The sequence below is a fragment of the Phodopus roborovskii genome, unplaced genomic scaffold (genome assembly GCF_943737965.1).
Source record: "Phodopus roborovskii unplaced genomic scaffold, PHOROB, whole genome shotgun sequence".
Classification (NCBI taxonomy): Eukaryota; Metazoa; Chordata; class Mammalia; order Rodentia; family Cricetidae; genus Phodopus; species Phodopus roborovskii.
The window spans coordinates 1,835-73,923 of NW_026126554.1; the positions used below are offsets into that span (position 1 = coordinate 1,835).

Below are 72,089 nucleotides of genomic sequence, written 5' to 3' on the forward strand. Positions count from 1 at the left end.
ATGGCATGCATTTATTCTCAATCTGCTGGGTTTCATGCTGGACATGTTTCAAATACAAATAGTAAAAGTCACTCTTTACATGTCCATTTTTTTTTCTTTGTCTGCCTTTGGTTGTTTTGTTGTGTTTTGTTTCTCATTGCATTCTTGATAATTTTGTTGTGTCTGAAGGCAATTCATTCCACTTGCTTAGTTTATATCAGTCTTCGCTAGTGTCAAGAATCAGTCTTCTGTCTCATTCTCCTGACCACCTAGGTGACAATCTGCGAGGAAGGCTGACACGATGCCCAACTTCCAGTATGACTGGCATTCAGAAACGCCTATATGATAACACATCCTTGTACAATCTCTTTAGGACTTTGATTCCAGGACAAGTATGGGCAAGAATTTATTTGGTTAATATGTCTCCAAAGCCCATTAGTAGAAACCCAACAACCCCAGGAGGAGTGAGCAAGAGAGATAAATACCTGGGTCCATTGTGGGTGCTAGAAAATGTAGAGATGCTCAAGGCAGGAATGGCGAGACTTGCCCGCATAACCTAGGGGGTCTCCTTTTAGACTCCCTTTCTATAATTAGTCAGAGTCATACATTCTGAAAACAACAATTTGAGCTGTGTTTTCTGGAAAAAGGAAAAGCAGCCTGACTAAACCTGTTCCGAATGACCCGTCCATTGTGATTCCCCACAGGATATGAGGCAGGCCGAGGATGGCGGGCTGGATGTGCTGACACCAGCTCACAAGGAAAGGCCAGTGGCACGGGGTCAGCCAAGATGGAAAACCAGAGGAAGGTCCTTAGCCCATTCAAAGTCTCTTGTCTGCAATGTTTTCTGGATGGCAAAATAGGATATCTTGTAGCAAAACAAAACCATCAAAATGTCTGCTTACAGAATACATAGTGTATGGGGCTGAAGGAGCAAAAATGTGGGACTTAGAAAACACAAAACAAAACAACCAGATAAAGGGACCCGGGTCTAATGGGGGGGAGCTCCAAATTGAATCATCTCCTTGGATAGTACCAGAAACAATCACAATACCAGTTAAGGAGGTGGTTATTCATAGAGTTCAGAAGTTTGCTGTCCTCTGTGGCCCGAGGCCAGGATGTTGACAAGGAGAAAAACAGCAAGACCTCAAATGTCAGACACTACCAGGGACAGAAAACTTGGCATCCTGAGCAAAGTTTTGATGAAGTGATTAGTGATGTATGGGCAGGCGGTAATAACTGTGCCTTGAAGGTCCTCTCAAAGGGTGAATGGGAACTTTCATGGAGTGAGAACTTAGGAAAGCCCATGGTCTTGACCATCCACCTTCTTGCAACACAGCCTGTATAGATAGGTATTTCCATGGCTGCTAGGTTGTTCTGAGGATTGCAATGGGCAGCGATTTCTTATGAGGGTGGAAACCAGCCACTGCGAAGATGAATTTGTGAGACAAGGAATGTGAAATTATTGTTTGAGTTCCATTAGAGTGTTTTTTTTCTAATTGCCGATATCCCTTCCATAGGGGACTGCCATTGACAGGCATGATGGAGACTTGATGGCTGCTCACCACCAAGCACCCGACGAATCACGTTCCTGTTGTGATGGAGAGCAAATGAACAGATTTGTAAGGTAGAAAGCTGACCTCAATCACCTACTCTGTTGTCTTGTGACATCACCACCTGAAATGTAATACCCATTTATAAGCTACCCCTATCCCATTCCCGGGCTCGGGAAGCTGATTTTCGTAAAGAAAACATTGCCTTGGTCCTTGGTAGCTGTCCTAGAATCTCTTCTCCCAGATTTGATTATGCTTTGTTGTTTGTGACTAATTTTCTTGTAAAATGGCTCGTGTGAGCTGTAGCCACTATGTAGCTCATGGACGGGATCCCAACAGTCAACTTTCACGCTCCCAGTGAATCCAGCATTTGAAAGGGAAGGTCTACCTTGTATGTTAGAGACCAGGCCATCTATCTACTACATATCGACCCGGTGAGAGAGCTCTGATCTTATAGCACAACCTCAGTTGAGTGGCAGTGTCTTTATCTCCTGAGTGTCATCTGGTGTCCTGTGGCCTGGGTGTTAACCCTCGCTTTATGCACCTGGGATTTGGGTCTCCTTTCTCATATATTCCCTGATCTGTGGAGAGTCCTTCCCTGTGCCAGTTTATTATTTGTGAGTAGCCAGCTGCTGTGGTGGGCTGAGTTTCAGTTCTTGCATCATGGCCTGTGTGTGTGTGTGTGTGTGTGTGTGTGTGTGTGTGTGTGTGTGTGTGTGTGTATTTGTGGAGATTCCTATCAGTAGATGGAAGGATCTCCTTCCCTCTTGGAGGAGCTTCTCACCAGTTACATCTTCTGATCCACTGATCTTCCTGTCCTTCAGGAATGTTTGTTCTAAATATAAGGCTCCACTGAGGTACAAGACACTGTCAGTTCCAAAACTGTGTGATTAAGGAGACTCAAAAATTGAAGCTAAGTTGTGTACTTTGAGTGATGGAAGCAAACTGCCATGGAGGACCGGGTAGCCTCCTGTGTATGGGCGCTGAACTTGGAGTGACATTCCCCGGAGAAGTTTCAAGGATCAGATAGATAGCCCAGCAGGAGCAAACACCAGAGCTCAGAGGGATCCCAGCACATCCATTGAGAAATCTGAAAGGACACGGCTCTCGGAGACAGAGTGGGATTGAGCTGGAAATGGCTAATCAGAGTTCTTTGTGAGATTTAGTGCTAACATAGAGAGCTAATGGATGTCTCCCATGTGTGTGTGTGTGCACTCCTCACTGTCCAAGAACAGGGGGAGCAACCACTGGACAAAGGGGCAGACCTTAAGTATTTTGCCTGTCTGTCTCTACCAATGCAGAAACTCCAGAAGCATGTTGGTCTGTGATTGTTGCCATTCTCGAGGTCAAAGACAAACATGAATTTACTGCCAAGTTATGGCATGCATTTATTCTCAATCTGCTGGATTTCATGCTGGACATGTTTCAAATACAAATAGAAAAGTCACTTCCTTACATGTCCATTTTTTTTTTCTTTGTCTGCCTTTTGGGTTATTTTGTTATGTTTTGTTTCTCATTGCATTCGCGATCACTTTGTTGTGTCTGAAGGCAATTCATTCAACTTGCTTAGTTTATATCAGTCTGCCTTCAGCCAGTGTCAAGAATCAGCTTCTGTCTCATTCTCCTGACACCCCAAGGTGACAATCTGCGAGGAAGGCTGACAAGATGCCCAACTTCCAGTATGACCGGCATTCAGAAACGCCTATATGATAACACATCCTTGTACAATCTCTTTAGGACTTTGATTCCAGGACAAGTCTGAGCAAGAATTTGTTTGGTTAATATGCTCAAAGCCCATTAGTAGAAACCCAACAACCTCGTGAGGAGGAGCAAGAGAGATAAATACCTGGGTCAGTCAGGTGGAAATCTGTTTGTGTATGTGTCCCTTGTGTTGTCTGCATCCCCATAAGTGGGTGCTAGAAAATGTAGAGATGCCGAAGGCAGGAATGGCGAGATTTGCCCTGCATAACCTAGGTCTCCCTTTAGACTCCCTTCCATAATTAGTCAGGTCATACATTCTGACAACAACAATTTGAGCCGTGTTTTCAGAAAAGGAAAGCAGCCTGACTAAACCTGTTCCGAATGACCCGTCCACAGATTCCCTGCCAGATATGAGGCAGGCCGGGGATGGCGGGCTGGATGTGCTGACACCAGCTAATACAGAAAGGCCAGTGGCATCGGCCGAAGCCGAAGATGGAAAACCAGAGGAAGGTCCGTAGTCTATTCAAAGTCTCTTGTCTGCAATGTTTTCTGTATGGTAAAATAGGATATCTTGTAGCAAAAACAAAAACCATCAAAATGTCTGCTTACAGAATACATGTGTATGGGGCTGAAGGAGCAAAAATGTGGGACTTAGAAAACACAAAACAAAACAACCAGGATAAAGGGACCCGGGTTCATGGGGGAGCTCCAAATTGAATCATCTCCTTGGATAGTACCTCAGAAAAAATCACAATACCATTTAAGGAGGTGTGGTTATTCATAGAGTTCAGAAGTGCTTGCTAGTCCTCCTTGTGCCCTGAGGCCAGGATGTTGACAAGGAGAAAAACAGCAAGACTTCAAATGTCAGAAAAATCACAGGGACAGAAGACTATATGGCATCCTGAGCAAAGTTTTGATGAAGTGATTAGTGATGTGTTCAAGACTAGATGTCCTTTGAGAGACGATAGGGCAGGCAGGTAACAACTGTGCCTTTGAAGGTTCTCTAAAGGGTGAATAGGAACTTTCACGGAGTAAGGAATTTCTAGGAAAAGCCTCCATGGTCTTGACCATCCACCTTCTTGCAACACAGCCTGTATAGATAGGTATTTCCATGTTTGCTAGTTGTTCTGAGGATTGCAATGGGCACCGATTTCTTATGAGGGTGGAAACCATCAATTGCGATGATGAATTCTAGAGACAAGGAATGTGAAATTATTGTTAGGTTCCATTAGAGTGTTTCTTTTTCTAAATTCGTTGTACATCCTTCTTCCACAGAGGACGTGCCATTGACAGGCATGATGGAGGTCGGATGGCTGCTCACCACCAAGCACCCCGACGAATCACGTTCCTGTTGTGATGAGAGAGCAAATGAACAGATTTGTAAGGTAGAAAGCTGACCTTAATCACCTACTCCTGTTGTCTTCGATGACATCACCACCTGAAATGTAATGCCCATTTCTAAGCTACCTCATCCATTCCCGGCTCAGAAGCTGGATTTCGCAAAGAAAACATTTCTCGTCTTGGTCCTTGGTAGCTGTCCTAGAATCTCTTCCTATAGATTTGATTATGCTTTGTTGTTTGTGACTAATTTTCTCTTGTAAAAATGGCTTCGGTGTGAGCTGTAGCCACTATGTAGCTCATGACGGGGATCCCAACAGTCAAATTTCACGTTCCCAGTGAATCCAGCATTTCAAAGGGAAGGTCTACCTTGTATGTTAGAGACCAGGCCATCTATCTACTACATATCGACCCGGTGGCCAGAGAGCTCTTGATCTTATAGCACAACTCTCAGTTGAGTGGCAGTGTCTTTATCTCCTGAGTGTCATCTGGTGTCCTGTGGCCTGGTGTGTTAACCTCGTTTTATGCACCTGGGATTTGGGTCTCCTTTCTCATATATTCCTGATCTGTGCGGAGAGTCCTTTCCTGTGCCAGTTTATTATTTTGAGAGTAGCCACGCTGCTGTGGTGGGCTGAGTTTCAGTTCTTGTCATCATGGCCTGTGTGTGTGTGTGTGTGTGTGTGTGTGTGTGTGTGTGTGTGTGTGTATTTGGGGTGGAGATTCCTAATCAGAAGAAGGAAGGATCCTCCTTCCTTCTTGGAGGAGCTTCTCACCAGTTACATCTTCTGATCCACTGAACTTCTGTCCTTCAGGAATGTTTGTTCTAAATATAAGGCTCCACTGAGGTACAAGACACTGTCAGTTCCAAAACTGTGTGATTAAGGCAGACTCAAAATTCGGGAAGCTAAGTTGTGTACTTTGAGTGATGGAAGCAAACTGCCATGGAGTACCCGGTAGCCTCCTGTGTGCAGGGGCGCTGAACTTGGAGTGACATTCCCGGAGAAGTTTCAAGGATCAGGGATAGATAGCCCAGCAGGAGCAAACACCAGAGCCTAGAGAGGATCCCAGCACATCCATTGGAGAAATTCAAGGGACACGGCTCTTGAGACAGAGTGGGATTGAGCATGGAAATTGCTGTTCAGAGTTCTTTGTGAGATTGAGTGCTAACAGGAGAGCTAAGGATGTCTCCAGTGTGTGTGTGTGTGCACTCCCTCAATGTCCAAGACCAGGGAAGCACTACTGGACAAAGGGGCAGCCTTAAGTATTTTGCCTGTCTGTCTTTTCCAATGCAGAAACTCCAGACGAATGTTGGTCTGTGATTGTTGCCATTCTCGAGGTCAAAGACAAACATGAATTTGCTGCCGAGTTATGGCATGCATTTATTCTCAATCTGCTGGGTTTCATGCTGGACATGTTTCAAATACAAATAGAAAAGTCACTTCCCTTACATGTCCATTTTTTTTTTTCTTTGTCTGCCTTTTGGGTTGTTTTGTTGTGTTTTGTTTCTCATTGCATTCTTGATAATTTTGTTGTGTCTGAAGGCAATTCATTCCACTTGCTTAGTTTATATCAGTCTGCCTTCAGCCAGTGTCAAGAATCAGCTTCTGTCTCATTCTCCTGACCACCTAGGTGACAATCTGCGAGGAAGGCTGACACGATGCCCAACTTCCAGTATGACTGGCATTCAGAAACGCCTATATGATAACACATCCTTGTACAATCTGTTTAGGACTTTGATTCCAGGACAAGTCTGGGCAAGAATTTGTTTGGTTAATATGCTCAAAGCCCATTAGTAGAAACCCAACAACCTCGTGAGGAGGAGCAAGAGAGATAAATACCTGGGTCAGTCAGGTGGAAATCTTTTTGAGTATGTGTCCCTTGTGTTGTCTGCATCCCCATAAGTGGGTGCTAGAAAATGTAGAGATGCCGAAGGCAGGAATGGCGAGACTTGCCCTGCATAACCTAGGTCTCCCTTTAGACTCCCTTCTATAATTAGTCAGGTCATACATTCTGAAAACAACAATTTGAGCTGTGTTTTCAGAAAAGGAAAGCAGCCTGACTAAACCTGTTCCGAATGACCCGTCCACAGATTCCCCTGCCAGATATGAGGCAGGCCGAGGATGGCGGGCTGGATGTGCTGACACCAGCTAATAAGGAAAGGCCAGTGGCATCGGCCGAAGCCGAAGATGGAAAACCAGAGGAAGGTCCGTAGTCTATTCAAAGTCTCTTGTCTGCAATGTTTTCTGTATGGTAAAATAGGATATCTTGTAGCAAAAACAAAAACCATCAAAATGTCTGCTTACAGAATACATGTGTATGGGGCTGAAGGAGCAAAAATGTGGGACTTAGAAAACACAAAACAAAACAACCAGGATAAAGGGACCCGGGTTCATGGGGGAGCTCCAAATTGAATCATCTCCTTGGATAGTACCTCAGAAACAATCACAATACCAGTTAAGGAGGTGTGTTTATTCATAGAGTTCAGAAGTGCTTGCTAGTCCTCCATGTGCCTCGAGGCCAGGATGTTGACAAGGAGAAAAACAGCAAGACTTCAAATGTCAGACAATTCACAGGGACAGAAAACTATATGGCATCCTGAGCAAAGTTTTGATGAAGTGATTAGTGATGTGTGGGCAGGCAGGTAACAACTGTGCCTTTGAAGGTTCTCTAAAGGGTGAATGGGAACTTTCACGGAGTGAGGAATTTCTAGGGAAAGCCTCCATGGTCTTGACCATCCACCTTCTTGCAACACAGCCTGTATAGATAGGTATTTCCATGTTTGCTAGTTGTTCTGAGGATTGCAATGGGCAGCGATTTCTTATGAGGGTGGGAAACCGTCAATTGCGAAGATGAATTCTAGAGACAAGGAATGTGAAATTATTGTTAGGTTCCATTAGAGTGTTTCTTTTTCTAAATTCGTCGTACATCCTTCTTCCACAGGGGACTTGCCATTGACAGGCATGATGGAGATCGGATGGCTGCTCACCACCAAGCACCCCGACGAATCACGTTCCTGTTGTGATGAGAGAGCAAATGAACAGATTTGTAAGGTAGAAAGCTGACCTTAATCACCTACTCCTGTTGTCTTCGATGACATCACCACCTGAAATGTAATGCCCATTTCTAAGCTACCTCATCCATTCCCGGCTCAGAAGCTGGATTTCGCAAAGAAAACATTTCTCGTCTTGGTCCTTGGTAGCTGTCCTAGAATCTCTTCCTATCGTTTTGATTATGCTTTGTTGTTTGTGACTAATTTTCTCTTGTAAAAATGGCTTCGGTGTGAGCTGTAGCCACTATGTAGCTCATGACGGGGATCCCAACAGTCAAATTTCACGTTCCCAGTGAATCCAGCATTTCAAAGGGAAGGTCTACCTTGTATGTTAGAGACCAGGCCATCTATCTACTACATATCGACCCGGTGGCCAGAGAGCTCTTGATCTTATAGCACAACTCTCAGTTGAGTGGCAGTGTCTTTATCTCCTGAGTGTCATCTGGTGTCCTGTGGCCTGGTGTGTTAACCTCGTTTTATGCACCTGGGATTTGGGTCTCCTTTCTCATATATTCCTGATCTGTGCGGAGAGTCCTTTCCTGTGCCAGTTTATTATTTTGTGAGTAGCCACGCTGCTGTGGTGGGCTGAGTTTCAGTTCTTGTCATCATGGCCGTTGTGTGTGTGTGTGTGTGTGTGTGTGTGTGTGTGTGTGTGTGTGTGTGTGTATTTGGGGTGGAGATTCCTAATCAGAAGAAGGAAGGATCTCCTTCCTTCTTGGAGGAGCTTCTCACCAGTTACATCTTCTGATCCACTGATCTTCTGTCCTTCAGGAATGTTTGTTCTAAATATAAGGCTCCACTGAGGTACAAGACACTGTCAGTTCCAAAACTGTGTGATTAAGGCAGACTCAAAATTCGGGAAGCTAAGTTGTGTACTTTGAGTGATGGAAGCAAACTGCCATGGAGTACCCGGTAGCCTCCTGTGTGCAGGGGCGCTGAACTTGGAGTGACATTCCCGGAGAAGTTTCAAGGATCAGGGATAGATAGCCCAGCAGGAGCAAACACCAGAGCCTAGAGAGGATCCCAGCACATCCATTGGAGAAATTCAAGGGACACGGCTCTTGAGACAGAGTGGGATTGAGCATGGAAATTGCTGTTCAGAGTTCTTTGTGAGATTGAGTGCTAACAGGAGAGCTAAGGATGTCTCCAGGTGTGTGTGTGTGTGCACTCCCTCAATGTCCAAGAACAGGGGAGCACTACTGGACAAAGGGGCAGCCTTAAGTATTTTGCCTGTCTGTCTTTACCAATGCAGAAACTCCAGAAGCATGTTGGTCTGTGATTGTTGCCATTCTCGAGGTCAAAGACAAACATGAATTTGCTGCCGAGTTATGGCATGCATTTATTCTCAATCTGCTGGGTTTCATGCTGGACATGTTTCAAATACAAATAGAAAAGTCACTTCCCTTACATGTCCATTTTTTTTTTCTTTGTCTGCCTTTTGGGTTGTTTTGTTGTGTTTTGTTTCTCATTGCATTCGCGATAATTTTGTTGTGTCTGAAGGCAATTCATTCAACTTGCTTAGTTTATATCAGTCTGCCTTCAGCCAGTGTCAAGAATCAGCTTCTGTCTCATTCTCCTGACACCCTAGGTGACAATCTGCTAGGAAGGCTGACAAGATGCCCAACTTCCAGTATGACTGGCATTCAGAAACGCCTATATGATAACACATCCTTGTACAATCTCTTTAGGACTTTGATTCCAGGACAAGTCTGAGCAAGAATTTGTTTGGTTAATATGCTCAAAGCCCATTAGTAGAAACCCAACAACCTCGTGAGGAGGAGCAAGAGAGATAAATACCTGGGTCAGTCAGGTGGAAATCTGTTTGTGTATGTGTCCCTTGTGTTGTCTGCATCCCCATAAGTGGGTGCTAGAAAATGTAGAGATGCCGAAGGCAGGAATGGCGAGACTTGCCCTGCATAACCTAGGTCTCCCTTTAGACTCCCTTCCATAATTAGTCAGGTCATACATTCTGACAACAACAATTTGAGCTGTGTTTTCAGAAAAGGAAAGCAGCCTGACTAAACCTGTTCCGAATGACCCGTCCACAGATTCCCCTGCCAGATATGAGGCAGGCCGAGGATGGCGGGCTGGATGTGCTGACACCAGCTAATAAGGAAAGGCCAGTGGCATCGGCCGAAGATGGAAAACCAGAGGAAGGTCCGTAGTCTATTCAAAGTCTCTTGTCTGCAATGTTTTCTGTATGGTAAAATAGGATATCTTGTAGCAAAAACAAAAACCATCAAAATGTCTGCTTACAGAATACATGTGTATGGGGCTGAAGGAGCAAAAATGTGGGACTTAGAAAACACAAAACAAAACAACCAGGATAAAGGGACCCGGGTTCATGGGGGAGCTCCAAATTGAATCATCTCCTTGGATAGTACCTCAGAAAAAATCACAATACCAGTTAAGGAGGTGTGGTTATTCATAGAGTTCAGAAGTGCTTGCTAGTCCTCCTTGTGCCCTGAGGCCAGGATGTTGACAAGGAGAAAAACAGCAAGACTTCAAATGTCAGAAAAATCACAGGGACAGAAGACTATATGGCATCCTGAGCAAAGTTTTGATGAAGTGATTAGTGATGTGTTCAAGACTAGATGTCCTTTGAGAGACGATAGGGCAGGCAGGTAACAACTGTGCCTTTGAAGGTTCTCTAAAGGGTGAATAGGAACTTTCACGGAGTAAGGAATTTCTAGGAAAAGCCTCCATGGTCTTGACCATCCACCTTCTTGCAACACAGCCTGTATAGATAGGTATTTCCATGTTTGCTAGTTGTTCTGAGGATTGCAATGGGCAGCGATTTCTTATGAGGGTGGAAACCATCAATTGCGATGATGAATTCTAGAGACAAGGAATGTGAAATTATTGTTAGGTTCCATTAGAGTGTTTCTTTTTCTAAATTCGTTGTACATCCTTCTTCCACAGGGGACGTGCCATTGACAGGCATGATGGAGGTCGGATGGCTGCTCACCACCAAGCACCCCGACGAATCACGTTCCTGTTGTGATGAGAGAGCAAATGAACAGATTTGTAAGGTAGAAAGCTGACCTTAATCACCTACTCCTGTTGTCTTCGATGACATCACCACCTGAAATGTAATGCCCATTTCTAAGCTACCTCATCCATTCCCGGCTCAGAAGCTGGATTTCGCAAAGAAAACATTTCTCGTCTTGGTCCTTGGTAGCTGTCCTAGAATCTCTTCCTATCGTTTTGATTACACTTTGTTGTTTGTGACTAATTTTCTCTTGTAAAAATGGCTTCGGTGTGAGCTGTAGCCACTATGTAGCTCATGACGGGGATCCCAACAGTCAAATTTCACGTTCCCAGTGAATCCAGCATTTCAAAGGGAAGGTCTACCTTGTATGTTAGAGACCAGGCCATCTATCTACTACATATCGACCCGGTGGCCAGAGAGCTCTTGATCTTATAGCACAACTCTCAGTTGAGTGGCAGTGTCTTTATCTCCTGAGTGTCATCTGGTGTCCTGTGGCCTGGTGTGTTAACCTCGTTTTATGCACCTGGGATTTGGGTCTCCTTTCTCATATATTCCTGATCTGTGCGGAGAGTCCTTTCCTGTGCCAGTTTATTATTTTGTGAGTAGCCACGCTGCTGTGGTGGGCTGAGTTTCAGTTCTTGTCATCATGGCCTGTGTGTGTGTGTGTGTGTGTGTGTGTGTGTGTGTGTGTGTGTGTGTATTTGGGGTGGAGATTCCTAATCAGAAGAAGGAAGGATCTCCTTCCTTCTTGGAGGAGCTTCTCACCAGTTACATCTTCTGATCCACTGAACTTCTGTCCTTCAGGAATGTTTGTTCTAAATATAAGGCTCCACTGAGGTACAAGACACTGTCAGTTCCAAAACTGTGTGATTAAGGCAGACTCAAAATTCGGGAAGCTAAGTTGTGTACTTTGAGTGATGGAAGCAAACTGCCATGGAGTACCCGGTAGCCTCCTGTGTGCAGGGGCGCTGAACTTGGAGTGACATTCCCGGAGAAGTTTCAAGGATCAGGGATAGATAGCCCAGCAGGAGCAAACACCAGAGCCTAGAGAGGATCCCAGCACATCCATTGGAGAAATTCAAGGGACACGGCTCTTGAGACAGAGTGGGATTGAGCATGGAAATTGCTGTTCAGAGTTCTTTGTGAGATTGAGTGCTAACAGGAGAGCTAAGGATGTCTCCAGTGTGTGTGTGTGTGTGCACTCCCTCAATGTCCAAGAACAGGGGAGCACTACTGGACAAAGGGGCAGCCTTAAGTATTTTGCCTGTCTGTCTTTACCAATGCAGAAACTCCAGAAGCATGTTGGTCTGTGATTGTTGCCATTCTCCAGGTCAAAGACAAACATGAATTTGCTGCCGAGTTATGGCATGCATTTATTCTCAATCTGCTGGGTTTCATGCTGGACATGTTTCAAATACAAATAGAAAAGTCACTTCCCTTACATGTCCATTTTTTTTTTCTTTGTCTGCCTTTTGGGTTGTTTTGTTGTGTTTTGTTTCTCATTGCATTCGCGATAATTTTGTTGTGTCTGAAGGCAATTCATTCAACTTGCTTAGTTTATATCAGTCTGCCTTCAGCCAGTGTCAAGAATCAGCTTCTGTCTCATTCTCCTGACCACCTAGGTGACAATCTGCGAGGAAGGCTGACATGATGCCCAACTTCCAGTATGACTGGCATTCAGAAACGCCTATATGATAACACATCCTTGTACAATCTCTTTAGGACTTTGATTCCAGGACAAGTCTGGGCAAGAATTTGTTTGGTTAATATGCTCAAAGCCCATTAGTAGAAACCCAACAACCTCGTGAGGAGGAGCAAGAGAGATAAATACCTGGGTCAGTCAGGTGGAAATCTGTTTGTGTATGTGTCCCTTGTGTTGTCTGCATCCCCATAAGTGGGTGCTAGAAAATGTAGAGATGCCGAAGGCAGGAATGGCGAGACTTGCCCTGCATAACCTAGGTCTCCCTTTAGACTCCCTTCTATAATTAGTCAGGTCATACATTCTGAAAACAACAATTTGAGCTGTGTTTTCAGAAAAGGAAAGCAGCCTGACTAAACCTGTTCCGAATGACCCGTCCACAGATTCCCCTGCCAGATATGAGGCAGGCCGAGGATGGCGGGCTGGATGTGCTGACACCAGCTAATAAGGAAAGGCCAGTGGCATCGGCCGAAGCCGAAGATGGAAAACCAGAGGAAGGTCCATAGTCTATTCAAAGTCTCTTGTCTGCAATGTTTTCTGTATGGTAAAATAGGATATCTTGTAGCAAAAACAAAAACCATCAAAATGTCTGCTTACAGAATACATGTGTATGGGGCTGAAGGAGCAAAAATGTGGGACTTAGAAAACACAAAACAAAACAACCAGGATAAAGGGACCCGGGTTCATGGGGGAGCTCCAAATTGAATCATCTCCTTGGATAGTACCTCAGAAACAATCACAATACCAGTTAAGGAGGTGTGGTTATTCATAGAGTTCAGAAGTGCTTGCTAGTCCTCCATGTGCCTCGAGGCCAGGATGTTGACAAGGAGAAAAACAGCAAGACTTCAAATGTCAGACAATTCACAGGGACAGAAAACTATATGGCATCCTGAGCAAAGTTTTGATGAAGTGATTAGTGATGTGTGGGCAGGCAGGTAACAACTGTGCCTTTGAAGGTTCTCTAAAGGGTGAATGGGAACTTTCACGGAGTGAGGAATTTCTAGGGAAAGCCTCCATGGTCTTGACCATCCACCTTCTTGCAACACAGCCTGTATAGATAGGTATTTCCATGTTTGCTAGTTGTTCTGAGGATTGCAATGGGCAGCGATTTCTTATGAGGGTGGAAACCGTCAATTGCGAAGATGAATTCTAGAGACAAGGAATGTGAAATTATTGTTAGGTTCCATTAGAGTGTTTCTTTTTCTAAATTCGTCGTACATCCTTCTTCCACAGGGGACTTGCCATTGACAGGCATGATGGAGATCGGATGGCTGCTCACCACCAAGCACCCCGACGAATCACGTTCCTGTTGTGATGAGAGAGCAAATGAACAGATTTGTAAGGTAGAAAGCTGACCTTAATCACCTACTCCTGTTGTCTTCGATGACATCACCACCTGAAATGTAATGCCCATTTATAAGCTACCTCATCCATTCCCGGCTCAGAAGCTGGATTTCGCAAAGAAAACATTTCTAGTCTTGGTCCTTGGTAGCTGTCCTAGAATCTCTTCCTATCGTTTTGATTATGCTTTGTTGTTTGTGACTAATTTTCTCTTGTAAAAATGGCTTCGGTGTGAGCTGTAGCCACTATGTAGCTCATGACGGGGATCCCAACAGTCAAATTTCACGTTCCCAGTGAATCCAGCATTTCAAAGGGAAGGTCTACCTTGTATGTTAGAGACCAGGTCATCTATCTACTACATATCGACCCGGTGGCCAGAGAGCTCTTGATCTTATAGCACAACTCTCAGTTGAGTGGCAGTGTCTTTATCTCCTGAGTGTCATCTGGTGTCCTGTGGCCTGGTGTGTTAACCTCGTTTTATGCACCTGGGATTTGGGTCTCCTTTCTCATATATTCCTGATCTGTGCGGAGAGTCCTTTCCTGTGCCAGTTTATTATTTTGTGAGTAGCCACGCTGCTGTGGTGGGCTGAGTTTCAGTTCTTGTCATCATGGCCTGTGTGTGTGTGTGTGTGTGTGTGTGTGTGTGTGTGTGTGTGTGTGTGTGTATTTGGGGTGGAGATTCCTAATCAGAAGAAGGAAGGATCTCCTTCCTTCTTGGACGAGCTTCTCACCAGTTACATCTTCTGATTCACTGATCTTCTGTCCTTCAGGAATGTTTGTTCTAAATATAAGGCTCCACTGAGGTACAAGACACTGTCAGTTCCAAAACTGTGTGATTAAGGTAGACTCAAAATTCGGGAAGCTAAGTTGTGTACTTTGAGTGATGGAAGCAAACTGCCATGGAGTACCCGGTAGCCTCCTGTGTGCAGGGGCGCTGAACTTGGAGTGACATTCCCGGAGAAGTTTCAAGGATCAGGGATAGATAGCCCAGCAGGAGCAAACACCAGAGCCTAGAGAGGATCCCAGCACATCCATTGGAGAAATTCAAGAGACACGGCTCTTGAGACAGAGTGGGATTGAGCATGGAAATTGCTGTTCAGAGTTTTTGTGAGATTGAGTGCTAACAGGAGAGCTAAGGATGTCTCCAGTGTGTGTGTACTCCCTCAATGTCCAAGAACAGGGGAGCACTACTGGACAAAGGGGCAGCCTTAAGTATTTTGCCTGTCTGTCTTTACCAATGCAGAAACTCCAGAAGCATGTTGGTCTGTGATTGTTGCCATTCTCCAGGTCAAAGACAAACATGAATTTGCTGCCGAGTTATGGCATGCATTTATTCTCAATCTGCTGGGTTTCATGCTGGACATGTTTCAAATACAAATAGAAAAGTCACTTCCCTTACATGTCCATTTTTTTTTCTTTGTCTGCCTTTTGGGTTGTTTTGTTGTGTTTTGTTTCTCATTGCATTCACGATAATTTTGTTGTGTCTGAAGGCAATTCATTCAACTTGCTTAGTTTATATCAGTCTGCCTTCAGCCAGTGTCAAGAATCAGCTTCTGTCTCATTCTCCTGACACCCTAGGTGACAATCTGCGAGGAAGGCTGACACGATGCCCAACTTCCAGTATGACTGGCATTCAGAAACGCCTATATGATAACACATCCTTGTACAATCTCTTTAGGACTTTGATTCCAGGACAAGTCTGAGCAAGAATTTGTTTGGTTACTATGCTCAAAGCCCATTAGTAGAAACCCAACAACCTCGTGAGGAGGAGCAAGAGAGATAAATACCTGGGTCAGTCAGGTGGAAATCTTTTTGAGTATGTGTCCCTTATGTTGTCTGCATCCCCATAAGTGGGTGCTAGAAAATGTAGAGATGCCGAAGGCAGGAATGGCGAGACTTGCCCTGCATAACCTAGGTCTCCCTTTAGACTCCCTTCCATAATTAGTCAGGTCATACATTCTGACAACAACAATTTGAGCTGTGTTTTCAGAAAAGGAAAGCAGCCTGACTAAACCTGTTCCGAATGACCCGTCCACAGATTCCCCTGCCAGATATGAGGCAGGCCGAGGATGGCGGGCTGGATGTGCTGAAACCAGCTAATAAGGAAAGGCCAGTGGCATCGGCCGAAGATGGAAAACCAGAGGAAGGTTCGTAGTCTATTCAAAGTCTCTTGTCTGCAATGTTTTCTGGATGGTAAAATAGGATATCTTATAGCAAAAACAAAAACCTTCAAAATGTCTGCTTACAGAATACATGTGTATGGGGCTGAAGGAGCAAAAATGTGGGACTTAGAAAACACAAAACAAAACAACCAGGATAAAGGGACCCGTGTTCATGGGGAGCTCCAAATTGAATCATCTCCTTGGATAGTACCTCAGAAACAATCACAATACCAGTTAAGGAGGTGTGGTTATTCATAGAGTTCAGAAGTGCTTGATAGTCCTCCATGTGCCCCGAGGCCAGGATGTTGACAAGGAGAAAAACAGCAAGACTTCAAATGTCAGACAATTCACAGGGACAGAAAACTATATGGCATCCTGAGCAAAGTTTTGATGAAGTGATTAGTGATGTGTTGAAGACTAGATGTCCTTTGAGAGACGATAGGGCAGGCAGGTAACAACTATGCCTTTGAAGGTTCTCTAAAGGGTGAATGGGAACTTTCACGGAGTGAGGAATTTCTAGGGAAAGCCTCCATGGTCTTGATCATCCACCTTCTTGCAACATAGCCTGTATAGATAGGTATTTCCATGTTTGCTAGTTGTTCTGAGGATTGCAAGGGGCAGCGATTTCTTATGAGGGTGGAAATCGTCAATTGCGAAGATGAATTCTTGAAACAAGGAATGTGAAATTATTGTTAGGTTCCTTTAGATTGTTTCTTTTTCTAAATTCGTTGTACATCCTTCTTCCACAGGGGACGTGCCATTGACAAGCATGATGGAGGACCGATGGCTGCTAACCACCAAGCACCCCGATGAATCATGTTCTTGTTGTGATGAGAGAGCGAATGAACAACAGATTTGTAAGGTAGAAAGCTGACCTTAATCACCTACTCCTGTTGTCTTCGATGACATCACCACCTGAAATGTAATGCCCATTTCTAAGCTACCTCATCCATTCCCGGCTCAGAAGCTGGATTTCGCAAAGAAAACATTTCTTGTCTTGGTCCTTGGTAGCTGTCCTAGAATCTCTTCCTATCGTTTTGATTTGTTTCCTATCGTTTTGACTGTAACCTCGTTTTATGCACCTGGGATTTGTGTCTCCTTTCTCATATATTCCTGATCTGTGTGTGTGTGTGTGTGTGTGTGTGTGTGTGTGTCCTTTGTAGCTGTCCTAGAATCTCCTCCTATCGTTTTGATTACACTTTGTTGTTTGTGACTAATTTTCTCCTGTAAAATGGCTTCGGTGTGAGTTGTAGCCTCTATGTAGCTCATGACAGGGATCCCAACAGTCAAATTTCATGTGCCCGGTGAATCCAGCATTTCAAAAATTGTTTGCCCTATATATTAGATTCCTGGCCATCTATCACACATTGACCTGGTTGTTGATGGGCTCTTGATCTCATAGGTAGGCTCTCTGTTGAGGTCCAGTGCTGTTAACCCCTAGTGTCATCTGGAGTCCTGTGGCCTGGTGTGTTAACCTCATTTTATGCATCTAGTAATTTGGGTCTCCTCTCTCATACATTTTTGTCAATGTTATTGTTTCAACAAGAGTTGAATAGGCAATTGTTTGATTAATATGCCAAAGCTCATTAGTAGATAATGTTACCACATCCTTAGGAGAATTAACAGTGATGATTATCTTGGTATGTCTAGTTGAACTCTGTTTTTGTATTCTTTCCTTCTGGTGTTTCCTTAATCATAAGTGGGAGCTAGAAGATAATACAGATTCACCTCTCTTGAAAGATGTGAATTCCCCAGGATAATCTTTGTGTCCCTTTAGACTCCCAATTTTATCAAGTCTTATTTTCTACAAATGACAAATCAAGCTGTTTTCAAGAATAGAAAGCATCCTAACTGAAACCTCTTCTAAATGTCCCTTTCATAGACTTCACGGAATCATGAAAATGCTTTTGTGTTTGGTATGCCTGAGATTCCACAATCCAACAAAGAAAGACAAGTGGCAATAAGTTTTGGTCGAAAACTAGATGAAGGTACTTAGTCCACTAATGAGTATCTTGTCAACACTATATAATGTATGGTAAATTTGCATAATTTGCAACACCAAACTTGTCATAGGATACATGTGTCTGGGTCTGAATGTATAAAAAGTTGGGAATAAGGAAAATTCAGGGCAAAAAAAAAAAAAAAAAAAAAAACAGCCTAAAAGGACCTGTGTTCATTGTGAAGTCCAAATTGAATCACCTGATGGGATAGCGCCACTGAAAACAATCACAATACCTCTGTTATGGAGGTGAGGTAAGTCATATAGCCCAGAAGAGCTTCCTCATCTCCCCTGTGCCCTGAGGCCAGGATTTTGACAAGGAAGCTTCAAATGTCAGAAAATTGACACTGACAGAAAAATAAATGTCATCCTGGGCAAAGTTCTGATGAAGTGATGGTGAAATCTTCAAGACTTGGTGTCCTTTGAGAGACAATAGGGAAGCCACATAATAAATGTGCCCTTGCAATTCCTTCAAATGTAGAAGTCAAACATTCATGGAGTCAGGAATTTCTAGGGAAAGCCTCATGGTCTTAACTATTCACCTTCTGGCAACGGAGCTTATCTGTATTAGGAAGGTGTTTGTGTTTCTTAGTTTGCAAGTTGTTTTTGGACAGTGAATTCTTATGGGTGATTGAATCTGTTAATTGCAAAGCTGCCTTGTAGTGACAACTCACATAATGATATTGTTGGATCTGTTAGATTATTTTGTTTCCTAAAAGTGTGGGTTTTTTTCTTGACAGCGGACTGGACATTGAATCCTGAAATAGAGGATGAGTGCCTCCTTAACACTGAGCACCACAACGATCCACCTTTGGATGGTGACAAAGGCTTGTTTTGTAACGTAGTAAGATCACTTTAATCACTTTGTCTGTACTGTTGGATTTGGTGACATTACCACATGGAAAGTAATGGCCAATCTATACTACCTCATATAGTTCATGACTCAAAACATAGAAGTTGCAATGAAAACATTTCTTGTCTTTGTAATCATAACTCTCTTAGAATATAGTCCTGTCATCCTTCTGTGATAGATCTTAGTTGAATTTTTAGTGGAGATCCAGAGCCTAGGTGAATTTGGAGTGTAGATTTATATAGGGGAGAAAGAAGGATCTCTTTGCATTCCTGTAAGAGGTTCTGCCCAGTTATATCTTCAGATCCACTGATCTACATTCCTTCAAGGATGTTTGTTCTAAGACCTGATGCTTCGCAGCCATACAAGAAACTGTCAATTCCAAAAGTGTGTAATCTCCCTGGACACACAAAGTGAAGGAAGCTATACTGAGTACTTTGAGTTATGGAGCCAGGTGAAGGTCAAATGCTCAGGGATAGGTCAGACTGCAAATTGAAACAGTAGCTCTGAAAGAGAAACCCAGCGCATCCATGGCAGAAATTCAAGGAAAGCTGCCCTTGAGTCAGAATTGGATTTAGCATGGAAATTGCTGGTCAGTGTTTTTTTTCTGAGATTGAGGGTTATGTGGTTAGGTAGTGATGTGTCCAGTGTGTATGCCTTCCCTGATTGGTCTAAGTTACATCGATGACTGTTTTCATGCCCATGTTTCTAATTGTCCATTATTCACATTGCCTGTTTGTGGCATTCATCATCTCTATTTATCCTGTCTTACTGTTAAAATTGAAACACATTTGAAAAATTAGTTTTGTGAATTATTAAACTCATTTCTTTAATGTAATTCAATTGAATGTTCTTCCTCCTTCTTGATTTAGTAGTAACATTTTGCATGTTTTCCATTTGAACAATGTTGCATGTTTTTATCATATTTTATGTTGCAGTGTGAATTTCTATATTTCTTCCTGTAATTTTTTAAACAAGAATATAATATGTTTTTCTATAATCTAGGAAGATTTTTATCTAAAAAATTGTGTTACTAGTGCTTTTTTTTTTTTTTTTTTTTTTTTTTTTTTTTTTTTTTACAGAAAGTGAATGACCCTACTGTCATCCAAGCAACTGGTATGGAAAGTTCTCTTTTATTGAATATGAACAAAGCTACATACATAAATATTGGGATGCGTGTAGGAAAGTGTAAGTCATACCTTTTGCAAAGTATACATTATGTAAGTTTTGGAAAGTAGATCAGTGTTTCAATCAGCTAAAGAAATTTTCACCAAAACATACACCAAATAGACTAGTGATTAGAGAAGACACAAGTTACTAGCTTTGAGTAATAGGTAAAGTTGAGCTAGTTATTGATGAAGCTGTATCAGTTTAATATTATGAACACTTTCCTGCCTGCCGGGTTCCACATCTGTGTCAGGTCCAAAATAAGACACAGAGACACTTTTGGTTGTAAAGCTGTTGGCAAATGGCTCCAGGATTTATTGCCTAGCTCTGTCTTTAAATATTAATCCATAATGACTAATATATGTATTTATATATGGTCTCATTTTTTGAGAATGCCAGACTCCTGTCTTCTCCTCCTGGGATCACATCGAGACCCTCCTCTATCCTACTTCTCCCAGAATCCTCCTTGACCCCTAGTCCTGTCTTGTAAGGAGTACGATTTTTCTGCCCGCCGCCTGGTCTTGTCCTGCCGCCATGCCGCCAGCCCCAAATAATGCACAGAGACTCTGCATTTGATACAATGCTATTGGCCAGGTGCTAGTTTCTAATTGGCTAGCTCTGTCTTGATTATTAACCTATTTGTGTTAATCTATGTATTTCCATGTGCTCTTCTTACCGGGAGCCGGCTGCCACGTATTGCTCTCTCCAGACTCTCCATCTTGGCTCCTCCTTACTTCCTTTTTCCTCCTTTTCTCCTAGTCCCTTCCATCTTCCTTTCCTATTGGCCAACAGGGCTTTATTATTAACCAGTATGAGAAACCTATACAGAATAACATCTCCCATCATCTCCTCTTTTCTGTCTAAATAAAAAGAAGGGTTTTAACCTTAACATAGCAAAATATATAACACAACAGTTATCAAATAAGAATCACAGTTAACAATATTTAGTCCATTAACATTTAGCAAGATTTGAAGAAAATATTTCATCATCTATTCTATCTTTGTGTATCTAAAGTCTAAGTAACTTACCTTTAATCCTAACTAATGAAAACTATAACCATAACTATCTGTCTTCAACTCCTTCAAAGACCACAGAAGGATAATATATAAACTCTAGAAATGACAGAGACAACTCACTGCCTGTTCACCCGAAGTTCTTTTGTAATCTTCCATCTTCAGCCCATAGGCCATAGTGTGTCTGGCAGACTCTTCAGCAAAGCAGGAAACTTTAAACTGTCTGACTGTATTGGCAGTTTGTCAGTCACTTTTCTCTGTGTCCTGCAGACTGTCTGGCAGACTCTTCCATGAAGCAGGAACTCTGTAGCAATGTCCATCTTGAATCACCAGCCACCTTTCTGTGGGTCCTGCATGTCCATTTTATACAGCATAAAGTCAAACAGTCCAGACAAGAGCAGTATCTTGTCTAAAGGGCTAGTCTTGCCATATTGAAAGCAAACTCCATAATGAGTTTCTTCAATGTCCATCTTCCTTTTGACGAAGGTGGTGTTGCCAGGAACAATTATGTCTCATTGTCGAGAAAAACCCTAAACCATTTTAAATGCCATATTCTGTAGGTCTTTGAAAGGTTTGAAGAATTCCTATCTATCTCAAATACATCTCTGTGTATCTTGAAAACCTAACTAACTTAACTCTAAGCTTTGACTATCATAGGTAATTATCTATAATCTGTATGTACTACATTATACATTACATTTCTAAATGAGCAATATAAAAACAATACCTAAACAAAAGGAGAAATATACACATCACAAAATTGACCTTAAATTGTATCAATAAATGAAAATCCATTCCAAAACAAAGTATTCGTATCTATACCATAATTCCCTTTTTACCTTTAAAAAGATATTGGTTGTGATCATTAACCATTTGTAACCAACCCCATTTGAATGAGGAAAGAATAGATGCTTATCTTCAAAGAACTCTCGATATGTTCAAACCACAGTTGTTCAAGAAGTATTAGGGCCTATAGAAGGCACATTTTTGAGCCTGAGGAAATCAATCATATCTGCAGAAATAGAAAGTATAATAGTATACATCACCAAAGTACTAGTTCAATAGGATACTATATGCTTCTTAAATTATTTCTGATGAGTTTATATAAAAGCAGATATTAAAGTAATACTTAACTGGAAGATGAAATGGATGAAGTCAAGAAACATGTGCAATGGATATTTTGCAAAAGGTGGGTAGTCGATTGTTTAGGCAGATGGTAGGAAAAGAACTTGGTGAATTATGAGTTTATCTTTCAGAATCTTGAGAGAAGTCTAACTGCATTTTTATTGCAATCAAATAGTAGATGTTTCCTGCAGTAGGGAGTTTTGTAAACAGAAGTAGGGAAATTGGGATACACTGTACCAATCACTCCTCCCTCCCACAACTCTCAGGTATCCAAATGTAATCTACATTAACCTTAGGTAGTGTTGGAGATAAATCTAAGTACATAGGAGAAAGTCACTTTTTAACTTCATCTTATTGTATATGAACTGATTCATAAATGAGCCTCAGAATATTTTGGCATGCCATTTGTATACATGAGGCTATTCAGCTTATTTGTATACATCTGTGCATGTTTTACTGTATGCATCAGTTATTTCAGTGCCCTTGATCAGTCATGGATACAGATCTGTAGCTACAAATGCTACAGTATAACATGAATAACATGTCTTCTTTTTGTCCTTATCTTGCACAGTTAACATATTAGAGACCCCATTCTATCCTCTAGAGCAGTTCCAGTGAGCTCTGCATGCAAAGTCACAGACCCATACAACCATAAGCTCTCATTTCTTTGTAATGCTTACCCTTTTGTTTTGTTATATGAAATTTTCTTATTGTTGGTGGTATTTTGTTTAGGGATTTTTCTAGAATCTCAACAGAGTAGGCATGTTTTGTGCCAGTGAGCTACACCTCTAGTTAATGGTATTGTGTTGTGATATGCTCTGGGCTCCACAAGGCATCACAGGGCACCCAGATGAGTGCTTCAACACAGGAAAATGTGCAACAGAAAAATGACAAAGTGACACAAACAACACAAAAATGTTCACATGGGTCATTCCCATCTGACCTGCTTATTCAAGGAATAAGGTAGTGCAGTTTTGCACAACTTCAGATTTGTACATCTTCTAATTCCTTTATTCACATTCCCTATTGGATACTTGGCTGTGACCATTTAACAAGTTCAGTCTTTCAGAAAAACCCCTTACTTCAGATGGAAAACACCTTCCCTTCCTGTAAACCATTCCCCTAACTTACTCATTGTGCCAAATTCAGGCACCAACCACACAGAGAAAGATCCCCTTGCAATGCAGTTGTGAACATGAACTGTTGTGTAAACACGGAGGTCCAAACACATAGAAATTAACTTGTATAACCTGAGTCCGTTCCAACACTGCATGCTGAGCCATTCTCTTCCTGTGTTATCCTCTGCTATTTCTAAGTAACTAGTGATATCCTAACCATGATAGTTTTAATAGAGTGATAGCTATAGCTACTCCTTTTGGTATTTCTCTTCATCTCTTAACTACACCGCCTTTCATGCTCTTCCCACTTTGTGCTTCAGAGTGACCTTAACTTATGACTTTCTGTTTTGGGACATGGCATTTCCTACAGAAAACCTCTAGCCGACAACTACTATTTCCTACTTGAAAAGTGATACCCAAACCTTACAGGCACACATCAATATTGAGTAAAATAAAGTATGCTCCTATCAGAATGATTTAAATGATTGCCCACCAGCACAGTAGAAAATTTTATGATGAAAGACTGAAATAAATTTCTGTCCAATAAATAAAAATAGTTAGGAATCATTAAACACTAAGACACCCTCATGGAAAATAATAGCTGTTCCCTTTTCGTATGTGGGTATGTGTATACAGTGTTGCACTATTGACATATTGAAATACCAATTAGTATTTTTATAAGAAGTAAATATTTCATCAACAGTTTACACCTCATTTTTTTTTTTTTTTACTCCTGCCTACTCTTTCCCTCTGCTCTATGCTGAACATCTATCTCTAGGCTGCCCTATGTTCCCTAATGCAATGGCAATGGAAGAAGAAACTGCAGCAGCCCTTGTTATTGATAATGGCTCTGGAACGTGCAAAGCTGGCATTGCTGGTGAGAGTGCCCCCAGGGCCGTATTCCCCTCCATCATAGGGCGGCCCCGCTACCAGAGAATCATGTTGGGCATCGATGATGAGGATTTTTACATAGGCAACGAGGCCCAACGCAAGAGGGGTATCCTGACCCTGAAGTACCCTGTTGAGCATGGCATCGTCACCAACTGGGATGACATGGAGAAGATCTGGCACCACACCTTCTATAATGAACTGCGTGTGGCTCCCGAGGAACACCCACTGCTCCTAACCGAGCCCCCACTTAACCCAATAATTAACAGAGAGAATACGATGCAAATAATGTTTGAAACATTCAAAGCCCCGGCCATGTATGTGGCCATTCAGTCGACACTATCTCTATATGCCTCTGGCCGAACAACAGGCATGACCGTTGAGTCTGGTGATGGGGTCACACATACTGTGCCCATCTACGAAGGCCAAGTCCTTCCCTATGCCATCTTGCGTATGGACCTGGCTGGCAGGGACCTAACCGACTACCTAATCAAAATTTTGTTAGAGCGGGGCTATACCTTCAATACTACTGCCTCCAGGGAGATAGTCCGTGACATCAAGGAGAAGCTATGCTATGTTGCATTGGATTTTGAAAAAGAAATGGCAACTGCTGAACACTCCTGCTTAGAGAAGAGTTACAAGCTACCTGATGGCCAAATCATCACTCTGAGCAAGGAGCAGTTCCAGTGCCCAGAGGCACTTTTCCAGCCCAATTTTCTGGGTATCAAGTGTTGTGGCATCCACAAAACCACAATTAGTTCCATCCTGAAGTGTGATGTTGACATCCACAAGAGCCTGTATGGCAACATTGTGTTGTCTGGTGGCACCACCATGTTCCCAGGCATTAATGACAGGATGCAAAAGGAACTCATGGCCCTAGCACCTATAACATTTAAGGTAAAGAGCATTCCCTCCAAAGATGGAAAGATTTCAGTTTGGATTGGTGGCTCCATCCTGGCTTCACTGCCCACTTTCAGGCAGATATGTATTACCAAAAGAGAATATGAGGAGTTTGGTCCTTCTATAATACTCCACAAATGTATGTAGATGGACTCAAAGTGATTGGGAAGTATAATTTTTTTCCTGCCAGACGTACAACCCTCTTATGAATTTACACAACTGTACGAGTCCTTTAAAAATAAATTAATACTTAAAGTTTGTATCTGAATATCAGCATTGGATGAAAGAACTTGCTCATTTTAGATTTTGTGTTCGAGTTGTATATTTAATATCTGTGAAATGTTTAATACCCTACAAATATCTTGATTAAGTCCTTAGTCCATGTGTCTTAGTCACCTGGATGCTGAGGGAACAGGCTAGGGAAGGGAAACCCCCTGCCTGGTGAGTCTGTGAGAGCACAATGCAGTGACCTGTGTGTGCACTAACTGACTGTTGACTGTTCCAGGATTTTTTTTCAAGTCTGGCAAGGGTCCCTGAAGCAATTACCACTTCTGTCCTACCCATCTAAGCCAGTGAGGAAGTCTGGCCTTAGGACCCAGTTTTGGTTCTAGTGTTTTCCCTCCTGAACCCCACGGGTTGTTGGGGTTGTCACTTGTCTGAAGTCAGGAATGTTTGCATTGACACCAATGAATTTATTCTTCCCTGTTATTTCAGTAAGGTTATGTGCACTCAAGTCTTTAAGAAATGACAAATTTGGATTGCTAATGCTCAGTGAAAAACTTAGGTCCCACAAACATGTCTGAAGGTGTTCAGGAATTTTGATTTTTACTTTGGAACACAAAAATATTTTCTTAAAATAAGTTTTTAAACATCATCATAACAACCAATGGCTTTATTTATAATTACTCATTATAGTTAGCTCAGTGGGCTCCTCAGCAGAATCTGTTTTGAGAGAACAAAACAATAGTTCATGAAAAGAGAGCAAAATGGAACAATGGTAGAAAAATTATGCTGCCATAAATAAGTAAATAATTACATTTCAATTATACACTCTGAGCTGCTTTCTAAAAAACATTGGCTAGGATCTATTTTCTCAGCAATGTTCCCAAAGCCAAGGGGTTAAATTGAATATTTCTTTTATCATTAATGCACCAAAATGAAATTCTTCATTGCTTGACAACTTTTCATTCAGTCTTTGAAAGTTTCAATAAAACTTTGAAAATTTTAAGAAATCTTATGCACATGACTAGCCCTCACCAATGTCACCTGGTATTTATTAGTCTGCCTCCTTCTAGAGTTCACGGCCTTAAAAAAATACTGTTAGCCCAGTGAGTCTGTTAGTGCTACTCATATGTTCACGGCTGTGCAGCTACCAGCTGGAATATGACCAAATGTTCAGCAGTCAGGACTCCAATCAAAAGTGATTCTCCTACTTTGGCAGCGATGAATTGCCAACAGCTACTTGAGTAGAGGAGAGTCCTTGGGAGCCCTCCCCTCAAAAAATATGAAAAATCTGACTGACTTAATCTTATGCCATTCTTATGTAGACCACACAAGTGACAGGAGTTGGTATATTCACCAGTCATGTCATGTTCAGAAAAGAGTATTTCCAGGAATTATCCCACAGTCAGATTTTTGAAGTTTTTTTTTTTTTAAACCTCAAAACTCCCTGAGCCTTGGGTAATGGGAACTTATTGTAGGTAACCCAACTGAAGCTTAAGACTAAGAGTAATTTTTCTTTTCACTTTAACAGGTTTATATGTCTATGCATTAAGTACTACTTTCTGCAAAAAAAAAAAAAAAAAAAAAAAAAATGTCTTCTCTGGCTGATGTTGAAAGCAGGACAAATCTATGAATACAATATAAATAACAAGAATTAGGTTGATAACACGACCACTGATGAAGACATCAGTGACAGGTTCTGTAACTAGGGCCTTTGACTTCCTTAGAAATGAGCATTTGACAAGGCTTAAATAGTATGTGATATCAAATCCCTCATATGAAACAGGTCTCAAATCCAATCAAAATGTGGTTGGTTGCTTTCATAACCATCATGCCACCATAGCAGAAGTGGAAACATCTTACTTCTCAGTTCATTAGTACAGTATCACTGAAAGTCCATGACCGGGTAAAATCACTGATGCCTTTCACATCTAAGGGCCCACAATATGAAAACCTGCCAACAGGGAGTTTACTGGTCAGTTTTGCATTGATTAATCAATGTTCTGCCACCAAAATGTGTGGGGTCTTTAGAAATATGATCTTTGCATTTAGTTATTTTGTGCAACAAGAAGCTTTGGCAAAAGCTTGTGTTGTTGTGGGTGTCTCTGCTTCTTGATCAGTAAGTAGTTCATAGGCAAGTATTCAACACCCGGTTCTCTTTTTTTTTTTCGCTCATTTACGTATTTATTTTTATTCTTTTACTATTTTACATATTGAACTCAGGCCCCTCTTCCTCCCCCCTCTCTTTCCCTCCCTCCCTCTCTCCTTTGCTCCCATGCAATCTCAACCATCCTCCCATTCCATCCCCCCAAAAACACACACACACACTCCACAAGGAAGGTGATATCTTCCAGCAAGCGTCAAGAAAATATGTCAAGTCATTTGGAGTAGGAACTAGGCCTGCCCTCCTGCCTCTAGGTTAAGGGATTATCCCTCCATGAGGAATTTGCTCCCAAAGTCCTTTTTTGCACCAGGGATACATCCTGGTTCTACTGTCAGAGGTCCCTTAGATTGCCGAGGACTTCTGGGACCCATATTCAGGGGGTCTGAGTCATTCCAATGCTGGTTTCCAAAGTATCAGTGTGGGGGTCCATTTGCTCCTCTTTGTTCAGGTCAGCTGTCTCTGACAGTGGGTTTCTATAGCCTGGTCTTGTCCTCCCTCTCTGTATCTGGATTCCAGTCTGGCTCAGTGTTTAGCTATGGGTGTCTGTTTCTGTTTCTGTCACCTACTAAATGAGGACTCCATGATGGTAGATAACTTAGTCATCAGTCTCATTATCAGGGAACGGCATTTATGTTAGCCTTTCCACTGTTGCTCAAATTGATAGTAGGGGTCAGTCTTGTAATTCTCTAGACATTTCTCTAAAGTCAGTTCTCTTCAAAACTATAAGGGCTCACTATTTTATGGTATCTCTCTTTTTATTTCTCTTGTCTATTCCTCCCCTGACTCTATATTCCTAGTCCCATGTGCTTTCTTCTCCTCCCCTTCTCTTTCTCCTAGCTCCATCTCCACTCACTGCCCCTCCCCCAATTCCTATATGCTCAGGAGATCTTGTCCCTTTCCCCTTCTCTGAGGGACCTTATATGAATCCCTTAGAATTCTCCTTGTATCCTAGTTTCTCTGGTGGTGTGAGTTATAGGCTGATGATCCTTTGCTCTAAGTCTAAAATCCATATATGAATGAGTACATACCATATTCCTCTTTTTGTGACTGGGTTACCTCACTCAGGATGGTTTCTTCAAGATCCACCTATTTGCATGCTAATTTCAGGATTCCATTGTAATTTTTTTTTTTTCATAGAGTAGTATTCCATTGTGTAAATGTGCCACATCTTCTTTATCCATTCTTCAGTTGATGGTTATCTAGGTTGTTTCCAGGTTCTTGCTATTACAAATAATGTATCTGGTTCTTGAAGTTATATTCAAAGTCCAAAGGATTCTCCAAGCAGCATTTCAACACTTTCCATTTTCCTCTGCATATACTCTTTTTAGTATATATTTTAAATTCAATTAGTGGATTTCCACATACTTCTTCATGGATCTTTAGTTTTGGTTAACCCACACCTTATGCCTTGCCCTCACATACCCTTTACTCTCATATCCACTTGAAATTTTAGTTTATTCTCCCACTGTTATTTTTTTTGTCAACTTTGGTCTATTGTCTCCTCCAATCATATTTTACTCAGGTGGCAAAATGATGAGTTAATATAGTGTCTTTACCTAATCCTCATTTTGATGAAGCATTTACCTCTCATTTCCCCACATCCTAACACCTCCATGTTTAGATATTTTTCAGCTTTCCCCTTCCATACTGTATTTTCAGTCTCTTCTCGCTCAATAGGTCCATCCACAATGCTTCATTTCTAATTATACAGCTTCCAAGTGTAGCCCTGTTTAGCATACAGAACCTTCAAAGATAGGGTTCCATATTATGAGAACATACAACATTTGACTTTTTGAACCTGGCTGATCTGGGAATATATTTTTATCTGGCCATATATATTGTCCTGAAATTTTCATTTCATTATTTTTACAGAGGAGTGATTGTATACATACAAGCACACACACAAACACACACACACACACACACACACACACACACACACAAATATACTTGGCTGTTTTGACACATATAACTTGCCTGTCACATGTCACTTGCACTTGTGTCTATGCACGTGACTACTTAATCCTCTGAGTATAAATTGGATGATGCTCAGAATAAACGTGGCTATTATGTGAGAACTTAATTCACAATATTTATCAGCCCCATTCCCTCATTTCCCACTGTTATCTTAGAGTGGTAAACACATTATCATTGGGAGACTTTGTGTTACTGTTTCAAGTTTGCTTCTAGTTTTAAATAAGTTTAAATCACTTATTTTATCTGGTTTAAATATTTATATAGGATGATTCTAGAAATGCATCCAGTGATTTTATGTGTTCTAATTTAGTGGAGTAGGACTTTTCTTGTTTTAATTATGCCCATATTCTTTTCTGAATTTCATGCATACCTGTAGTAAAGTTTACTAATTTCATGCCTTCTTTTACTAACTGAGGTATTTCATCCATTGATTTGTCTAAAAGTTTATCAATAGTATTTGCTTTTTCAAAGAGTCAATTTCATTTTAATAATATTTTAATTTTCTGTTCCACTAGTTTCAGCCACACTTTTCATGATCTTGTCCCGTATTATGTTTCTAGATATTTTTTTAAGGCCTTAAGAATAATCACATCAAATTATTGGGACTTGCCAGGTTATGGTTTCACATGCCTTTAAAACAACTACTCGGGAGGCAGAGGCAGTTGGGTCCCTGTGAGTTTGAGGCCAGTCTGTCTACAGAGTGCATTCCAGGAGAGACAACAAAGCTACAAATAGAAATCCTGTCTGGAAAAAAAACAAAACCAGAAAAAGAAAAAAGAATATTATTGGGACTTCTTAAAAGGTAGATAATTATCAGTGTAAACAATTCCCTTTAAGACTGCCTTCCTTGTGTCCCACTGTGTTTTTGGTTGTGAGCCTAGCCTTTAATGGCTGATCCATCTCTCCAGCTCATGTCCCATTTATATATTTTGGTTTTTTTTTTTTTAGGTTTAATTTAGGTTTACAAAACATTTTAAAAGTTCTTCCTTGCTTTCTTCATTGACACACTTACCATAACACAGCCAGTGAGGTTTTGTATTCTCCGTGGTTTCTATTACTATGGATGTCTATAATAATTCCATGGCTTGTATATACCTTCCCCACCATTCATCTTAGATGGTTCTATTTGTTATAAGAAAGTGTTTCTCGGGGCAGTAGAAAGATGAATGGTATTTTCTAGTATATTCTACTTGGCAGTGTCTTTTATTGTGGAGTTAAGACTTAACATTCAGCGTTCCGGTTGAAATATGTGTATCATTTTGTTTTCTGAGACTATTTTGAAGGACTGTTCTGCTATCTCTTGTTTATTCCATGTGACATCTTAGCTGTGCTTTCATTATCTCCCTCAGACCGAAACAGGCTTTCAAGAATCCTCATGGAAAATGTTAGCTCTCTTTCAATTTCAGTACTTTCGCTGGATATAGCAGTTTGTGCTTACAGTATTGCTCTGTCAAACGCAGACTCTGTCTCTCTAGGCACATCTGGCTTTTACATTTTCTGTCTCACAATCAATTGTTATTGTAGCGAGTTTCTGTTTATAAGAGTGTTCTGAGACGGGGAAGAGACAAGATCTCCAGAGCACATGGGGAGAGGGGGCAGTGATGAACTATTACTACAAGGAATTTTGAAGTTTTTCCACTTTTATATTGGAACTCTCCAAGACAACAATATAATTGGAGGGATAACACATCAGTCAGTCTAAACATGAAAGAACCCATGTTGTAGATGTTCATCTCCTCATCCCATAGATGATCACCTTGTCCAGGGTGTGGCTGAGAGCAAAAGATCTGAGTGAAATTTTTTCTATGGAGACATTATAAGACATGGCTAATGACAGATCCTTAAGAAGTCAACTTCATGCACACCAGGTAGACACCTTCAGGTTATGTTAACTGGCACCCCCAGCTGTCTATTCTTTAGAAACATAGAGCATTGGACCCAAGGAAAATTCTATTATGAAACCTGGACGTGACCATCCAACAGGATAACCTGTGGGTGAATAGAGACTGGAAGGCTTGTATGATGTACCAGTAATGTTTGAAAAAGTATGCCTCCCATCCCCAGACCCCCCAAGACATTGCCTTACAAGTCATTCAGAGTGGAGACTAACCGTACTGACCCTCCAGTGACAGACAATTAGGAATGGTGGATGAAGACCCAGTATAGCTAAAGAGAGGATGTAGATAACTCTCTGATGCATTTAACTAATTATGGTAGTTTAATAGACAGGTATTTTTAAACAAACCTTGATAGACTATATATATATATATATATATATATATATATATATATATATAGTCAGATTTTTGTAATTATTGCTTTTAGACCTTAGAAGTTTATCAAATCATATATAATATCTTTAAATCTCATTATTTATAGCACTTAAATAATGTTATGTTCTGACCTTTAGAGCTTAGAGAAGCTGCAAGGAGTTGGTGGTGCATGCTTTTAATCCCACCACTAGGGAGGCAGAGGCAGCCTGCCTCTAGAGGGTGAGTTCCAGGACAAACTCCAAAACAATACACAGAAAGCCCATGTCTCAAAAAACAAAACAAACAAAAACCAGAACAAAATCCTTTGAAAAGCTTAGAAAATCCATTCTAGTTTTCTATTCTATAAACATTTATCTGATTTATCTGTATCATATTTATATATACATATATATATGTATATATATATTAATTGTACTAAAACAATTATACTGTTTTATCCTTATACTGTTTGATTCTATTAATACAATGAGATTTTTGAGATTTTATACTCATATAAATACATCACTCTTCTTTTGATATTTTTGAAGAAAATTTGCTGAATTGGGTGTACTTCCAATTTGTGTCTGTGTGTCTGTGTATAGGGGAGTATTAAGATGTAAGAAGTTGTGGTTGGCTTAGTTAAGCATAGCTAATGATAGAAAAATAACAGTTGTTCAACTTAGAAGAAAGAGCAGAAGCCCTATAATGGATATTTACGAATTCATTTATTAGTTTGCAATTAAAGAGACGACACAAAAAAAAAATCCTTTAAATATTTGTATTTGCGTAATATATATGTATGTAGTGTAGGGTGGGTGGGGGTATGTTATTTTCAACTAAAATGAAGGAAAGTGTGTGTGTGTGTGTGTTATTTTCATTTAAATTGAGGGCAACAATAAACAAAATAAAAAACAATGTTTGGGAGCAGGAGCAATCACCATTTTAGTCTGTAAGTGCTAGCAAACCTACCGGAGCAGATGTTTAGTGGCAGCAGTTGGGAATTATTCTCCATTGGGATCTGTGAATTTTAAAGGGTTACTATTTTAGCACTCTGCCTTATATAAAAACCATGTGAAAAATTAAATAGCCATTCATGAAAATAGAGAAATGATCATCTTTTAAGCTTATGGGAGCTGAACCCATAAGCAGCTGACAGGGTGTTAGGAATCTTTCTTCAGGTGTGAATAAATAGGAAGAGAGGAGAAAAAGTTAGCTTCCCAAGTCTCCCTAAGGAATATTTCCTAGCTCAGTTCCAAGATAGGTGCAGGGTTCTAGCAGTTCTCTGCCCATAGAGTTAGTGGGCTGGCTTTCCCTTTTTTGAATATGTTTAGGCCATTAGTTTTCTTCTTATTCCTGTGAGAATCGGTGAGCAGTTTGACACAGGACAGGAGTTTGGAGGACATTCTGAGAAAAACACTGAGTCTGCTGTCCAAATGTCACATTACAGAGCCAGTTTCTAGAATTTTCAACATAGTTTTGTACTAGAGATGACTATATATAAAATTACATGAAGTGAAAACAACAGTAATAATTTTGTGTGGGACTTTTCCTGAACAGACAGGATATACATCTATTCAGATACAGGGCCAGGATAATGAATACTCCAAAGTCCAATTTGTGGATCGGAAGTGTTTGTCGGGGCTATTTACAGGAGCTGGGATGATTCCAATGTTTCTGTATCAGCAAAAAGTCCACCTTGGTGTGACTGATGACTCATGAATGCTGTAGCCTTGGAGCCCTCTGCTAGACTCACAGGAAACTCTTTGGGGCAAAGAATCTCCACCCGGCAACTTGGTTGAACCTCTAGCCAGTTGTTGGTCATTACTTCCATAATCTTGAGGAAGGGTCATTATGACCCTCAGACCTATAGAGCTGTTTACTTACTGAGTCTCATGAGCCCCTTCAATGAGGGAATATTTCTATTCAAAGGAGCTGCTGCACTCCCATCACTTCAATGACTCTCATTCCTCCCCCTTCGCTCTTCTGTGATAGTGAGATAAAGGACTACATAGGGCTAAGAACGGGATGGTCTTGCCACAGTGACAGTCACATGTCCTCATTGGCTATGCTAATGGTTCTGAATCTCTGAAGTATACAATACCTTCCAAAATGCAAGTCTCCTTCCATGACCCATTGCAGGTGACACCAGTAGTGATCTATAAGGACAGATACAATGTTAAGAAGGCAGCCACATCACATCCATTTATCAAACAAATAACATTGAACTCCACACTGGGGTCGGTGACCTTCCCTACCAACAGATTTTTGTGCTGAATGTCAGTTCCAGGTGTGAATTCCCTCTTGCAGATATTGGTGGTACTCATGATAGTTGTGCCACTATCTCACCAGAGCCAAGCTGGACTGTTGGTGATAATTATTTCCTAGAAAGCCACATAGCAACACCAGGTACTCTGAAAGCTAGCCAGTACAGACATAGTATGAAAGCCAATTCTAATTTTATTTCTCCATGTCCTGCATCCAAAGTATGTAATGTCTTCAGCAATAAAGTGCTACTTTCTCATTCTGGAATGCAAATGAGGCAGTGTCGGTGAGAATTTAGAGACTCTCCTAGCCAATGACATTTGGTACTAAGATTTTCATTCAAAAACCTATTTGTCGTTGGGAGTGCCCTTTTCTATAGATGCGGTGTTTCCTCTATACATAATCATTTTTGCTTTTTCTCATCATCATTTTCATTTTGAAGATGTATTTTTAAATATTTAATCACATGTATGCATTTGTCTCAGTCATTGTTCTGTTGCTGTGAAGCCATACCATTCCACAGGCAACTATTAGGAGAGAAAACATTTAATTTGGTGTTTAGTTATGGCTTCATTAATAGTCTCGGAGGTTTAGGGCATTAATGGTTTCAGAAGTTGAATCTGTTATGACAGCCTTGGGCTAAGCAAAATATTTCCATCTCAGTATGTATTTTCCTGAAGAGATTTGCACACAACTTACCTGCCCTTAGGATAAGCTTAGCCCTCTTTACCTGTATTGTTTTATCCCTCTATCCCCTCAGGGATGCCCATTTCCCATGATGGTTTCACAGCTTCCTAGAAGGGAAATAAAAAATTGAGTCCATGAGGATATGTGCTCCACTACCGAAGAGCTGAATACATTTGCTAATTCATTCAAGCAGAAGTCTGGGGAATATGTGTGGGGATGGATTTTACAGGTATGGGATAATGGTGGAAAGAACATAAAACTAGAGCAGCCTGAGTTTACTGATAAAGATCAAAGGAATGGAGAGTCTAGGGTTAATACAGAAGCTAGAAAGTTAAAAACAAAAATGGGTCAAATGTTTACTTGAAAAGTTGGCTGAGGCGTTTCTCAAAAGATGGCGTGCTGAAAAGCAGTTAAGAGATGCCTCATATTCCCTGACTTAACGTAGAAGAAGGACATTTAAGGTTTGGGAAATTTCAATTCTAGAGTTGGTGTGCTGTGTAAAACCTAATCTTCCACAATGGGAAGGCCCAGAAGAGTTGCCTTACAAAATTCCTACAAGATGAAAAATGCTGAGAGGGACACCAGCACATTTGAAGAAATTTGCTATTGTCCCTTTCCTTGTTCCAGACCGAAGGGTGGATATGCTGCTGCTCAGCTGGATAAATGAAATACAGTGGGTTCAGTTGGGCTGTGAGGTACCGGGCCAGGTGGCAGCATTCAATTGCTAAAGCAAGGTAAATGTACTCATCATAATGGATAGCATAGACATGACAATGTGTTTTGGCCCAACCAGGAATGATCAGCACAAGCAAAGTGCATTTTTTATTAGCATGGCTTGTATAATAAATGTTAGTGTTTCCGGGCACAAAATAGATAAGAATCATACTGAATTTTTATTAAATCTGTATGGTTGAAAATCCGCAAACCAATGAGAGAAGAACTACATTGAATCACAGCAAAAGACAATCTCAGCCAGTAAATCACTTTCCAGACATGAGCCAGGTTGCAGATCCATAATCCCTTGAATGAAGGGGTGGCCAGGCTCCCCCGAGGAAGGACCTTCCTAAGATACATAAAAGTCTTTCTGTTAGCCTTTCTCTAGTTCATCCCCCAAATGACCTATGGCTTTTTACAATGGTAAGTGTACACTGTGGGAAAGGAAACAATCAGAGTGTCCAGGTTCTACTGGATACAGGTTTTGAGTTGATACTGATTGCAGGAGGTCCCAAGAATCATTGTGTCCCTCCAGTTAAAGTAACCGCTTATGGAAGGCCAGGTGAGTAATGGAGCTTTGGCTGAAATGTGACTCATATTAGACCCTGGAGTCCCTGAACTCACACTGTGTTTATTTCCCCAGTTCCAGAATGCATAGTAAGACAGATATACTTAGAAGTAGGCAGAAGTCTCCATTTGATTTCCTGACCTGTGGAATGAGGGTTGTTATGGTTGGAAGGCTAAATGGAAGGCTTTAGAGTTGCCTCTGTCAAAGAAAATAATGAAGCAAAACTAGTCTAGCATCCCTAGAGGAACAACAGAAATCAGAGGCACCATCATGGACTGCTGCATAGCTGCATGGCTGCTGATTCTCCCAAATCTCTCTGTAATTCTCCTATCTGGCCCAAGCAGAGGACAGATGGATCACTGAGAATGACAGTTGACTAAAAATCTTGATCAGGTAGTAACTCTGATTGCAGCTTCTGCACCAGACATAGTGTCCTAACTTGATTTGAGCACATTAACACACCTCCTGGTAATAGTATGCAGCTACTGATTTAGCAAATGCTTTTTGTTTCCTACGAATGCCTGGCTGAGGACCAGGTTTCCTGATGGTTCTGCATGTTATACAAGCACCACCCAGAAGTACAGCATTACAGCTTCAGCACTACAACCCCTTTATGGGACAAATCTGAAAGACAGTGGCAAAGGGAAATCTTCACAGTGGGAAGAACATGTGCAGTACACATAGTATTCTAGTTATTTTGTTCATTGACTCATGGACTGTAGCCAATGGTTTGGCTTGATGGTCAGGGACTTGAAAAGAGCATGATTGGAAAATTGGTGAGAAAGATATCTGGGGGGAAAGAATGTGGCTACATCTCTGCAAATGGGCAAAGGATGTGAGGATACTTGTGTCCCAAGTAAATGTTCGTTCAAAGGTGACCAGCAGAGGTAATCAAGTAGATAAAATGACTTATTCTGGGGACAAACAGGCTTTCTCCCCAGCCATTCCTGGCATTGCTCAATGGGCTCAAAAACAAAGTAACCATGGTGGCAGAGATGGGGTCATGCATGGGCTCAGCAACCTGGACTTCCACTGACCAAGGCTGGCTGGGCTACAGCTCTGTCTGAGTGCCACATCTTCCAGCAGCAGAAACCAACACTAGGTCCCAGATATGGCACCTTTCCCTGGGTGGCAGGTTGAAGATATTGGACCGGTGCCTCTGTGAAAAGGACAGGTTTTGTCTTTAATGGAGTAGATAATTATTCTGGTTTGGGATTTGCCTCTCAGCAGACAAATGCACCGTCCGTGGTCTTATAGACTGCTTCATTGAACATCGTCGTATTTCACACAGAATGATTCTGACCAAGGAATTCCCTTCACAGATAAGTGTGAAATTCAACCCATGATCATGGGACCCACTGGTCTCTCCGTGCTCCCCACCATCCTGAAGCAGCTGGCGTGATAGGATGATGAAATGGCCTTTTGACTCCACCCTGAAGATCTAGGGCAGGTTTCTCCAGAAAGCAGCATATGATGTTTTTAATCTGTGACCAATGTATGTATGGTTTATCCCATAGCCAGGATACACATGTCTTGGAATCTAGGGGTGGAAAGGGAGTAGTTCCTCTCACTGGTACCCTAGTAACCCACTAGGGAAATGTTTATTTCCTGGTCCCTCAACCATAATGCTTCTACCGTATTTGATTTGGTTCCAGGGGCCAGTGCACCTGAAATGAGCCATAACAAACATTCCATTGAACTTTAAGCTCAGACTTCCCTTGGTCACTTTGGTCTTCTGATCCTCTTAACCCAACAGACTAAGTAAAATATAACCGTGTTTGGAGCAGCAATTGCTCTAAATAACCATGAGCCAAGTGCATTGTTTCTCCACATTGGAGGTAAGATTATATCTGAAGTGCAGGGAATCCACTGAGGCATCTCTCGGTGCCACCATGTCCTATGATGAAAGACAGTGGTAAACTCCAACAGGCTACCCAGGAAGGATAACAGAGGGCACAGACATTCAGTAATGAAGGTATGTGTCACTCCTCCATGAAAACTCAAGGCCTGCACAGGTGCTTGCAGAGCTTGGTGGAAATACAGAATGGCTAGTAGAGGAAGTTTTAAGAACCATATAAGGCCACATGACCGTTGCAGAAATGAGGTTTATAACCATCATGAGTGATTCTGTTGGATTAAGAATGCATTAGAACTGCTATTTGTATTATCTTCCAGTTTGTGAATCATATGTTGTAACATCATTTAAGAGATTGCTAGGAAAATGTCAGCAAACCGACTCAAAACGCACGAAGTTCAGAATACTTCCGATGAATTATTACACTGTCTCCTGTTATTATTAGTATTCAATTCTCACCATCATGTGGAGATGATACACCCTGGACCATCCATCTTTCTTAACACAATGTTTGTCTCAGTGAGGTTTCTATTGCTGTGGAAAGACACCATGACTATGGCAACTCATATAGGAAATATCTGTCTCCTTATAGTTGCAGAGGTTCAGTCCATCATCGTCATGATGGGGAGCATAATGGCGTGCAGGTATATGTGGATCTGAAACCAAGAGTACTTACATCTTGTTCAGAGGCAACAGGAAGTTACATTGAGGGAAGCTTGAGCAAAAGAGAACTCAAAGCCCTCCCCCACAGTGACACACTTCCTCCAACAAGGTCAAGCCTCCAAATAGTGAAACTCCCTTTGGGGGCCATGTTGTTTCAATCCATCAAAGCAATCCTAAATGTGTTTATACTTAACACACACATTCAAGATGAGAGACCCATAAATTCAGACTAATCCACAGCTTGCCTTGACAACAGCAACATAACTAAGTAACTGAAAGAAAACTCATATGAAAAACCAGGGTTTATAAATATGCTGAAGGCCATCATCATTCAATTTATGTTGTGGTCCTCCAGGGCTGAACTGGTCTTGTGTTTAACCTGAGGTGAGATCCTCTGATGGGAATTGTTGAAAGTCTGTCCTGGTTTCTAGTTGTTCTTGTGAGATTTCTACTGAAATAGACCAGGTCTGCTATCCAAGGGATGAGCTGTCTGTCTGGCCTTGATGTCTAAGCAGTTCTTCAAAGAAGCTGTTGACGCCCTTGTCCATCTGCCCCTGACTTCTATACTGATGTCCCTAGAACTTCCAGTCCAGGTCAGAAAGAAGTGTGCATGAGCAGGTGTGGGGTATTTGAGCCATGGACTGTAAAGAGCAAGACATATGCAGGAAGGTCAGGTGGCACATGCATCCACCAGCTATGCTCCATTCTTGCTATTTCAGTAGAAATCTGATGGAGGTCTCTTCTCTACAGAAAGTTACCTAGTCTGGGTTCTGGTGGAAGGTAGGGCACAGAGCCCAGGCACTGGCACTGGCACCTGGCATCTTTGCATTGTTAGCATACTTCAGCCAGTAAACCTGTTTCACAGGCAGATGACAAAGTTAGTTCTAGGAGTGATGTTTTCTTTGGGGTCCTGTTTGGTAAGTCTTTCTTATTTTTAAGTCTCTTTTATTTGCATACTGGTGATACCAATGAAACAGAAATTTCATTTTTATGTTTGTACACGTGGAAGAACAATTTTGAGTAAGGTTAACAGTGTCTCATCAGTTGTATGAGAACAGTCCAGTATTGCTTAGAGAGCCAGTGTAAGTGTTGGAATTAAGATATTGCTATTGAGTTTTTATAATACCTTGGCTGGTCGTTGCTATTTACTATGAATTTTGGTATATTTCTCCTTTTAAAGTTGTACTATCATCTTTTTTCAGGGTAAACACAGGAATACACAATAAAATTAAGATTTCTCTCTGTGAAAAATTTTCTCTGTGTGGAAAAGTTAACAACTTATGCAAGGTAGATTTTTTAGGAAGGTTGACTAACTTGCCTTTCCTGATAAAGGAGGGGAAACCAGAAACAGAGAAACCAAGGGACTGGAGGCAGCTGAGCACTTGAGTGGGATGTGCAGGACAAGGCTTGTTTTTATTAGTATGGTTCTTTTGGTAACAGAGTTACAAATCTACATTTCAGTGGGAAAGACTGTGTCAAGGCCAGTACTTTCAGGGTTATTGAATACACAGCATTGTTTGTTTACAGAGAAACATTTGATATGTAAGACCATCATTTACCCTAACTATTCTTTAGACATGGAGGAAGTCACAAGTATTCCTGTGTTCCTTGTCACATTTGTTGGCATTGCAAGTTCTCTTCTTTAGAAATGCCAATACCAGATGTTTACATGCCCATGTCACAAGTTCACTAAATACTCACATAAACTTAATACTCAGCCCAACATTCAATATTGGCTTCATGTCAGTTCAAGTGTGTTACAAGTTTTACTCCTCTCACATCTTTAAGATTGTGATTAAAATGACATGAGACTTATGAGAGACTGAGACCACCAGAAGTATGCAAAGGCCAAAGGCAAAGCCTTCGTTAAGAAACAGACTGCCAGATAGCTCCAAGAAAAGGGAGAACAACCTTGCAAAAAGGGAGTTTGGGGTTGTATAGGGTGGCTTTAGCTTGCAATGGACTGTGTGATGTAGACTTGAGATAAGATGGATACCCCTCCGGTCCTGTTCCTTCAGGAACAGCAGGATTCTATTGTGATAAAAACTCTTACCAGAAGCAACTTATAGAGGACAGCGTTTAATTCATCTAACTGTGGTATTTCATCATGTTGGGAATTCAGGTCAGGAACACAAGGGAGGAACCTGCAGGCAGGAACTGATCAGAGACCATGGAGGAATGCTGCATTCCGGCTTGTTCCATTTGTTTCCTTATACAACCCAGAACCAACAGCCCAGAGTGGCCTAGTACACTGAGCCCTCCCACATCCATCATTAATCAAGAACATCCCACAAACTTCCATATACACACCAAACTGATGGAGGCATTTTCTCAAATGTAGGTCCTCTTCCCAAATAATTCTAGCTGTGTTAAGCTGACAAAACCAACCAGGACAAATGGTCCGTCTATACAGTACTACTCAGTGATTGAAAAGAAAAGCAAACAATTGCTGCAAAACTACAACATGAGTGAAGTTTAAACCATGCTTCCAAGTGAAAGAGCAAGCCTGAAAATTTTACCAGTGCTTCAGATGCAGATAGAAAAGATTTGGAAGCTGTATAGTTATTTTTTTTATTTATAAGTTTTTTATTTAATTTTATATAACAAAGTCCAATTAAATGAAAACAAACATTTATACACAATATTTGGGAATTTGGGCGTCGTTCTTTCCAAACTACTTCCTGCTGGTAAGGGGCGCTGTCATGGGGGATTCGAAGAGGCAGAGAAAGAAATCAGAGAAACATCACCCTTTACAATATCCATGCTGTATAGTTATTTGCTGTCTCCAAGTGTTTCATTGTGGCAGCTGGGACCCTTGACTGTGGACAGCACATACTTCCAAATAATGTACCTTCAGATGACCTGCCTGTTATTTCTTTGGTTTCAGAGCTAAGTACTCAGGAGTTCCCCTCATGGGCATCTCACTCTGGACAAAAGTACAAGGCTTTTTTTCCCCTATGAATGAAAAGTGCATTTTAACATTATGTGTTTGTCTGTACAGTATATGGGTATGTGCTTATGTGTGTGTAGGTACAGTTTGTGGGTGGGTTTTTGGGTAAGGACAACATATTAGTATTTGGATGTGTGTGTTTGTGTGTGTGTATGGATAGTATGTGGGTGTGTGTGTATGTACAGTTTGTGAGTATTTGCATGTATGGCTGTAAGTACAGAATGTGTGTATGTACATACATTTATGCACATGTATGTAAACTATATAGATATGTATAGATGTATGGTATATATGTATGCATATATATGTACAGTATGTGTGCATGTGCATGTGAGTGTATATACAATATATGTGTGTGTGTGTATGTGCATGTGTGTGTATGTATACTATGTGGGTGTGTGCATGTGGGAGTGTATGTACAGTATATGGGTATATGTGTATGTAGAGTATGTGGGATTTTATGTTTACAGTATGTGCGTGTGTGTGTGTGTGTGGACAGTATATGAATATGAGCATGTGTGTGTGTATGGATAATATGTGGGTATATGCACTGTGTGTATGTACAGTATGTGGGTAAGTGCATGTGTGTGTGCATGTATACTATGTGGGTGTGTGCATGTTTGTGTATGTACATATTGTGGTTATGTGTGTGTGTACATTTAAGATATGTGGGTATATTCATTTGTGTGTGTATGAAACTATGTGGGTGTGTGGTTGTGTATGTATGTACAATATGTGGGTTGTGCGTGTGTGTGTATATCTATATGGGTTGCACATATGTGTGGATGCACAGTATGTGGTTTATGCATCTGTGTGAATGTGTTCTTAGAGGTCAGAGTCATCACATCCTTTGGATCTGTGCTAAATACAGTTGTGAGACACTGGTTGTGGGTTCTGGGAACTGAACTGTAGTCTTCTGGAAGAGCAGAAAGCATTCATACATATTGAGCTATTTTACGGTATTTGCTATGACAATTTTGCTGTATACTTTTTTTTTTTTAACGAAATTTGGGTTGTTAGATGTGAAGTCTTTGAAAAGCAGGGCAACATGCACATAACCACAGAGGTTAAGAACAGACTAAGGGACTAGGGAGAGGGAAGAACCTTGCAAGGAAGGGGAAACAGAATAAATAAATTTGGTTGTTTGAAAAAAATGGTCCACATAAGAATTGACACTCTTAGGAGGTGTGGCTTTGTTAGAAAAAGGGTAGCCTTGTTAGAGGAATGTGTCACTGTGGGGGTGGGTTTTGAGGCCTCACTTGATCAAGCTCCACCCAGTAACAAAGATTCCTTCTTCTGCATGAGAATCAAGATACAGAAGAGCTCCCAGCTCCTTCTCCAGCACCATGTATGACTCCACACCATCCTGTCTAACAGTGACGACAATGGACTAAACCTCTAAATTTATATACCAGCCCCAATTCAGTCATTTCCTTTATATGAGTTGCTGAGGTCATAGTATATCTTCACAGCAATGGAAAGCCTATGACAACGTGGATAGAAAGTGGTGGTAGGGGCTAGAACAGGTGTATCCAGCAAAAAGAGAGGAGGAAGTGGTTGTAAGGCAGAAGAAATACAGGGAGGGACAGCTAAAAGTAAGGAATATTTGAAGGCAATATGGAAACTGAATACAGTAAAAGCTAATACATATTTTATATAATACATATACATTAAATATGTAGTACACAGACATGGGCACACAGAGATAAACACACACACACACAAACACACACACGTGACACCCCACCAAGATATCTAAGATATCTCTGGGTATCAAATGAAACGTTCATTACCAGGAATGGGTTACATTTAATTAAATAGCAGACCAAAGAGTTCCCATAGAACCTTCCAAATAATTTAGGATTTGACAAGGTTATTAACTGCTCACCACAAACTAGTGGTAAGATATAATTGGTGAAGCTAACACTTATATGACTTACGTTATGTGGAAAAGTCAAGCTAGTGATAACTTAGAGTCTCCCCTATATTGACTAGTGTTCATGGTACTGGTAGGTACTTTGCACACTACCAGAGGAGAAAGGGAAACACAGGCCTGGCTACAAAGCTTGTGTCTAAAAGGTGTCTTCGTGCATGACACGCTGGTGCACTAGTAGCTCAAAAATTGTGAGAGTAACAGGCCACTATGTGATTGCAGTTAAGGCCTACTGCATGAGATGAAAGGCATCCACGACACTGCTGGATGGCTAACAATATAACATTAGATAGGGCATGAGTCTAAGAAAAGAACAAATACTACTGTTCAGCTAAACAAACATAGCAATAAAATTACTCCTAATGACACTCTGCTATAGAAATGGATCAATGTCTCCCTCAGCCATCAACAGAGAACCTTCTTCCTGCAGCAGATGGTGGCAAATACAGGGACAACTGAATAATATGAAGAGAAGGAGACTGCCTGGGACACTCAATCCTAAATGGGATGTCTCCATCAAATCCTCCCCCAACAGAGGAGACTGACTGTAAGAGCCAGCGGGGATGGGAGACATCAGGGAAACAAGGCATTCTGGGCACAACAGGATTGCCACACAGACACACATATAACATCACAGAACCATGGCAGCATACACAGGGAAGCATAGCTCTCAGCCAGATGGGATCCCGGTTCTGACAGGGAAAGTGGAAACAAGTTCCCAAACAATTGTAGAACTCTCTCCAGTTGGTGACCACACAAAAAGGTAGAAGAAGTTTCCTCCAGTGGAGTTACACTTGCAACACACACTACACTCAAGAGCAGGCCCTGTGGCAAGCAGTAGTTGGCCAATAGAAAACAAAATCAGTGAGATTATTTGTTTCAAACTGCTTCTTCTATAAATAATGTGTACCTTATGTTTCTTTTGCTTATATATTATGGCTTCCAATTTTGTTACTATGGGTTTACTGTGTATGCAAATTTGTAGGTCTCAGCCTCTTATGTGTTTCTTTTGATTTCCTTTTGGCTGTTTCGTTTTCCCTGTTTGTTTTTATTTTATATTTTTCTTTTATTGAAAACAGAGATTCTGTTCTTTTACAACACATCCTAATTCTCCTTTCCCCTCCCTCTGCTGCTCCCAGTTCCTCTCCACCTCCCCTCCCTCTGGATCCACTCCTTTCACTCTGTCATTAGGAAATGCCAGGCTTCTAAGAGGTAATAACAAAGCCTGACACAATAAAATATATGTGAAGCCAAAACTATCATGCCAAAGTGGTTTACAGCAACCCATCAGGAGAAAATGAGTCCCCAGGACAGGAACAAGATTCACATACCAACTCTTTCTCACAGTCCCGACTCACATTAAAATTCTAAGGTAAAGGCTACAAGTATAAATGCAGAATCCTGATTCAGACAAATGAAGGGTCTGAGCTTGCTGGTTCTACCTCAGTGAGCCTTATGCATGTTGCTCAGTTCATTCAGAGTGCTTTCTTACTCCTGTATGTGTCCTCATGCCCTCTTTTTCTTACAGTGTTTCCAAATCATCTAAGCAGGATTCCCTGAGCTCTGAGGGGTGGGACTTGTTGGAGATCTGTAATTTAGGCTCTCTCTATCTGCATAATGTTTGCATGTGGTCTTTGAAATTGTTGGCATTTGCTGCCATCAGAGAGGAAACAGCCTCTATGATGATGACTGGATAAGCTATTGTTCTATACACATGGCAGGATATCATTGGAAATCAGTTTATTGGTGTGTGTGTGTGTGTGTGTGTGTGTGTGTGTGTGTGTGTGTGTGTTTCACCAGTAGTGTGTGGTTTTACCCTAGGCCTCTGGGCTCTCTACTCTCTTTTTCATGGTTACCAAACCAATGTTGGGCATGCATTCCTTCTAGTGCAATAGCCATAAGTCAAGTCAGACATTGGTTGTCAACTACCAGAAATTCTGTACCACCATTGCCATAGTATATCTGAAGGTAAGACAGATTGTAAGTCGAGGGATTTGGGCTGAGATAGTGTCTACTTTCTCTTACAGTATGTTCATTTATTATTACTTTTAGAGATTGTAGCAGAAATTGGAAACGGGAAAGGAATACATCTTTTGGGGGGAAACTACTGGAAAATAAAAATGGTGACAGTTCCCATTGCAAGAAAAGCTATATGCTAAGGGAAAAGGTACCTATTTACCTTATGGTCAGTGGATTATTAGCAAGTCTTCAATTAAGAATAGGATATGGTCCTATATTCAACTGAACGCCGTATAACAGGTTGTATAAGCAGAAAGTTTGGTTTCAGAATGAAAGCTTTGTTGAGAAAATACAAGCAAAGATGCTCCAACCTTTCTATTTTCAATTAAGTATAAAATTATGTCAAATGCTCCTCCTGGAATATAGTTACTGACAGGGAGGAGTGATAAGAAAATGGAGCAAGACCAGGGTAAAGATACCCACAGAGACAGCTGACCTGAATGAGGGGGAGCTAATAGACCCTCTGACTCACAGCTAGGAATTCAGCATTGGTCAGACTCAGAACTCCCGAACATCTCATTTAGAAGGTCTGAGCAGACTAAGGGACTTGTGACAGTGGAACCAGGATGTATCCCTGGGGCAGGGAAAGGACTTTAGGAGCACATTCCCCATGGAGGGAACTCCCTTAGCTTAGAGGCAGGAGGGTGGGCCTAGTCCCAACTCCAAATGACTGGACAGATTTTGTTGATTCCTCCTGGAAGCCATCACCCTCCCTGTGCAGTGTGGGAGGGATGGGATTGAGGAGGGCTCAGGGGGCATGGGAGGGATGGATAGAAAGAGAGGGAACTGAGAAACATGAAATTATGTCAAATTCTCCTCCATTGTCTTCAAATAATCTATGTTGTACAAGGTAATGATCCATCCTGGTCACACAGTATGAATACTGTCTACCTAAAATCTCTTCAGACATACAATCTATGAACTGTACCATGAGGTCACGGAAGCTCTAGCACTGATTTGTCCTTTCTTCTTCTTTCTTTTTGTTTTTTGTTTATAGTTCATTTCGAGACAGGGTTTCTTTGTATTGCTTTGGAGCCTGTCCTGGAACTAGCTCGATAGTAGAGGCTCCCCTGGAACTCACAGAGATCCTCCTGCCTCTGCCTCCAGAGTGCTAGGATTAAGGCATGTGCCACCAAGCCTGGCTTGAACCTCTATAACTTTGTTGGCAAATTTCTACTAGGCAGTGAGAAGTTTAGCACTGAATATTTCAGGTGACCGGTTCATACTCATATTCCTTTATCACTCAGAAGATTGCAGGAGTGCTGTTGGAGGACTCATCTGAGTCAGAATTGGTCAGAGTGGGCAAGATTGAAACAGACAAGACATCTGGAATTCTCCATCAAAATGGGAAGCAGACACAAGGCAAGGGCTAAGAGGGAGGCCAAGGAGGACATGTGCTGAGAAAAGAAAGAAGAAAAAGGATGATTCTGTTCTCTCCAGTAGATTTTCAGGAGAGCTAGGGTGTGGAGAAGCTTGGGGCAGAGGTGTGCTGTTGCCAGAACCTAGAAGATGCAGGAGAATGAGACTAAGATGCCCAGAGAAGATGAGAAAGATGATGAGGAGAAGGAAGAGGAAGAATGAGTGAAGAGGAACTGTGTCACAAGGAGGAGGAATGTAGAGATAGCAGGCTCAGGGGACATCACAGAAGAGGGTAGGAGACTGTAATAGACACAGGGGAAAGTACATCTGCTGCAAGACTGTGTCTCCTATGTATGACACGGCCCCTGAATCTAGGAAACCTGACAATATGGCTGCCTATACAGCACTCTCCATCAAGAGCTCCAGGCAAATAATGACTATTGAGACAGGGAGGGTAAGCTTCCCTATCGATGACTATCGAGGAGGCCCTTAGTTGTTCTAATTCAAGTCTTATGCCCTGTGATCACATTCCTATGAGGAAAACTAAATGGACTCAGTAGGGAGTATTAATATATTTATTCGTTTATATAGGTGTATGCAACAAAAATAAAATGAGAGGGCATGAATTCTAAACTGAGGAGGAAGAAACAGAAAAAGTTGGGGATAAGAAGAGGAGACATGTAAATTCTGTACATATATAGTTAAAACAAAATTAAATTAAAAATGAATGCAAAACTCCATACAAGTGGTCTGCTGCTTTGCTGCATGTTCATCTCACCTGCATAATGTGCACTAACTTCTCCAGTGGAGCTCAGATGTCTCTGAAATCGCGGAGCAGAAGCTGGTACTTCAACTGCTAAATTCTTGTGTAGTCGCCAGGGCCCAGGGTCTGAGGAACAGAAAGAAACAGGTAAGTAGAGAGGTTTTTTTTTTTTAATTTTATTGAAAACTATGCATCCACTTCAGGGCATTCACATTATTTTCCTGTGCAAGGATACCAATTTCATAGTTGAGAGTCATTGATTCACATCCTCTGTCATGAAGACGTGAATCTTTGATCCTTGAAGGAACACAAAGTTGTATAGGAGGAGAGTGGGCAGGGCTTACTCTGGGCTTGGGCACTGCACAATGAATGTCAGTGCTCTTTGATGAGGTCAGGATCATGTGGGCTCGTTAACACAGATGCTCACACTGATATCCAAGGACATGCAATTGCACATGAGCACTGAGTATATCTGCATGGGCAGAGCTGCACATCGGCGTGGACATATGTGTAAATGCTAGGAATTGCTGGAGCATATTCGTTAACGAAGGTGGCTTTGCACCATCCTTTCTGATCAATGTATCCACAACTGAGCGACTCTCAACACTTGTGCTCAGTACCCTGACATCGTGAGGACAGCAGGTTGCCTTCTAATGGGTGATGGTATCAAGACAAACTACAGGAGGAGTGCGGCACAGAATGGTCACTTAAGGTATGTCTCCTGCAGCCCAGGGAAGACATCCCGAGAAGGTCTTCGTGAGGTTCTTGACTTTAGAGAAGTTTAGACTCTAGAATACTATTGCCGGATATACAGAGCATTAAGAGAAGCTATGAGGGTCTTTTGGAGTTCTTTGAATGCAGGAAGACATGAAGCTTCATGTTCTTTTTGCCTGGAAATTTCTGCAGATATGTCTCATAAAATTGCAGAAGTCGGATGCAAACAGCTCTAAGAATCTGAGACAAAGTTCTATGGTGTCTCAGTGTGGATGCTCACAGGTGGATCACACATGTTGAAAGCAGGTAAGAGGCCCTCAAGCAGGATCCAAGGCAGGGAAGGAATCAAGTCCAATATGGGAGGAGCCATCTCTAGTGTCTTCCCAAAGGAGACATATGTGGGGAGTGCCCAGCTGTGCTTTCTGTCACCCATCTTTCCCATAATTTTGATCTGCATAGTGGGCCAGTTTGGGTGCTGGGGCCATCTGTGTAAGCAGCAGGATGGGACACAGATTATAACTGTTTCCCATTCCATGGGAGCCTCTTATACAACATGACTCTGACTCATGCACAAAAGAAATGCATGCAACTTATCTAAATTTTGTGTTCATGTGCCTTCATATTTTTGCCAACTTTTAATCACTTCAAGGGAACCTTTCCATTCCTTGTTTGCAAATTTTATTATATATATACACACACACACACACACACACAAACACACACACACATATATATACATATATATACATATATAATTACATGTATGTTCTCATTATTTTATATTATTTTAACTATAGAGTGAACATTATTAGGAATGTAAAATATAACAAATACAGTTATTGAAAAACTACCAACTTCATAAAGATTTTCTTAAATATACTTACCTTCCCAATTATGTATCCTGTTTCTTGAAATCCATTTATTCTCTGTCATATGTACTTCTATCTCTCATGTTTCTCTGTCTACTATAATTACTGTGTTTAATCTGAGCCTCCCTTCCCCATTTAAACACAGATTTTCCTTTAGGTTAATGGTTCTTGACAAATGGCGGGGGGCAGGGTCCCTATATATCTAGATTAAATTTTACTGTTTCTATTGCTGTAAAGTCTGCTTCATTTGCAAAAAAAAAAATTGTTTAGCTATCACCCTCCGTGCCTTGATAATCTGTCTGTTATATACCTGCCATTATCATAAATCGGAAGAATACTGGACTTTGTGAAACCACCTTCATTTGTACTAAAGAATTTTTAAGATGTTCCCAATTGTCATTGTAAATATCAAGAGTTGCTATTGTCATTCTAGCATCCAAATGATAACAATACATAATAAGCCCGCCATGGCAACACAGCCCTATATTCCCTGCCCTTTGGAACCTATGGCCAAATTGTATGAATTTGTGTGGAGCTTGTGCAAAAGTGATAACTATGCCTTGTATTTTGTTCCTGTTTCTTTGGTTTTTTGAGACATGGTTTCTCTGTTTAGCTTTGACTCTTATCACTGCTCTTGTTATGAAGCCTCGAACTCCCAAAGATCAGCCCGCTTCTGCCTCCCAAGTGCTGTGAATAAAGGCATGTAGCACCACCACACAGCCCATGTCTTGTTTTTAAAAACAGGGTTTTAGACTCCATGAAATATAATTCTCCAACATATCTATAAATAATGCAAATGGATGTTTCATGAACCTATTAAGAATTAGTGATAATTATTTTATATCAGACACAGTAAAATTATCAGAAATATACTTTTAAGTACTTTGAATGGAGTCTCTTCTTTTCATATCTTTGTAACTATCTTATTTAGCATAACTTCATACAATCAAACAAAACCTCTATATTCCTCTCCCATTGTCCAGATGCTGGACACCACTGTGATATCTTCTGTATCTGTGGATTTTCTACTGTGCACACTTAACATTCATAAGATCACATAGCATTTGGCTTTCTGTGAGTTGTATCCAAATTGTGGACTTTATCCAAATCAGTGCAAAATAATATTGGTTGTATGTGCATAATACATATCATTTATATTGAAATAGATCTATGGGTCGTTCAAATAATTTGAATTATGTTTTCCAAAATCTTGTTATTGATTCATTATGGATTTCACATCATGGGTCTTAATTCTTCTCTCTGCCCCTCTCCTCTCATCTTTTTCCATCTTCCCTCTAGCCTTGCAACCCTTCTCCAAGATAAAACAAGAACAAATTGAAAAAGAATAAAAGAAAAACCTCTGGAAGCTGCAGTGTACTCAGTGAATTACACAGCCTTTTATTCCATATAATTTTACTTGCAAATATTCATTGCATTGAGTTCTTGGTCTGGTTTGAGGTCTCTGGTTTTTGCTACACCATTAATACTGGTCCCTCACTGGGGCTCCTCTTGGATAGACTGTTGTCCTATGTTATGGAGATCCTGTAACCTTGGGTCTGCAGGACCACCCTGTTTTTGGGCTACAGCAGATCATAGACTGGGTGGATGATGGGAAGGGTTAATTCCTAGCTTTGTACTGGCTTTGGGTGGTTGCTGGGGTGGTTAGTCCACCTGCTTGCTTCAAATTTATCACCAGGGTGAGCTGTCTGGTACTGCCCTGGATAGCTTACCCTTTGTGGAAAGCTGCAAGAGTGGGGCTGATACTCTTGCTCTCATGTTCTTGGGAAAAGTTTTAACTGTTGGTGGACTCATCAATAACCATGCCACTAAAACCAGCTGTGTCATGCTGCCCAGGTGAGGTGCAGGACCTGTTGGCCTTCTCTAAGTCTGCAGTCATTGAGGGGTAGGACCAGTTGGCCATGGTACTGCAGCTGACTCTGTGCCGCACTATATTCTCTGCCTTCAGTGGAAAGGGGACATCACCAAAATCACAACTGCAGCCATTCTACGGGTGCATACAGGGCCTTTGGCCACAGCACAGCCATCAACAGCACGATGCCTCCTGGTGACAATTTGGCCACCTACCTCAGCCATCTCCTCTCTGTCTTTACCACTCTGTATCAGCTTCTCTTCATAGGTCATGAATCAGACAGACTCTTTCTGTCTCCCTCACTCCTTCCCTCCCTCTTTCCTTCCACTCCCCATCTGGCCTTCCCTCTCTTCCATACCCACCATATATTTCTTCACCATAATAGAGCACATCAGGCTACTGGTGGGCCCATGGCTTCACTTCCAGCACCAGGGCAGAGATCCCTTGCCCAGCATGAGTCATTTTCTCCCACTCAGTCTTACTGGTGTTGTGCTTCTATCTTCTCTTCAGGGCTACAGTCTGCATCTACAGACAAAAGTCCTTTCTCAAGATATCTGGACTGGATGATTCTGCCAAAAGAGCGCAATGATGAGCGACAGCTCTGCAGTAGAGGTGCCAGCATGTCTCATGAGTCTAGCCTCTTGGGGGTGAGATGTGCTGGCTGTCTATAAACTGCCAGGCCTAAAAACACAACAATTGGACTCACCTGCTACAGAGAACTGGCATGGAGATATCCCTTTCAGAAATCCCAGTTTCCATTATTTCTGATGTATAGGCCATGAGATTGCTGTATCATTTCAGATACACATGCACCAACACAACACTTGTTGAATTATTTTAAGGTTCTCCACACTTCTTTGGCTTCCACAATTTTAATTAATTAATTAACTATTTATTGTGGTTTTCCCTCCCACTAATCCTCCCAATTACTTCCCACTTCCCCTCCCAGCCATCTGGATCCACCCACTTTGTGTCTCTCATTAGGACCCAAACAAGGTTCTGATGAATAATACTATAAGTAAAATATATATTGTAATGGAAAATACATGCTAACACACCAGATTCAGACAAAATCAGCAAACAGAAAGAAAAGAGCCAAAATTGATGCAAAAGAAACTGGTATGGAGAGAGACACCCACTCATTCACACACTTAGGAATCTCTTTAAACCACAAAAGAGGAAGCCTTAATGATACACAATACACAAATTATCTGTAAGGTAAAAATAGTGTACTAACAAATAATTATAAATAATTAAATTATATAATTGAAAGAAACCCTGACACAAAATTATGAGACAAGAAGCTTTAAAAGATGCAATTGAGTTGCTTTATGCTTGTCTTCTACTGCTGGGCATGGAGCCTTCCACAAGAATAGTTTGTTTTTAAAGTTTGTTGTGGAAAAACCTAAATTTCCTTTGAAATAGGTTGTGTTTTGGAGATTGGTTCTGGGTTAGGAATGGGGACACAAGTTCACTTGTTTCAGCTCTAGGTATCATTCTTGTGTAGATCCATGCACCATTTAAAATTCTCTAAGTAGAAATTAATGTTATACTCTAGTGAGAGAGCAGAACACCAGCATGTTGACACGCAGAGATACAGACAAACACACACACACACACACACACAGAGAGAGAGAGAGAGAGAGAGAGAGAGAGAGAGAGAACACACCCAGAAAGAGAGTTTAGAAAGAGAGAGAGAGATGGACAGACAGACACAGAGAGAAAGATTAAGAGGAAGAGAAAGAGAAAGTGAGAGAGAGAGAATAAAGTATGCAATCAGGAGATGTACCAGGGGAACAAGTTCTGTGATAGGATTTTGATTTTGCTGGAAGCCATTAGGAGACATTCTATCAGACATTCTGACTGTCTTCTTTCTATGTCCTGAACCCACAAGCGAGAGCACACACAAATCAAATGGACAGGCATGTGAGCTGAAGGAAATTTCAAGTGTGCATGAATGTTGCCTTTCCTTCAGAAGAAAGGCACATCATTGTTTAGAAGGCAGATGGATTACTTATCAGTTAGGGATTGTGATTTCACTAGGAGATGTGTATGTTTACATTTTGCATGGTATGTTCATTCAAAAATCCCTCTCATTCCCACAGGATAGCACTGCATTTTGCCTGTGGCAGTGGATGGACTGACTTGGGTACTCTCCTGGTGGAGGATAAACATGAAAGTGTGTGATGAACACAATTGCACTCTGCTGATGAAGGTAGATGGGAAGTAACAATCACTTTGAGCTTGGGAATGTTTTGACTTACTTGACTGGAATTAGAACAAATTTACTTTACTTAAATATAAGTAGTTAGGGAGTATATAGAATATTTATCTTAATTTCTTTGAATGAATGATCTTGAAGTTGTCAAACCCACAGGCTGCCCAAAGCTTCCAAGGGGATATCATGCTCAACCATCTGGAATACGGTACTGATAGAGACAGAAAGGCTGGTGGTGTGACTCGGTTTTCTACCATGCTAACTATGGGAAGCCAGGGATAGATTCTGTCCTTCTAGATCTGGTGCTCTGAATGAAGGCAGATGTGAGGTGCAGATCACCAACCTTTGAAGTACATGGGACATGTGTAATGTGGGAGCATGTGCAAGGAAACTGTGAACTTACTGTGAACCATGGATGGGGCAGAGTGTAGGATATCACAGGATATCCCTTTAGAAAGAAGTGTATACACCATCACAAGTGACAGCACTTAAAATCAAGGACATAAAGGCAATGCCCTGGCTTGACCACATTATTAGTGTTGGATGCTACAGACTTAGTTAGGAGTGTGCTGTGGCATAGATCTCTGGACTTTCAATGTTAATAGTGAAAGTGGAGTTTTCAAGCTCCTTTTTGTGTTTGAGAGGCAGTATGCTCATCACCCTGGATTTATTCCTTCATTTTCTGGTTCCCATTATCTGCACTATGGTGAACATTTCATCAGAATGTCTGTATTATCTGTATAATTATACTTCAAAATGAAGAATTTGTGCAAACTGCAGACAATATTCTTTCTACCCAAAGTTTCCTATCAACAATTCAAGTTATTTATTTTGCTATGCTGTATTAAAAATAAAAGTAGATTTCATTGGTTCATTTTTCACCACTGGCTTACATTTGCCTAGGATAAAGATAACCTGAAAGTGTAAGTCAATAGAACCAATAGTAAGTGTGCATTATAAACACTAGCTACTCTAGACTTGATGCATAAACCTGAAATCATACACTTTAATGGCCTCCAACAAGTAAAGTATACTTCCCAGGCATAGCCTGGGCTGTGTATCAAGACCCTGCTTCCTTCTCCCAAGAATGATAGTACATACAAGACTGGAAAGATTGCTGAGTGGTTAATACGAGTTGCTGAGCAGCCAACACATTACAATGGGCTTGAAACAATTCACGTGTCCAGCAAATGCTTTTATTCCCCATTCCGAGAATGCAAGGATCTCATCTAGCATTCTTCTTACCTAGGCATGCACAAGAACACACACCAACATGCATTCTACACATACTCATGAATAAAGAAAAAGAACACTAATCTTGTTTAGAGAGTGTAGATGTACACACTGGCTGGACTTGCCTGTCCCCGTGAAACCACCCTGAGTCCACGATTGCTTGATTTTTGACACCCATCGACAGGACTCTGCTGGAGGTGAGTCTGGGACCAGTTTGGGTTGAATCCCCCCTACACCCTTCCCTGTGAAATCCCTGGGTTGGCCCCAACTATCACTTCCCCTGTGTCCTGTCCCCAGGGAGAGTGTTCCTGGTGCTCTGATCCACAACCCCACCCACTCAGAGCCTGTCTATCTACACCACTGCCCCACTGCTTTGTTTAAGCACTGGACCAGAGGCAAGTCCAAAGATCCTACCACCTCCAGGGAAATGCCAGGATCTACTCAGAGCACACTAGAAATGCCTATCCACGCAAGATCATCCTGAGTCTCTGCCTGTCTGATCTTTGATCCAATCACCGGGTATATGCTGGAGGACCACACTGAATCCCTGCCTGCCTGATCTTTAATTTTCATCACCAGGCACCTGCTTGAGGAGAGACCTCCTAGAGAGCTTGGACCACCCAGAGCTACATACATCAATCTCCTGACACTCCTAAGCCCACTGGGGGAGTAGCATAGAGAAAGATCCCATTGCACTCACTGGAAGAAGGGAAGGGAAGGTGACAATACAAGAAAACACCTCCTAATAGAAAGACAAGCCTTACACCACCAGAATCTAGGGACTCTACACCAAATAGACCTGAACACACCAAAGCAGATGAAGCAGAAGAGAACGATTTAAAAAATATCTTCATAATGATAGAAGTCCTTTAAAATGATATGAGAAAATCCCTTAAAGAAATGGTAGAAACAGACAAAATGTGGAAGAAATAGAGGAAAAGACCATGCAAAAAATGCAAGAAATGAACAAATCCCTTAAAGAAAGTAAGGAAAGCCAAGAAAAAACAAATAATTGAAGGAAGCAAATCAAACAGTACATGACTTGAAAACTGAAATAGAGACAATAAAGAAAACACAAACTGAAGGAATGCTGAAAATAGAAAAACTGGGCAAATGATCGGGAACTACAAATGCAAGCATAACCAACAGAGTACAAGAGATGTAAGAGAGCATCTTAGGCACTGAAGATTAACTAGGGAAATAGATTCATGAACCACAGAAAATGTTAAAACCAACAAATCCTAAACACAAAACATCCAGGAACTGTGGGACACTGTGAAAAGACCAAACCTAAGAATAATAGGCATAGAGGAATGTGAAGAATACCAGCTCAAGTGTGCAGAAAGCATATTCAACAATATCATTGAAGAAATCTTTCCAAATCTGAAGACAGCCATGCCATTGAAAGGACAAGTAGCATACCAAACACCATAAACACTGGACACACAAAAATGTCCCCTTATCAAATAATAACCAAAACACCTATCATACAGAATAAAGAAAGAATATTAGGAACAGCAAAGAAAAAGGCGAGATAACATATAAAGAGAGACCTATCATAATTATACATAACTTCTCCATGGAACTCTCAATGCCAGAATGTCCTGTTCTACAAATAAAACAGTCCATCAATGCCAGCCTAGGCTATTAAACCCAGCAATACTCTCAATCATTATAGATGGAGAAAACAAGATATTCAATGAAACAGCTAGAATTTCACAATACATATGCACACACCAAGCTCTACAGAAAGCTCTGGAAGGAAAACTGCAACCAAAGAAAGTAAACTACACTCACAAAGACATAGGCAATAGATAATCCCACTTTACCAGAACCCCACCCCCCAAAAAAATTTGCAGGGCAAATATACTCACAATACCACCACCAACAACAAATCTAAAACAAACAAGAATTAACAATCAGTGGTCCTTACTTTCCCTCAAAATGAATGGTCTTAACTCACCTATAAAAAAATACAGGATAACAGAATGGATACGAAGACAGAATCCATCCTTCTGCTGCATACAAGAAATACAACTATGTTTCAAAGACAGACACTATCTCAGGGTAATGGGTTGGACAAAGGTCTTCCAACCAAATGGACCCAAGAAGCAAGCAAGTGTGGCTGTCCTGATATCTAACAAGTTACACTTCAAACCAAAATCAATCAAAGGAGATGAAGAAGGTCATTTCATATTCATCCCAGGAGAAATCTCTTAGCTCAAGTCTCAATTCTGAACATCTATGCCCCAAATACAAAGGTTTACACATTTGTAAAAGAAACATTACCAAAACTCAAAGCTCACATAAAACCTCAACAGTCATAGTGGGAGACTTCAACACCCTACTCTCACCACTAGACAGGGCCACCAAACAGAAGCTTAACAAAGAAATACAAGATATAACAGAAGTTATATCCCAATTGGGTTTAACAGACATCTATAGAACACCCCATCCAAATACCATAGAATATACCTTCTCCGCAGTTCCACATGGAACCTTCTCTAAAATGGACCACAGAATTGGCAAAATAACACACCTCAACAGATACAAAAAAAAAAAAAATTGGAATATCCTCTGTATCTTGTCAGACCACCATGCTTTAACATTGAAATTCAACAGGAACACAAACTGCAGAAACCCTGTAAACTCATGGAAACTGAAAATGCACAACTGAATTATTCCTGGGACAAGAACGGAGTGAAAGATTTCCTAGAATTCAACGAGAATGAAGACACAACATACCCAAACTTAAGGGAAATTTTGAAAGCAGTATTATGAGAAATGTTCATTGTACTAAGTGCCCATATGAAGAAAATGGAGGATAGCCACACTAAAGAATCAAATCTTCGAAGACAAAGTGGGATGTACCCTTAAAGGAATTGGTAGAAAAGACTACTTCCTGAACATAACACCAGTAGCATAGACATTGAGATTGAGAATTAATAAATGGGACCTCCTGAAACTGAGAAGCTTCTGTAAGGCAAAGGAAACAGTGACATGACCCAATGGCAGATCACAGCCTGGGAATAGAGCTTTATTAACCCCACACCTGACAGAAGGCTGATCTCCAAAACATACAAAGAACTCAAGAAACTAGTCAACAAAACACCAAATAACCCTATTAAAAACTGGCAGGAGACAACTGCATAGAAATTTCTCAATAGACGAATCCAGAATGGTTAAGAGACACTTGAGAATGTACACAACATCCTTAGCCATCAGGCAGGGAAATGCAAAACAAACCATTCTGAGATACCATCTTACTCTTGTCAGAATGGCTAAAATCAGAAACAGCAATGACAGCTTATACTGGGGAGGATGTGGAGAAAGGGGAACACTGTTCCACTACTGGTGGGAGAGCAAAATGTGCAGCCATTTTGGAGATCAGTATGGCAGTTCCTCAGGAAAATGGAATCAATCTACTACATAATCATCAATTCCACTGTTAGGAATATACCCAAATAATTCACATCCATTCACCAAAGACATCTGTTCAACTATGTTCATAGGAGCATTATTTGTAATAGCGAGAACCTGGAATCAACCTACATACCCCATAACTGAAGACTGGAAAAAGAAGATGTGGTACATTTCTCAATGGACTATTATTCAATGGAAAAACAAAAAACAAAAACAACAACAACAAAAACAAACACTGCAACTTTGAAATTGGCAGGGAAATGGATGGAACTTGAAGAAACCATCCTGAGTGAGGTAACCCCATCACAAAAAAAGATGAACACAGTATGTAATCACTGATATATGGATTTTAGACACCTAGCAAAGGATCACCAGCTTACAGTTTACACCACCAGAGAAACTAGGATACATGAAAGGACCTAAGAGGTTCATTCAAGGTCCCTCACAAACGGGGGAATAGGCAAGAAATACTGAGCATATTGGGAACAGGCGGAAGGGGCAGTGAGTGAAGTGGGAGTTAGGAGAAAGGGATGGGGAGGAGAGGAGAACAAGTGGGAACAGGAAGATTGTGTCAGGGCATGAATAGATGAGGACAAAAACAGAGATACCATAATAGAGGGAGCTTATTATAGGTTTGAAGAGAAAACTAGAAATGTGACTCTAGAGAAATGTCCTGAGACTACAAGGATGAATGCAACTAACAATCTGAGTAACGGGGGAAGAGGCTACATTAAATTCCCTTCCCTGATGTTGAGATTGATAAGTAATTTATATGCCATCCTACAACCTTCATGTAGTAGCTGTTGGAAACAGAAGGAGACATCTGCAGCTAAACACTGAGCCCATCTCCTGGAATACAGTTGCAGAGAGGAAGGAATGATAAGAAGGGGGTTCAAGACCAGGCTCCAGAATCAGCTGACCTGAACAAGGGGAGCTCATGATCCTCCAGACTGATAGGTAGGAAGCAAGGGTTGGACCAACTCAGTACCCCTGAACGTGGGTCTCAGGAGGGAAGCCTGGCCAGTCTAAGGGACCTCTGATAGTGGAACCAGGGTGTATCACTGCTACACAGAAGGACTTTTGGTATCCATTCCCATGAAGGGATACTCCCTTAGCCTTGATGCAGGAGGCGGGGCCTAGACTCTAATCCAAATGATTTGACAGATTTTGTTGATCTCTCCTATAAGGCATCACCCTCCCTGTGGAGTGGTAGGGGGAAGGGATACGAGGGTGGTCTGAGGACCTGGGACAGAAGGGGGGAGGCAAGGGCAGGGGAGGGAGAGGGAATTGGGATCTGTATGTAAAAAAGTATAAAAATAAAAATAAAACAAAGAAGTTTAAAAAAAATGAGTAGATGTAGAGCTGGCGAGATGACACAGTGTTAAGAGCAGTGGCTGTTCTGACAGAGGACATTGTTTCAGTTTCCAGGGCCAGCATGACAACTTGTAACTGCCTATAACTCCTTTTCTCAATAATCTGATGCGTCTGTGGAATCTATAGACAGAAAACACAATTCAGTGTTCACACAATACTGCTTGCAAAACATGGACAAACATATTACATAAATGAGCCATGTTGTTTTATAGTAGTTGTGCATCACATTTGTGGGATCATCATTATCTTTGAGAACATTATATTTTCTGAGCTTTCTGACAAACTTATCTCTTTCTGTAAGTAGTCTTTATCTATATTCTTCCTTGATCAACTTGCCTATTTTCATTCCAGTGACATTTTGGTTTTTACTAGTATTGCTCTATACTCTAACTTTAAAACTGGGTTTGTGATACACTCACAATTTTTTTTAATTACCCAGAATTGTTTTCACTTTACTGGGGATACACGGATCTCTCTCGGAAGGGAAAAATAGAATAGATTACAGATGGATTGGGAACAGGTGGTGGTGGGAACGGGAGGGATCATATGGGGGGAGGTTGGGGCAGAGGGAGAGAGAGCTGGGTGAGATGACTGGAAATGGTGTTGGCATGTGGGAATTGATAAGAAAACTAAATGCAATGGAAACTTCCAGAGAGTGACCCTAAAGAGGACTCATAGTAATGAAAGATTCAGAGCATTTTCCAGTCACCTCCTCCAACCCAGCAAGGCAATAATGATGGGACTAGGACACCAACCCAGCCACAGAACCTTCAACCCACGATCTGGCCTGGCTGCAGGATATGCTGAGACAATGGTGGCTCCAAGCTTGTGGGAGTGACCCACCAATGGTCTAACGTTAGACCCCAGCCAGGAGAGGGATGCCATGCCTGACACTGCCTGAATGTCCAGGAACAGATGCTGGATCCTATAGAGATCTATGGTTGAACCAAACACAACTGGCAAAAGAAGAAAAAGTCAGTGAATTGGTTCTTGATGATAGTCTGCTGTATTCTAAGATCAGTGCTTAGCCCTAGTCATTAGAGAGGCTTCCTCTAGCAGCTTACAAGAGCAGATGCAGAGACCCACACCCAAACATTATTCCAAGGCCAGGAGACTTCCACAGAAGAGAGGGAGGTAGGAATAGAGGAGCCAGGAATGTACAGAATGTCAGCAAAACAGGGACTACAGAATCAACTAAGAGGGGCTCATAGTGGCTCACAGAGACTGAAGTGACAATCCTGGAGTGTGTACAGATCAGTAGTAGGTCATTAACATATATGTGGTGGTTGTTTATTTTGCATATATATATATATATGTATATATATATATCCTTCCTGTCTCTGTCCCTCCGATGTTCACCAACCCCCTTCCCATCTCATTCTGCCACTCAAAGGGTGTGGTGCCTTCCAGGAATGGTTTACAATACCTGTCAAGTCATTTGGAGTAGGAATTAGGCCCTCCCTCCTGCCTCTAGTTTAAGGGAGTATCCCTCCATGGGGAGTGTGTTCCCAAATCCATTTGAGCACCAGAGATTCGATCTGGTTCCACTGTCAGAGGTCCTTTAGACTTCCCATGCTTTCTAACTGAGACCCATGTTCAGGGGTTCTGAGTCAGTCTCATGCTGGATTCCCAGCTAGCAGTCTGGGGGGCCCATTTCCTCCTCCTTGTTCAGGTCAGCTGTCTTTGTGTGTTTCTGTAACCTGGTCTTGTCCTCCCTCTTTGCATCTGGATTCAAGTTTGGCTCAGTGTTCTGCTGTGGTGTCTGCTTCTGTTTCTGCCAGCTATAGATGAGGGCTCTATGATGGTGGATAAGCTAGTCATCAATCTCATTATCAGGGAAGGGCTTTTCTGGTATCCTTTTCACTTTTGCTCAAATTGTTAGTTTGGGTCAGTCCTATAGGTTTCTGCATTTTTCTCTAGAGTCATTTTGCTCTTCAAACCTATAATGGCTCACTTGTTTATGGTATCTCTCTCTTTTTTCTCTCATCTATTCCTCCCCTGACTCAATCTTCCTAGTCCCAAGGGCTTTCCTCTCCTCCCCTTCTCTTTTGCCTAGCTCCCACCCTAGTCACTGCCCCTTCCCCACTCTGAATGTGCTCAGGAGATCTTGTTCCTTTCCCCTTCTGTGAGGGACCTTGTATGCATCTCTTAGATTCCTCCTTGTGCAACTGGGGGATGTGTGTAGAAGACTGCAGATAGACCCATGAATATCGCCATGCACAAACTCTAGTCAAAATGGTCCAAAGACCTCAACATAAATCCAGCCACAAAACCACTCAGAAAGTGGGACGCACTCTTGAACAAATTGGTACAGGTGACTGCTTCCTAAACATAACTCCAGTAGCACAGACAATGAGATCGACAATTAATAAATGGGACCTCCTCAGACTGAGAATCTTCTGTAAGGCAAAGGACACAGATGAAAAGACCAAACATCAGCCCACAGACTGGGAAGAGGTCTTCACACATCCTACACCTCACAGAGAGCTGATCTCCAAAATATACAAAGAACCCCAGAAACTAGTCAAAAAACTCCAAATTGCCCTATTAAAAAATGGGTACAGGACTGAGGAGTTCCTCAATAGAGGAAATCGAGAAGGCTGAAAGACACTTAAGAAAGTGCTCAACATCCTTTGCTATCAGGGAAATGTAAATCAAAACAACTCTGAGATATCATCTTACTCCTGCCAGAATGGCTAAAATTAGGAACACCCATGACAACTTATGCTGGAGAGGATGTGGAGAAAGGGAAACACTCCTCTGCTGCCAGAGGGAATGCAAACATGTACAGCCATTTTGGAGAACAGTATGGCGGTTCCTCAGGAAAATGGGAATCAGTCTACCAGAGGATGCAACAATTCCACTCTTAGGCACATACCCAAGTGATCCACATCCATGCAATAAAGACATCTATCTGTTCAAGTATGTTCCTAGTAGCATTATTTGTAATAGCAAGAACCTGGAAGCAACCTAGATGCCCCTCAACTGAAAAATAGAAAAAGAAGATGTGGCACATTTCCAAAATGGAACAGTACTATGCAGAAAAAAATAAAAACAAAAACAAAATAAAAAACAATGGAATCTTGAAATATGCTGGCACATAGATGTAACTTGAAGAAACCATCCTGAATGAGGTAACCTAGTCACAAAAAGAGGAACATGGTATGTACTCACTCATATATGGATTTTAGACATAGAGCAAATGATCATCAGTCTATAATTCACACTGGCCCAGAAACTAACATACAAGGAGGATTCTAAGAGCCTCATACATGGTCCTACACAGAAAGGGAAAGGAGCAATATCTCTTGAGCATTTTGGTAGTGTTGGACGCAGTGATTGGAGGGGGGCTAGGAGAAAGAGAACAGGGGTAGAGGAAAGCACTTGGGAGTAGGAAAGTTGAGTCATGGGAAGAATAGACAAGAGAAAAAGAAATAGGGAGAGAGAGAGAGAGAGAGCATAAAAGAGGGAGCCATTATAAGTTTCCAGAGAAAATGACTGGAGAAATGTTCAGAGACCTACAAGATTGACACCAACTAACAATTTGAGCAACATTTTAAAGGATACCATGAATGCCCTTCCCTGATAATGAGATTGATGACTAACTTATCCACCATCATAGAGCCCTCATCTATAGCTGATGGAAACAGAAGCAGACACTTGCATCTAAACACTGAGCCAAACTGGGATCCAGGTGAAAAGAGGGAGGCCAAGCCCAGGCTGCAGAATCCCACAGAGAAACCTGACCTGAACAAAGAGTAGCTAATGGACCCACAGACTGATAGTTGGGAATCTAGCATTGAATCAACATAAACATGGGTCTCAGACAGAAGGCCTGGGCAATCTAAAGGACCTCTGACTGTGGACCCAGGGTGTATCCCTGGTGCACAAAAAAGATTTTGGGAGCACGTTTCACATGGAGGGACGTTCCCATAAACTAGAGGCAGGAGAGAGGGCCTAGTCCCTAGTCCAAATCACTTCACAGATTTAGATGGCCCTTCCAGGAAGGCATCACTCTGCATGTGGTGTTGGGTGGGTATGAGATGGGAGGGTTGTCTGGCAGCATGGAAGGGAGGAAGAGAGAGAGGGAGGGAAGGAGTGTGTCCTGGGATTGATATGTAAAATAAGAAAAATTAAATACATTTTAAAAGTACTGTATTGACCATGACACCCATTGCTATCATCAGAAAAATGTATACACTTGGTAAATCATCTGCTAAAATTCCTCCCATATAGTTAAACAAAAGACACCTAACGTCCTGAATCGTAAGATTATCTGCCATTGGTATGCAACAATTGATCTCATTTAATTTATAGGCTTAAATTGTGAAGGATGTTGAAATTACCGTATCAGGATGCTTTTGTCCTGTATCAAATGAAAGATTCCAGCCTGCAGAGTAGTTGGTGCAGGATCCTGTTTGGTTGCAATCTAAACCTGCAGTAATTACATATGGCCAGTTGGTGGCACAAGTGTATCACCAAATGGTATGTGTTAGCAGAGGATAACTCCTACCTCCCTGTTAAAGTCTACAAATGTTATTAGATGGAAGAGTGAAATGAAGCTTCGTGTAAATGACTGGGACTGTAGAAGCAGAGACTGCTCTGTGCACAGACACAGCACAATGTGGGGGTTGAGAGGGACGGCAGTGGTGTAACAGGCACCAAACTGCAGTGCAGACTTGTGCAAGCTGCAGGAAGACTGCAATCCCACCCAGTGCTCTGCCTTGTTGTTACCTGGCATAACAATTATCTGTACCTGCTAGAGGCTTAATTCTCAGAGGAGGCAGTGTAGTGCTCCTAACAGCTTTGGGAGGAGGCGGTCAGAGCATCTGCTGGTGGTGGTGGTGAAAGAGGGTGGGGAAAGCACAGACTTGGCAGCTGCAGGCAGCTTTTGGCAACACAGGCACCTGTGAGCACTTAGAGCAAGGAGCCCACAGAACTTGGGGGCACTGGAGTGCTGCTGAAAGCCTGGGGTCAGGGAAGCAGGCTGGGTGTGACCTAATATCCCCAGAGCCAGTGCCAATCTGGATCCATTCTGACATCAGATATCGGGGAAAGATAAGGATTGGGGAAAACAGGTAGGCAGAATAGATATTTATTCAGGGAAAATTAATGTCTCTCCTTTTGTTCATTTCAAATGTATGTCATTATACTCACAGTTAAGTGAGGTTTTTCCTGATCTTAGGTTGTAGTAGGATGTATCTTTGTACTGACTAATAGCAACTGCAAGAAGCTAAGACAAACTATTGTGGTATAGATAGGATTTCAGGCAAACTATAAGACAGTGTTGACACATAAGAAAAAATAGTTAAGTATTCTCTTGGTGTATGGGTGACTTCATGTTTAACATGTAACATAACAGATATCAAATCCACACAGCAAAGACAGAATATAAATCAGGCATGGCTAAACTGGTTACACATGTTTCCTCCAAAGAATAAGGTTATTTGTTCTCTGCCTGTAATATTATCATTCTAATGTTATTGCACTTGGAAAAAAATCATGTGACAGTCTTGATGACAGTTTTGAAAAGTATGACTTCTAGAGAATACTTTTGTTGCTCAAGAGTCTGTTGGCAACACTGGAAGCTCAAGTTGCTCCTGTATTGTAAAACATGCTACCATTTTTAGCCATCCTTTTGATGAATCAGATATATGAAGATAGAAAATATTTTATAAAATGGAGAATATTTGCCTCATCTTTGGTGAAAAAATTAAAAAATGGACAACATTATTATCAGATACACAGAGCACCTTCCTTTGAATCATGGAACCTTGGCTTCAGTGTCTCACAGATAAAGGGAATAATTTTTAATTATACATTTAACAACTCCAGCACTACCATGCAGGAGAACAAGAAGCAATTACCTTGTAAGAAAACATCTCAGTAACATTTTATGAGTGTATTTTCCTAAATGGAGAGTTTGAATACAAAATCCAGCTATTTCAGGTTTTTGAGTCACTTTTTCTGAGTGTCCCTTTTTTCCCTTTCCTCTAAACAACAGACATCTGGAAACCCACAGATACAAATCGAAGCTTAAAACCTCTTTGTTTGTGAGTCACCTTTGTTCAGTAAGTCTCTTCTGTTTCCCACCCCTTTCCTTCTATCTTCTATCACCAAGTTCACATGATTTGCTTTAGACCAGCAGGTGGCATGGTCTCCATGTTTTTAGTTACCTTTACTGGGGAAGTTGATTTTTTATTTTCTCTGCAAAAACACAAGCCTATTTTTGAACCAAGGTTGTGAACCTTGTTTTTGAGCCATATTAGCTGAGTATATCATTTTGTACCCTTATTCCCCCACAATTGCCCAGTGGGGGCATCTCTATACCTAGAGGCCTAGATTAAGAGCAATGGCTACAACAAAGATGAAAATTGAAAACTTTAATATCCAGTTAGAAAGCTCACAGTAAAGCCTCAACAATATAATGAAGCAAAGAAAAGACAGAATATCAGGATGTGATGACAAAGTAGAAGATGTAGATGAATTTAACAGACAATATGAAAAATAATAGGCAAAGTAAAGGACAGGCTAGGAAATCACACACCATCATATCTTCAAATTATAGGCATACATACAGGAGAATAATTCTAGGTCAATAGCACAGACCAGATTTGCAAGCAGATCACTGAGGAAAACTTTACCCATGAAAAGAAGGATGTACACATAAAGATTCAAGAAGCAATCGTAAATATGACAAGACCAGACCTGAAAAGACACATCACAAAGTACATGATAGTTAAATCACCAAATATACTGGACAAGGAAAAATAGTGGAAGCTTCAAGAGAAAAGAAAAGTCACACAAATCACATAGAAATGAAAAGCTGTCAGAGTAACCGCTGATTGCTCAAGTGAACTCTGAAAGTCAGAAGAGTCTGAAGCAATGCACTTCAAATACTGAAGAACATGCCAACTGATACCTCTATGCACAGCAAAACTGTCTGCTGTCTCTGAAGGAGAAAGCATACCTTTCCATGATACAAACATTATCTAATTGTCATATGAAACAAAAACTCTGAACAGAATGCTGACTGGAATACTTTAACCGAACAGAAGAATAAGTATAAAAAGATTTTTAGAAAAAAAAAAAAAACAAAGCTAAATTTTGATGAAATAAAAAGCACAGCTAACAAGATGAAATAGCTAGAAAAAAGGCTGAAATCCATACATACCTATTGATAATGGCTCCAAATATTAATGGCCTCAACACTCCAATCAAAAGACAAAAACCACCTAAATGGACTAAGACACTAAATGTAACTTTATGTTGTCAAAAGCATTTTAGTTTTAATGTCAGGCACCATCTTACAATGAAAGGACAGAGAAGGTATTGTAAACAATAATGGCAGGAATCAAAGAGTTATTGCTATCTTAATATATGAGAAATAGACTTCCAACTAAATGAATCAGAAGAAGCAAAAAAAAAAAAAAGTCAAATCATAGTGATCAAAGTATTAGTTAATCAAAAAAATATAACAATACTTAACATACATGCACCAAAATCTGATGCCACTTCGCAAGCATCTGTTTGGTAGAATTAAGTCATACATGAAAACTAACCTCAAAATATTAAGTGGTTTAAAAAGGTCAATTTTTTTAAAATAGGTAAGTCATGTGGCCAAAAAATGATCCAATAAACCTCAGAACAAGATGACATTGTCATCAAATGGATCTAATAGTTAATTAAAATCTTATTCTGCCCAAACACCAAAGAACATACATAATACTCAGAAGCACAGAGAAGTTCCTCTAAACTAGAGCCTATGATGGGACAGAAAGAAAACCTGAGAAAATTGAAATAATGCCTTGTATCCTATCTGACTACTGTGTAATAACTTGACAACAAATAAAACTGTAGTATGCATATAAACTCCTAGAGTTGAAGCAATTCATTATTGAATTAGTCAGAGAGGAAATCAAGGAAGGAAAATAATACTTGCCTGAATGAAAATGAAACACAACACAACATAACCCTGGTGACTGTTTACGAGGGCAATTCATAGCCTTAAGTGTCTACATTAAATATCACAAAGAAATAAGTGAATTGATGATGCAACTCAAGAATTTGGAAAAACAAGAACCAAACCAGCAAACAGTGCATGGCAACAAATGATAAAACTTAAAGTAGAGATGAATGAACTAGATACAAAGAAAACACTACAAAGAATCCATGAATACAGTAAATGTGAGAGCTGATTTTTTTTTTAAGAAGACAAACATGAACAACAGATCCCATCATCACAGAAGTGTTTCTTTATAGCAAAAGGGATTAATTATCACCACAAATCGACAAGGAGACACAGAGCACAAATCAACAGAATGAATGGATCCTAGTCCCAACGGTTTCCCCTACATCACCACTCCAGCATCTATGATTCGGGGGAAATCATAGAAGTGGCAGGTAGAAAGCCTGTAAATCTGGCCATCTGCTTTGAAACAATGTCTCATAGAAATGGCTGTATGAACAATAAACAAATAAAGGCAGTAACAAATGTCATTCCAACAAAGAAGTGGGCCACTCTCAAGAGGGTCATGCTCCTGGATAAGTAACTATAGCAAACTAGTGACTGCTGAGACAGGAAGAGTTAGCATGATCATGGACAAGCCCCCTAATTGATCAATGAAATTGTAGTCAGCGCTGAAACCATATAAACACAAAGAGCAAAACTGAATACACACACACAGGTTTGAGTGTGTGTGTGTGTGTGTGTGTGTGTTTGTACAAGTGTCTGTGAGGGGTGTGCTCTGTGCACAAGCCCACTTTTAATGAAAATTATAGGGGAAAATTGACCAGCCGTTTGACTGGAGGGACCCGGAAGAGGCTGGATTGTGGGTGTGCTGGAGTGAAGACAGGGAAATTTATCTTATTATACTTTAATTAAAATGTATAAAAACAAAAAGGCACTTAAATTACATACATAGGAAAGAAATCATAAAATGATTGAATACTGTATCTTGTTTACTAACACAAATCATGTTTTCTGTTACATTTATGACAAAGTAATCATGGTCACTTACTGCGATGCATTCTTAGTTAATGTGAAATAAATTTTTTTATAGATGTATAATGTGTGGTTGAGGCTGAAAAGATGACTTAGAAGTTAAGAGCCCTTGTTGCTCTTGGAAGGGTCCTGAGTTCACTTTCCAGAACCTATGCTGGGTTTTCCAACCATCCGTGGCTACAGTTCCAAGACATATAGCACCATTTTATGACTCCTACAAGCACCAGACAGGCACATGGTGTACATGCATACATACAGGAAAATACTCACAAATAAATAAATATATAAATAAATGAGTAAATATTCCAATGCAGTTTAGTGTGACTACTACAGAAATATATACCATATTAAATACTTTAGAATATAAAACTTACTCACTACAATAAATGTTCTGGGGTCTGAACATAAGCAGAAGGCTTGTCATCCCAACATGCTAATTATAAATATTTTTGTATGGCAGTTTATGTAGGACATGAGAGAAGTAATATGTCCAGACCCATTCTCCGGTAAGATGAGAGCACCAGAAAACACTTTGATAGATATGGGTTAATATTTAAGACAGAGCTAGCCAATAAGAAATGTGAGTAACAGGCCAACAGCTTTATATCTAATAGAGCATCTCTGTGTGTTATCTGGGGCTGAAGCAGCTCTGTGACCAAGCTGGCGGGAAAGTGCTTATAGCAAAATGCTCCCTGCAACAAGTGTACTAATAATTTCCACTTAAAACTTGACAAGAGCTTAAGAAGGGATTTTAGAAACAAAAGAACAGAGACAAGCAAGTCTTCTTGGTAGCAGCATTTTTCTTGGGCAGGCTCTGTTTTGCTAGAGACAAGCAGAGACTCACATGGCTCTTTTAAGAAATGTTTCCTGACTCAGCATAAACAAAACACACAAACAAAAAAGAAGTGCACTGTTAAGAGGCCCTGCTTGAAATTGAGTGATGTGTAGGACAGCTGGCAGTAGCAGTGACCACAGCTCCAAGGCGGCAGCATAGACCAATTCTATGAGCACAGCTATCAATGCTGTTGGTAAATGTATCGCTGCCATTTTGGTAAAACAAGTGGCTAAAACAGGTGCTGCTTCAATTTTCGCAATGCTGTTTAGCAGATACAAGACTTGTGGCTAGAAAAAAGGTAGAGACATAGAGTAATAACTGATTCAGATGAAGTAAAGCCTAAAAGGACTTTACAGTGTGTTTAAAAATGTCCATAAGCTTGCAAGAGAAAATAAAAAGGATATTTGGTTAAAAAATAAAAACTGACTGGGCAGTGTTCAGTCAGTGTCTCAGAAACAAAAAATTAAAATGAAAAGAAGTAGAGTAATAAAGAAAGCCATGTAAAAATGGAAAATACAGAGAGTCTGGATATTGTATACTATAATGCAATTTTTGTTTAGACAGAAAATGAAAAGATGTGGATTCCTTCCAGACTAATGTGGTTTGATCACGCCAGACTGACTGAAACAGAGTACAAGGTGATCCTACATTCAAAACAGCTGGACAAAGCAGCCCTACAGACTACAGCCAGGATTTCTGAATCTTCCTCGAATCCCCCATGACAGCATCCCTTACCAGCAGGAAGTAGTTTGGAAAGAACGATGCCCAAATTCCCACATATTGTGTATAAATGTTTGTTTTCATTTAATTGGACTTTGTTATATAAAATAAAATAATAAAAGAAAAAAATTGAAAATATACAGAGTGTGGATATTGCATACTATAATGCAATTTTTAAATTGATTATTTGCAGAGGAAAGAGCTACAGCTGCTAAAATACATTCAATTATCAATGCTGTAAAATTATTACAACCTATACATTTAAAAAATTGCTTGGACTTCCAAATTTAAGTCTAAGTACAGGTTACTAGGGAAATTAATTTCTATTTTTATTTCCACAGATAATGAAAACTGTGGATTCCTCACAGACTAACATGGTTTGATCAAGCTCGAACCCCTGAAACAGGGTCCCAGGTGATCCAACATTCAAAACAGCTGGTACAAGGCAGCCTTGCAGACCACTACAGTCAGGATTTCTTCCTCTTCTTAGGATTCCCATGGTATTACAGGAATAACAACCAGCAGGTAAAAGTTTGGAATCAATGATACCCAAATTACCAAATATTGTCTATAAATGTTTGTTTTCATTTAAATGGGTTTGTTAATATATGGTTAGTGATCATAACCAATCTCTTTTTAAAGGTTAAAAGGGGATTATGGTATAGAGATGAATGCTCTGTTTCTCTCTTTTGGAATGCATTTTCATTTATTGATACAAATTTAAGGTCAATTTTGTGATTATGTGTGTTCCCTTCTTCTTTAAGTATTGTCTTTATGTAGCTCATTTAAAAATGTAATGTCTAATTAAATACCAATTTTAGATAGTTACGTAGAATATTCAAATTTATAGTTACATTTTTATAAATGTATAGAGATATATTTCAAATGGGTAGGCATTATTCAAAACTTTCAAAGACCTAAAGAATACGGCATTTAAATTTGTTTAGGGCTTTTTCTTGACCATAAGACTTAACTGCTCCTGGCAACATCATCTTTGTCACAAAGAAAGATGGACATTGAATAAACTCATTGTGGAGTTTACTTCCAATATAGCAAGACTAGCCATTTGGGCAAGAAACTGCTCTTGTCTGGACAGTTTTACTTTATACTGTATAAACTTGACATGCAGGACCCACAGGAAAGTAACTGATAATACAAGATGGACAGTGCTACAGGATTCCTTCTTCATGGAAGTGTCTGCCAGACATTGTGCAGGACACAGAGAAAAGTGACTGACAAACTGCCAATACAGTTGGACAGTTTAAAGTCTCTTGCATTGCTGAGGAGTCTGCCAGACACACTAAGGCCCTACAGCACTATAAATATCATCACCCTGAGATACAATTTCCTCCTGTGTTGCTACTTCTTACTAATAACTCTTTTTGCTTGTTCCTTGGCAGGTGGAGTTGACTCAAATACTTCTATTTCAAAACCAGTACAACTGAGAACTGAACTCTCAAGCAGGTAAAATAACAAGAGTTGTAATTATTTTATACCTAAATTTAATGATACCTAGCACTCATATATGTATACTTACACTTTGAACTTTACACTCTTAGCATAATGGACTGCATCTAAATGTGTCACTTAAGTAAAGCTTGATTCCTTTTTTCAGTAGGAACTCCAAAATGTCTTCCAAATTCCACTTAATCCCTTATCTGAGGGTTGTTCTACAATGACAGAAAAATGATTAAAGTATTTCAACTGTTGAGAAAAAACTGTTTATGTATTAAATATCTACACCATGGAGAAAATACATTTTTCATAATAAATGTCTACACCATGTGTGTGGAACTGAACATATATTAACGGAATTAGGAATCTTGAAAGCACAGAGTTCACATTTGTAAATTATCTCCAAGGTTCAAAGGAGAAAGAAAGCAAAATAAAATTTGGCCCAATGTGGTACTTTATGTACTAGAATTCCTATTTTTACTTTTTTATGGTGAATAACTGTGGAGATATTTACCAGAAATATAGAAAGATTTGTGTGAAGAAAGCCATCGCCTTTCCATTCTAATGTGATATACTTCACTGGCAAATAATGATTTGCCATTTGTATACAACATTAGTTTTCTTGTTATAAAATATGTTTGTAGGAAAAGATTCATAGTGCTTTCAATTACTGATGCTAATAGGTGTTGAACTCTACATGCCACATAATTAGGTTTACAATGACTATTAAACAGTGTTTCTTTCTCTGCACACTGCACAAAACAATCAAACAAATACAAACCAAAAACACATTGGGACATTAAACAGTGTTTACAATATTGCACGATTGAAAACTTTAAAAATTCGACCTAACTCCGTCCTGTGTAACTAAGGCCTTCTCTACTATAAACCCCTTGTGCACTATCATGTTTCTCAGCATTGTGAAACTTCCTACAGTTTCACAAGAATTCTAGTCCTCTGCAAACCTGGTACGAAACACTTTGGTCTCATAAACTCTTGTTTCCCGTCACAGCATTCTCATTGCATTTTGGATTCATGTTTGCTTCTAATGAAAGTGTCCAGAGACCTCATCTCAAGAGTCCCAAACCAACAGAGTAACAAAGGTTTTTAATCC

The 72,089-nt window shown here is 40.8% G+C and overlaps 1 protein-coding gene across 1 annotated transcript; it reads left to right on the forward strand.

The window, feature by feature from the left end:
- The first annotated feature begins 23,770 nt into the window (after positions 1-23,770).
- On the forward strand, positions 23,771-25,019 carry LOC127234394 (uncharacterized). The gene has a single exon (XM_051201300.1). It carries the CDS (start codon positions 23,871-23,873, stop codon positions 25,017-25,019), a length of 1,149 nt encoding a protein of 382 aa, XP_051057257.1. The 5' UTR covers positions 23,771-23,870.
- The last annotated feature ends 47,070 nt before the right edge of the window (positions 25,020-72,089 follow it).

Excerpts from the sequence above, each read along its gene's own strand:
- LOC127234394 (XM_051201300.1), top strand. The coding sequence starts at position 23,871 with ATGTTCCCTAATGCAATGGCAATGGAAGAAGAAACTGCAGCAGCCCTT.